The sequence below is a fragment of the Ranitomeya imitator genome, chromosome 6, assembly GCF_032444005.1.
Source record: "Ranitomeya imitator isolate aRanImi1 chromosome 6, aRanImi1.pri, whole genome shotgun sequence".
NCBI lineage: Eukaryota > Metazoa > Chordata > Amphibia > Anura > Dendrobatidae > Ranitomeya > Ranitomeya imitator.
In genome coordinates, this window is record NC_091287.1 from 470,333,879 (window position 1) to 470,405,967 (window position 72,089).

Genomic DNA, 72,089 nt, shown 5'->3' on the forward strand with positions numbered 1-72,089 from the left:
CTACCAGGTGATTTTCGTCATGACACTCACCAAGGCTGAACTGAGCAGTACCGGTCTCTGAGGGGAATCCGTATGTGACGTTGAGGCACCCGCATGCTGCTGCCCCCGTACCACACTGCTGCTGCTTTTGGAGCGGCTGCTGTCGCTCTTCTTGCGCTGGTCAGGCACCTCCACCTGAAGGTGCTCTGTGTCCGCAACCGAGGACATTTCTTTGCCGCACGTTGCTCTGCAGCCTCTGCCGCTTAATACCCGCAGCCGCGCCTCCTCCCCCAGCCTCCCCCGGAAGTCCTACCTTCCACTTCCGGGTCATCGGTATGAAGGGACGCTGAGCGCGCTCACGCGACCCAGGGCGGCACTGCCCGACCCCTGGGATCGCATCCGTACGGCCAGACGAGGAGGGGTCTGAAAAAGAACACCCCCGACGCTGCTTCCAGAGTCCCCGATTCTGCCGTTCTCAAGGATACCGCGCAGAGGCCTGGTGGACCTGGGTAAGAGACATCCTGCAGGGTCCTACCATCCGGACAGGAACCCAAACTGGAGTGGTGAGGGGGACCGCCCCTTTAAATCCTGTAGGTTCCTGTCCAGATGGTGGGCGGATCCCCTCTCTCGTATGGGTGCTGTCGTGGCGATAGGAAAATGAGCATTTTTTTTTTTTTTTTTTAAAGCAAAGTTTGGATTTTTTTAACCACTTAGAGAAAAAAAAGAACCTAGACATGTTTGGTGTCTATGAACTCGTAATGACCTGGAGATTCACAATGGCAGGTCAGTTTTAGCATTTAGTGAACCTAGCAAAAAAGCCAAAACAAAAAATAACTGTTGGATTGCTTATTGTTTTGCATTTCACCACACTTGGAATTTTTTCTCTCGTTTTCTAGTACACGACATAGTAAAACCAATTATGTCGTTCAAAAGTACAACTCGTCCCGCAAAAAATAAGCCCTCACATGGCCATATTGACGGAAAAAAAAAAAAAAAAAAAAGTTATGGCTCTGGGAAGGAGGGGAGCAAAAAAAGAAAACGCAAAACAGAAAAAAAGCTGGGGTCATGGTTAAATAAAGGCCACCTGATTCTCACCCGTTTCTTCACAGAATGATTGACCTCACTAGTTGATCTCCACACTGCTATTATTTTGAACACTCCTCCTTTCAATTAATTATTCTAACACAGACTCAAAAACCTGCAGATCATGAATGCGGAGTCTGATTTTCTTAGAACCTACAGCACCAAATGGTAAATTGTGTGACGTGGTAATGTAATTTGTACCAAAAACTGTGATTAACCGGGTTAATCATAGTGGACTGCTATTATTTTGAACACTACTGTACATGGTGACACTGTCCCAAACACGTAAACTTTGGAATAGAGCGTGGCTATCATCCTCTCAGTCATAGGCCATAACAGCTGCACAGAAATACATGCAGCCGCACACTCCAGTCCCGAGTGCCGGTGGCAGTGCCGGGTATTGAGGAGAGACTCGCACGACTTTCTCGCATTCCACTTGCAAGTGTGACCCCGGCCTGACAGAAGTCGTCATTTAAGTAAAATACCTCTAGGTTCCACCTTTTGCGACGGTAGAAGGAAGAGGACCGGACAATGGCCAGAGCGGTCAGCAGTAGGGGGTATATTAGTTTCTGACATTTGTAGCTAGGGCGATGTACACAAGTCGGAAGTTCTCAAATTGCGGACTCCTTGGCATCTGGTCTGGTTTCTTGGAGAAACATCATACGGTGATTTGAGTGAGCGCAGATCCTTCAGTATCCCGCTGTGATTAGGTGCACACACAACATGTACCGCTATAGACCAAAACATCCAACCAACCACACAGGCACCCGTCATGTAACGGGAAATAAAACGCCACAACAATGCTGTAGTGTACCAAGTGTATATTTCAATTTACTGTATGCAATCTAACATCACATTTGGTCATAATTTATCGAATATACATAAATGATTGAAGTAATAAAAACTCATTTTCAATAGAATAAGAATTTGTGGGAACAAATGGGGGGGAATAAAAATAATAATAATTACACAACAGAATTTAAAGCCAGGTCCGAGGGTCTACGCTTCTGAGTGAGCTTGCTCCTAATATAAATGCAGATTTTTGTGAAATGTATATATTATATTTTCTTATATATATACGTATATATTGACATATCTATACGGAGCAAATTATTTAAACTATTTATAGGAGTCTACATGAGAAATAGGAGGGTGGGGGAAAAAAAAAATAACACTACTTACATATTCACAAAGCAGAACATGATATTCACAATTTAAGTAAACGAAATCTATTTTGGACTTCACCAAAGGACAAAAAAAAAAAAAAAAATCAAATCAAATTAACCGAATAATAAAAAAAAGTAACATTTAACGATTAGGAGGTATTCGCTTTCCAATAACGTAATGAAAATCAACTGACTGCAGTTTCCCATTATAGGCCAGCGGCCATTATTCTGGGGGACTTTTAATAAATATATTCCAATTTAGACAGCAATATTGTTACAGGATGCAGCGACACATTACAATGAACATTGCCTAAATGCTTTTTTTTTTTCTCCTTTCCTTTATACAATTTATAGTAGCTTATAAAATACTTAAAGGGGAACACTCCTCCAAAGTCTGGATTGGGGTGACATGTCATATTCATTTCCCACCTTAAGATTTATTGATAATGGGCATTCCTGGCTCTAGCCGGCTGTCCTTACTCACTATAGTGTACGACGTTTTTATGCGTCACTCAGCAGGGCAGCAAAGTAGAGCGCCAACCAATGGCCGCAATACCCACTACAACAAGACACCCACAATAGCAGCAGCATAGACCTTAGGCAAGTACACAGTATGGAGAAGGGAGTATAAAGGGGACCTGACACCCATTTCAGCCATGTATGTCGTTAATATGAAATGCCGAGGCTTTTCAGAGAGAGAAAAAAAAAAAAAAATAGTTTGATAAGCCAGCTGGGGACTATGCGACAAGGATGTTCCATGGTGGCATCGGTCCTTGACTAACAGGTCTTCCCCACTGTACAGAAACAGGCCTGTAAGTCAATCATGGAGCGGGGGAACCATCAGTGAGCGGCTTCTTGGACTAGTCATCCTAGTTTCATAGTTCCCACCAGGATGCTAAAAGTATATTTCCTCTCAAATATCAGAAAAAAGCATACCTGGCTGAAATGATGGAGCCGGACTCTTGATTCATTCTTCCCGTAGTTCTGGCAGCATGAATCAGCCGTCAGGTTCCCTTTAAAGGGATTGTCCGGTCTTCTGATAAAACTGCAGTTACCATGTGACTGCAGACTTCGGAGTCCTTGTAGAGCACGCACTTAACGCTGTCGGATTGCCCATGGTCACCGGTGAGAGCGAGTCGTCATGTGAACCAGGGAATTCAATTTGCATACATGAAATTACGTGCCGACTAGACGTGCTCGACCTTGCAAGTCAAGTAGGATTGTGACCAGAAATATGCAAATTGCATTCGTACTACAACACCAGAGAATCCCGACAGTGTGTGGTGCAAGGATTCAGGCGTCAGTAATCACAGAGTGGCTGCAAACTTAACAGGAGACCAGACGACCCCATTACCATCAAGTCAACCCAAAACTGAACTTGGGAGAAGTATCAGCAGCAGGAACAAGAGTAAAGAACCTGCAAACTGCTTGGCTGTATAGAAATACCTGATGTTCTGGAGTAAGAATCAAAAGAATTAACACATGGTAGCATGTAAATAAAACAGACTTCATTGTTCTTCTAGTTAGATAGTCAATGCAATATTGCTCCCCCAAAAAATATATATATATAGAAAATAAATAATAAAACTGTAAAGATAATTGCAGTTTGTACACATCTGAAATCTCGACCTGACATGATATTCCTATTAACAGAAAAGACAATCATAAAGCAAATCATTTAACAAATTAAAAGAAAAAAACCTCTGAGCAACTAAGAATTGCCGGGCGCTCTACATAAAAACTCCAAACAGCTAGGACAATTCAGTTTCAATCAATTATATATTAAAAAATAAAAATAAAAAACAAAAAACAAAACAGGAAATGTACACAGAGGGAAACACAGGACCACATACAAGAATTTTAGGCTAGCCTTCGGGTTCCTGGCTGAAGGCTGCGGCACTTTACTACTAGGGGGAAGATATGACCATCCTCGGGAGACGTCGTGCAATCCGGCACTCACAGGCATCAGATACGTACAGAAATATGTTCCCTTATGCAGTGACGCTCTGCAAGGACATTGAGTTTTAACTATTTTTGTCGAGAGCAAGTTTCTCATCATCTGAACTACTGAAAATGCCTATTTGGGAGAAGCGAGGACACAACGGACAGTCTGCTTATCAAAAGCAAATATATAATGGTAGGTTTAAGGGGGGGAAAAAAATTAAAAATTGCATGCCAAGTGCTAAAGTCAGGCATTTATGGGAAAATATTGCCACATTTAATAAAAGGAGGACATAAAAGAACGTGGAACGCACTGCCTTACTAATAAAAGATTACATTCAGCCATGTGTCATGGAGAATAGAAAAAGCAGCAATTCAGGAGCAAGTCACTGAACGATAAAACAGAAATGATCCTACAATCCTGAGCGACTTGCCGCCCCCCCAGTTCAGTAATCCCTTTATATGCATACTGCTGAAGTGTAGATCGAGGTGTGATTTCAGCACTCGGGCCAACGTCAGGGGACAGGGCAGTAACAAAACTGCTGGCCTTTACAGACAATAAATTAAAGAAAATGGGGATACAATCACAGTGAATGATACAAAGTAAAAACAAACCCAAAACATAGACGGTTTTTTTTTTCTACGTGGCAGAAATGTGATCTAACGCTAACATCTTGTTTTCATCACCCATTTGCAGAGAAAGAAAAAAATGTCAGAAAGTTCCCCAGACCCATCGGATATAGACCTGCAGTTTAGCTTAAAGCAGTAGATGGATCTATACAGAGCAATAAGGGGTAGCAACGCGCAAAAAAAAAAAAAGTGACCGTTATTCACACCCTAGTAGTGTAAGGACATCACATACACGCCCCGGCTCATCATACTAACAAAACGTAACTGAGACACGCATTAACATTACAATAGTAGTTTTTAGGCTCCGATAGGACCGACATAGCTATATCCTATAAATAAAAATAAATTTCTTTGATAACTGATTGGAGATGTTAGGGCTCTGTAAATGTCAACCAAATGGTTGTATTCTGTACAGTCCTGTGCAAAAAAAATATATATAAAAAAAAAATAAAATAAAAACAAAATAAAACAATTTTATTTTTGCTATAAGGCTTTAACCCTACAGTTTTCACAGCAACAACTATCGTCCAGCACGGTACCATGTATTGTAAGCCTTCAGTCCAATGTTTTAGTAATGTCCCGTCCAGCTGCAGCACCCTTGAGTTTTACATGCCAATCGGCAGTCAATCATCTATCGTCATACAAACGTCTCCCGACTCGTCCCACCGCGGTTGAGGTTTCTGTCGCTCCCACTGTGACGGATCATTCTGTTCTCCCCAGCGTGATGGGTCATTTTGCTCGGACCACCGAGAATGGTCATTCTGATCTTCTCCTTCATCAACTAGGTCATCATCTGCATCAACCGTCTCCACAGGGTCATTATCGTCGTATTCTTCATCCCTGGGGAAGTCTTGGTCTGTCACTTGATCTACACCAGCCTCTTGAAACCCCGGTTGGGATTTATCCACACAGTCTACACACACTCCGTATCGTCTGGAGCCATGCCGAATGCCAACACTTGCTGCCAGCATGAAGATCTTTTTACAAACCATGCACTTGTATTTCTTGTCTTTCTTGTGCACCTGGACAAAAACAGAAAGGTAGTTTAGATACCAATTAAAGGGGTGCTCCCACAATACACCATTTTTCACAAAGCGCAGTAAATGCATAACTATTAATATGCAAACTAAGCAAACAAAGTTTTTCTTGTACCTTTGTTTTGGTCTCTATTGGCACCTTTGTGCATTCAGCTTCACATAGCAGAAATTAGCAGTCTTATTCTTATCTGCCAAATCTACATTTCCCAGCAGCACTTGCTTCTCCCCAATGCTGCAGACCCCTCTCCCGTGTGCTCCCATCTCCACGTTTGAGCCATCATCAAGCTAAATAAGTGTAGACTTCACCCTCTGCCAGAGTAGAGTACACTGCTGGACCATCTACATCCGTATAGCTGCCTGTGTGGCTTTCCATCATTAGCTGGTTCTAGCACAGCTCAACTCTCCTGCACTCTTCCATAATGGCACCATAGAGATATATTTTTTGCCTGTGGCTGACAGCTGAAGCTTTGTGAAACTGAAAATTCTTAATGTCAGAAGATACTTTAGGAAACCTGCACTCTCCAACTCAGGATTATTGGCAATGAAGTGGATTTTAATGGCAAGACAACAAATAATAATTCATGTATTTACTGCTTATTGTGACTCTTCGTCTCCTCCCGAGCCCGGATCTCATAGTCCCACTGTCTGGGCTCGGCCATATTTTGCTCAGGAAAATATAGCAGTATTTGTTGGCTCAGAAAAGGAAACCAAAAGCACAGAATGGATCTTTAGAAAGACCTCCAGCTCAAAGTTTTGGCTTAGAAATTCTGAATTAAAAGACCCCAGTGAGAATGAGGCCTTAACCTATTATCAAAGAACATAATAGCAGAACGCAGTGACTAAATACCAGCCAGGCTGTCAGACCTGCTCTCTGATTATTAATATGGCTGTAATGCGATGGCTGCGGAGGAACATACCAGGGAATGTCTCTTGACGTGCTCTCTTCTAGTAAACAGTTTTCCACAGATATCACAGCTAAAAGATCGCACTCCTGTGTGAATGAGTAAGTGTCTTTTCAGCGTTCTTCTGTATTTTGCTACATAGTTGCAGTGAGGACATTTTAGTTTGTTGAGCCCCGCTGATGCATCTCCTAAAGAAGAAAAATACACGAAATGATAAATCACATTAATGACAAATGTATTAAAAGATTTAGTGAGCCCGTCACCCCCCCAACTCAAATTATATAACTTATACAGTTATATAGGGAACTTAGCCTGTAACAAATACAAATTGTTTCTGAAATATAGATTATTACTTTAGTTTCACTTAAATGTTTTGTTGCACATGCATGTGAGGGGTCCTCGGTGAACCCTTGGCCTGCCCAAGGGCTCGGTGCCCCATTCCTTGCACTCAGCACCCCCCACAGCTCCCCTTGGCCTGTGACAGTGACCCTTTGCCCAGAGAGGAGGCATCAGTACACGCATGCTTTCCTCCCTCTTTCCTATCTTTTATCTGTTACTCTGTGATCCTGCGTGTGGCCGCTGTAGTCATGAAAGGAGAGAAATGTCCCCTGTGTGTATACTGCAGATTAGTCAGCGCTCGCGATGGGGGAAGGGTGTAAAAACAAGCTAAGATCAGGTACAGCAGATGCCATGGGGACAGAATAGTGCACCAAGTTCTTGGCCACACCAAGGGTGCACCATGGACGCCACATTTCTATACGTAATATTGTTTTTATGTAAAACTAAAATAGTGAGATGTCTACTGCAGGTATGATTATTAAAGGCCTAAGCCCCCTACATGACTTTATAAGTGGCATCAGATTCCCTTGAAGAAAAAGGCATGTGACTTGAAGCAGTACATACATATTGCAATTATACTTGGATATAGATTATTTAAGAAGCGGGCACTGGAACCAGCAACATTGCCAGAACTGTGCCGCTGCGGGAGGAAAGTAGCCATTGTTTTAATTTCTTTGGGGCCCTGAATTGATTAAGAAAGGGTTCTCCTAAAGTGGACAACCCCTTTAATTATCCCTGTTCATTTTGGATACTTTAAGGGTATATGCACGCAATCAGTAATCTTTGCGGGTTTGATGCCGCATACTTATGCAGCATCAAACCCACAGCAGCCAGATGTTACAGCACAGTGGATGGGATTTCAAGAAATCCCATGTCCACTATGCGCCACAGACGCCTGCGGAGACTTACATGCGGCGCGTCTCTCCAGACCGCAGCAAGTCAATTTCTAGCATCTCCGTAAGCGATATTTCACCCATAGAATGTATAGGACGCGGTGAATCCACATGGTACAGTGAACACATGCATATTTACCTGCGCCCAATAGACAGCAAACATGTGCCGTGTCCAAAGTGCTGCCACTTCCAGATCGTGTGCACCTGGCCTACTTGAAAAATGGTTTTCAGCTTTCCAAAATGCCCTGCTGAGGGGTGATTATTAATAGCAGACTGATGATGTGATCGCAGATGCTCAAATAGTGATGGGTAGCAGGATATCTCCGCTGTAGCACGGATCTGCCATTGTGTCTCCTAATGGGACCTAGGGAGGCTGGAGCTTGTGCCCCATCATACCCGAGTACAACATAAGAAGCAATCCAACTAGAAAGGAGAAAAGATGGATTACCGTTTTCCCACGATTCCCTTTGCCAGGTTTCTGGGAGCATACTGAATTTAAATTCATTTGAGGTACCTGAAAAAAACAAACCAGAGGCTAAACATTAAAAAATGAAATCATTCTAACATATCTACTACAACAGGATCCAAACGCTACAAGCAGCCGCTGATAATGTTCCTTCAATATAGCCGAGACTTGGGTGCTCTTCTTATGATGCTGCAATTGTAGCATCGTCAAGAAGACAAAAAATATGAGCTGTAAAAATGACTTTGTATGTTACACTGCCCACATCATGGAGTAGTGGCTGCGGGGCTGAACATTCTTATTTCTCATCTCTGCTGCAGAGACATTAGCTTGTAACGCATAGATTCCAATTGCCCCGTCAACCAAGGCAGTGTAATAATAATAATAATAATATTTATTTATATAGCGCCAACATATTCCGCAGCGCTTTACAACTTATAGAGGGGACTTGTACAAACAATAGACATTACAGCATAACAGAGATCACAGTTCAAAACAGATACCAGGAGGAATGAGGGCCCTGCTCGCAAGCTTACAAACTATGAGGAAAAGGGGAGACACGAGAGGTAGATGGTAATTACCATAGTTATTCGGACCGGCCATAGTGTTAAGGTACCGTCACATTTAGCGACGCTGCAGCGATATAGACAATGAGCCGATCGCTGCAGCGTCGCGGTTTAGGTCGCTAGGAGACGTCAAACACCGGCAACAGCTGAATGATGCAGGAGCGATCCAGTGACGTACTTATCGTTCTCGCTGGTTGTTCGCTCTATGTAAAACATTGCAGGCATCGTTGCTTTTGCTGTCAAACACGACAATACACGCCGACCTGACGACCAAATAAAGTTCTGGACTTCTAGCTCCGACCAGCGATGTCACAGCGGGATACAGATCGCCGCTGCATGCCAAACACAACGAGATCGCTATCCAGGACGCTGCACCGTCACGGATCGCTGTCGTTCTCGTTGTAAAGTTGTTCAGTGTGAAGATACCTTAAGGCTCGGGTGTTCATGTAAAGCTGCATGAACCAGTTAACTGCCTAAGTATGTAGCAGTATAGACACAGAGGGCTAATAACTGCATAAAAAGTGTATGAAAACATGATGCAAGGAACCTGATTATGTTGAATGTTTTTTTTTTGTTTTTTTTTTTAATAGGCCACACAGGGATAGTTAGGTTAATGCATTGAGGCGGTAGGCCAGTCTGAACAAATGAGTTTTTAGGGCACGCTTAAAACTGTGGGGATTGGGGATTAATCGTATTAACCTGGGTAACAGACATCCGTCTCTTGTGGAGTGTACTTTGCCCCTATATGACTTTGACCAATCATAAGCAAGAAGTCATGGGATGGGAGAAGAGAAGCAAAATTCCCCCAGGCACAGCCCTGCTCTCCTCACTGGTCTCACTGCCGCCATCTACTGCGATTACAAATGGGCGAGGAGAGAGTAGAGCAGAGTCGTGTGTGATTACAAACACCTCTGCAGCTCTCATGTCACAGCGCTGTCAGCTCTGCTGTACTTCTTCCCCACACTGGCAGCACTAGGAGATGAAAGCTGCAAATACAGAGCAGCTGACATTCTCTTTTTCCCCCCCTTAAAAGGGAAGGTGCCACCAGTTTTCTTGTATTTTGTTTTTTTTTGTGAAATTAAGCTTAAAATAGTAATTAAAATGTATTAATGCAATGTTTGCAAACATTTCTATATGAAAAATATTGTATATTTTTCTACAAATATACATATTTACCACTAGGGGGAGCATTTTCCGTTTTAGACCTCAAGCAGCTATAGTAAGATTTAGCAGATTTTACTCTTTGCTGGAAAATTGGGGCAGTAACTGCTGACATCACCATTTCCCTCCCCTTTTGGGTGGTCTAATATCCCTGGGGCAGAATGAAGAGCAGCATCACAGGGCAGCACCATTTTGTGTGTGACTGCCCTGTGACCTGCTATCACCAGCAGTTACTACATCAGAGGCACAGCTTGTTTACAGAGGAGCAGAACACAGTGGGCTCAGCAGCATTTTTTGTGAATAACATTCTTGCCATCCTCCTTCCCCCACCCTAATCCCTGTCCTGTCAGCTGTCCTGCTCTGTCTCTCCAGGTGTCACCTCCCTCTCTGCAGGCTGTGAGTGCAGCTTACCAGAGATCACAGGGACTGTGTGTGAGGGGGAGGCAGAGACAGAGCAGGAGAAGCACACAGGGCAGCGTGTGAGGAGCAGAGGATGTCTGCCCACTGTGCCCAGGACCTGCCTGCCTGGAGTACAGAGGAGCAGTGAGGGCTTCTTCTGTCCTGCGATAGAGAGCACAGGGCTATAATAAAATGGCAGCTAGTCACACCTACAGCAGTGAGTTGTGCAGCCCACAGAGGCGTGCCCAGCTCACTGCTAAAGCAGCTACAATGTTACAGATAGGAGATAATAGACTGGCGCTGACCCTATGTCCATGGGGTGCCGTAATCTGACACGGATAGTGCCCTGCTACTGCTGCAAAACCAAGATGTCAGCCCCCAGTGCATTCTTTAAACTCATAACACATGAAATCTGTTTCACATGCATTTCAAACTTGCTTATAGCAGCATGTTATGCTACATTACAGTGATTTATTAATGACCTACATAATAAATAACACTTCCTGCTTATGATTGGTCAACATCATGCAGGAGAAAAAGTAACCACCCCTAGAGACGAACCTCTGCCAACACCTCCTCGGCTGAGAGGAACATTACAACAAACTTTACAGGCCAACATCTCTGCATCAAAGAGGAAACATAAAAAAAAATAAAGACTTGCTTTATTCAGCTCAGTAGCCACTATTCCATGATGTGGCTATAGTCAAACTAGTGAAAGGTCCGGTCCGCTTTACCCAAAATATTCAGATCCTTTATTATATTTGTATTGACAGCAACCAGAATTTCTGAGTTCACAATAAAAAGGCAAATTATTTTGGGAAATGGAACTAGTACTTTAAACCACCATTTTTGTACGCACCATCTCATATTACATACATAATAGAGGGGTAGGCATCAAAGGACAGTCCAAGCCTCATCTCAGAGAAAAAGAGCCCCCCACCCCCATGCCTTTGTTATGATTAGTACAATGCTCCCAGAACCAGATGACCTCCTTGTCCAATTAAAGTGAAGGATGTGAATGTGATTCACTGTGACATAAGAACACGGACAATTCAGGTAATTACCAAATCATAAAATCATTTTATTATTAAATGGTAGACGGTCCTATGCAGTGATCGTGCCCTGAAACTGCACTCTTTTGGGAACCTAAGGGTACGTGCACATCATCTTCACACAGATTCTGCCTGGAACCCTCCAGATAAAGCATGTAAATGAATGAATGACTTTCTGTGCCTATTCTGCCATCTTTTTACCTTCTTTTAACATAACATAGTAACATAGTTAGTAAGGCCGAAAAAAGACATTTGTCCATCCAGTTCAGCCTATATTCCATCATAATAAATCCCCAGATTTACGTCCTTCTACAGAACCTAATAATTGTATGATACAATATTGTTCTGCTCCAGGAAGACATCCAGGCCTCTCTTGAACCCCTCGACTGAGTTCGCCATCACCACCTCCTCAGGCAAGCAATTCCAGATTCTCACTGCCCTAACAGTAAAGAATCCTCTTCTATGTTGGTGGAAAAACCTTCTCTCCTCCAGACGCAAAGAATGCCCCCTTGTGCCCGTCAACTTCCTTGGTATAAACAGATCCTCATGGCTTTAGGCTTCAAAAAGTTGTGAAGCAGCTAAAAGACGTAAACCTGACAATTCTGCAGGTAGCTCACGTCTAGCAGCTGACAATTTATGTATAAGAGTAAAAAAACGCTGCTGCAAAACACGACAAATACGATGCATCACTAAAAACAATAAGGTACATGCAGCACAATGTCTCATGAGACTCCACCAAAAAACTGAAAAAGTGTTTCTAAAAGGCTAAAAATAACAAACACATGCAGTGCGATGTCAACATGACTTAGGCTACTTTCACACTAGCGTTAACTGCAATCCGTCACAATGCGTCGTTTTGCAGAAAAAAAGCATCCTGCAAAAGAGTTTGCAGGATGCGTTTTTTCTCCACTGACTAACATTACGCGACGCATTGCCGCGCGACGGTTGCATCGTGCTTTGGCGGACCGTCGGTAGCAAAAAAACGTTCCATGTAACTTTTTTTGCAGCCGACGGACCGTCTTTTCCGACCGCGCATGCGCGGTCGGAACTCCGCCCCCACCTCACAATGGGGCAGCGGAAGCGCTGAAAAGCAGCATCCGCTGCACCCGTTGTGCGGCGGAGACAACGCTAGCGTCGGTAACCTCGGCCCGATGCACTGCGACGGGCCGAGCCCGACGCTAGTGTGAAAGAAGCCTTACTGCGCATGTGTTCGGCCTTTTTCAGCTTGTTTTAACTGCTATAGGCTTCGAAAGCCGTGAAGTGGCCAAAAGTAGTGGCATTAAGCAGTTTCTGCTCAATAGTTTACATCAAGATGTCTTCTCACAAAAAAAAAAAAAAAGAGAGCAAAAAGAGAATAGACAAGAGCCCCAAAAAACAGCAGCTCAAAAGTCTAAAAGATGCCCTGTGCATACAGACACAGATACTGGGAAGGGACAGACAAAAGGAGCTACTGTTCCCAAATTACCGTACTGGTAACACATTGCATTGCCCCACTAACAGTAACCTAAATGATGCAGATGTACCTACACCATTATCCCTGGTGGCTGTTTTATAAACAGGAACCCTACATTTGCCAATCAATGGAGATTTCTACTGCCCCAAGCAAAGCATGGGTGAAGGGGGAGGGAAAAGGTAAAGTTAGCTCAGCTCTCAGAGGCGTGTACCACCTACCTGGCCAGAGCCCCCGAGCTGACAGATGGGCTACAATAAGACAAGGGGAGACGTGGAAACGCCTTACTTTATACATACTCCTAACGTTTCTTATATGTATATATGGCAACGTTAAGGCCACTTGCCAACATTTTATAATCTAAGGCTCCATTTATACGGAAGAACCAGCGGCACTAAACGTAAAGTTTTACCAATGGCCGGCCACTACACAGGCAGACTGCAGTAAACAATGCAAACTCGGCGATCGGTAATCTATCGCGCACTGCACAAAGGCGGCCATGGTTTTCGGCAGCGAGAGTCCTGATTACACAGGAGGATGCACCGCCAGAATGAACAAAGTTAATTTCATCTGATGACAAATACCCCCAGGTGTTTTAAACTAAAAGAGCCACCTTATGCAGCAGTAATGCTGCATTCTGACAAGGTGGCTCTTTTAGTTATTGGTGCTGTAACTGCAGAAATAATTGTAATTTGTCCTAAATACCTGTCTTCAGTCCTGGAGGCAGGTCTTTCCCCCCCCCCGTGCTGCAGACGCCACACAGCCGTCACTCAAGTCTTCTTGGCGCCGGGCGCCGCCTACTCAGCGCGGTTTTGAAAACAGCCGGCGCCTGCGCTCTTTTGTCATGCCTTGGGCAGGCGCAGTGAGCGCTGCCCGTCCTCTGTCCTCATATGCAGTCTAGCTGCTGATATGAGGACATATGATATGATGATATGATGATCGTATATGATATGAGGACATATGAGGACAGAGGACGGGCAGCGCTGCGACAAATTACAATTATTTCTGCAGTTACAGCACCAATAACTAAAAGAGCCACCTTGTCAGAATGCAGCATTACTGCTGCATAAGGTGGCTCTTTTAGTTTATAACGGCTGGGGTGGGGGGTGACAGGTTCCCTTTAATATGGAGACTCGTCAAACGTCATCTTTCAGTGCACACACAGCCTATGGCCCAGCTTCAGGACTGCAGCATTGTGTGCCAGTCTTGATGTGGGTAGGGTGCTCTGGAATAACATGTGCCCAACTCATTAAGAATGTAGCTCAATGTATTTCGGCCATCGTTCAGATGTTGTGTGCCAGAGTAAGAAATGCACCCCTAATCAAAGGCTGGAATACATATGTCAAACCTTCACTTGTGCTGTACATTTTGATCAATCTGATGAGCTCAGCACAACCTTTAGTTAAAAGGGCTGTCCAACTTTGGGGACCAATTTTTTTTTTCTTGCTTAAATACAAGCATTTGGGGATAAAAAAAAAAAATTGCAATTGTGTTTCATTAAAAATGTATGTTACACCGTCTATTGCTGGCTGCAGAATGAGTAGACGAGGGCGGCCACATTATCGTTATTTTACCAGATGTGTTGGGGACACGGTTCCCGGATCTTATTATACAGGTATGACAGGTTCTCCTGCTCTGGTTAGTGCAGCTTCCATCACAGACGGCACAGGTCCCCGGTCCGTACAATGGCTGATGGGGGAGGAGCAGTGACCGGACCTGTCCATCAGCCTCCTCCAATACAAAAGCATTTCCATGTGAGGTTTTCTATTGGAGGAGGCTGATGGACAGGTCCGGTCACTGCTCCTCCACCAGCAGCCATTGTATGGACCGGGGGACCTGTGCTGTGATGGAAGCTGCACCAAGAAGAGCAGGAGAACCGGTCATACCTGTATAATAAGATCCGGGAACCGTGTCCCCAACACAACTGATAAAATAACGATAATGTGGCCGCCCTCGTCTACTCATCATGCAGCCAGCAATAGACAGTGTAATACAGCGGCTATAGGAGGCAAAGTGCAGCATCTTTAATGCAACCCAATTGCAGAAATAATTTGTAGCCCCAATTACAAGATTTAATTAGGAAGATAAAAAAAAAAACTTTTCAAAAGGTGGACAAGTCTAGTGATGAGAAAAAGTGCTGGGATAAGGTGTTATCTGAGCATGCTCAGGTGCTAACCAGGTGTCTTCGTTGTGCTTGAAAAATATGTTCGAGTCCCCGCGGCTCCATGTCTCGCAGGGATTGCCTGCTTTGTTAGCTAATCCCTGCATGTGCTGCGGCTGTCAAATAGCAGCGAGACATGCAGGTACAGGGACTTGAACATATTTTTCCAGTATGCCGAAGACACTGTTCGCACCCGAGCATGCTCAGATAACACCTTAATACGTTCGCTCATCACTATGGCAAACCCTTAAGGCTATATTCACACTTTGCGGATTTTGCTGCGGATCCACAGCGGATTTGACCGCTGCGGATCCGCAGCAGTTTCCCATGAGTTTACATTTCAATGTAAACCTATGGGAAACAAAAAACGCTGTGCACATGCTGCAGAAAAATCCGCGCGGAAACGCTGCGGATTACATTCCGCAGCATGTCACTTCTTTTCTGCGGATTTTCACCTGCTCCAATAGAAAACTGCAGATGAAAATCCGCAGAAGAAAACGCAGTAAAAACCGCGATAAATCCGCAGTAAAAACCGCGATGGGTTTTCACTGCGGATTTTGCAATTCTGCTGCGGAAAAATCCGCAGTGGAATCTGCAGAGTGTGAACATAGCCTTATAGTTCTGGCCACTTTTAAAGAAGATGGCGGAGGTGGAGTAATTACCGGAAGGGTCACAAAACGTTTCCTCAACTTGTCGTAAAACGGACGTAGACTGATGAATTAGGTCCTAAATGTTCCGCTTTGTAAATTTTTAGTTAGAGTAAATGTGAGAACCAACGACAATGTAGAGTTCAGCACCTGCTCTATGATCAGCCTTTACAGGTATCGAATCTACAGCGCGTCTGCTGCAGAAAGGACAGTCACCACTTTAACTGAGAATTCACAACTGGCAGATTTTAATCAGAATTTTTGGGGACTGTCCTATTCATCTAAATGTGGATGCTAAAATTAAAACCACCGCAGCATGCAGAAGTACTGAACCAAAATGTCTGCAACAAATGTATCACCAGTGAATGGAAACCTATTACAGTACCAGCATTGGGGAGGAGAACTGATGAAATGCCACCCACAAACTGGCAGAGATAACCCACACGATAAAATGACCAGCGCCGTGGATCTGCCCCTCCCCCAGTATCAGCACAATGTTCTCTTTAAAACCCATGTCAGCAGTGACCCTCTGCTGCTGGGTCCTTCACACTCCCCTCTATTTCTACAGTCAGAGCTGACCTACAACTTCGGGAGCAGTCACAGCCCTCCCCGCCACCATCTATGAGGGCAGCCATTGTCCACTAGCACTGCGGCTACAGATCAGTGCAGGGGCAGCACCGAGCATTGCCACCACAGGACACCCTGCTATGTGCAGACGGCCCTGTGCACTGCATTCTCTCATAACATCCAGCTTTATATCACCTTCCAGAATTGGGCTACAGTCACACACCCATCTTCATTTTTCCATCCATTAAAAAAAATATATATATATATATATTTTTTTTTAACAGAATCAGTCAGTCTGAAAGATCTTTCTTTTTCCGTGAGCTCTAAACAATGGATCGGTGAACAACAGACAGAAAACGAAGCTGTCGGCCGACTCATACTGGCCGATCCACATACAGCATGTATCACATCGTGGCTGCAGAATTTCAGACGCTGCGGCATTCATGACAAAAATGTACTTTGAGGCTTTGTGCACATGTTCGGGATTTCTTGCAGAAATTTCCTGAGCAAAACTGGACATTTTCTGCAAGAAATCCGCATGCATTTTTTTTGCACTTTTTTTACAGCGTTTTTGGTGCTTTTTTTTTTTGCGGATTTTTCCGGAGGTTCCCAATGCAATAATATAGTGGGAAATCCGCAAAAAATCTGTAAAATTAATGAGCATGCTGTGTTTTTTACCGTGATGTGTTTTTTTAGCGGAAAAAAACGCATCATGTGCAGATAAATTGCGGAATGCATTCTAAATGATGGGATGCATAATGTATGCATTTTTTCGCGTTTTTATAGCGAAAAAACACGAAAAATCTGCAACATATGCACACAAGGTCAAAAAAAAGAAAGGAATGTCCAGCTTCACCGAGTCCGTAAAAAAGAGTTTTCTTTATTCATGTCATGATTAAGGGAGCTTAGTCTCCAGAAACGCGTTGAGATTCTTACCCATATGGTTGTGCTGAAGTCTGTATCCTCCATGTTTAAAGTTTGTGAATAAAGAAAAAATTTTTTACGGACGCGGTGAAGCTGGATATTCCTTTCTTTTTTTGGACCTTGTACGCCTGGACACAGCGGGTCCGTGCTCCCGAGGTTTGATTCTTGCATCACGGGTGAGCTGGTTTATGTTCCTTCTTACAACGTGTGCACACAGCCTAATAGCTACCGGGGACTGAGCCACACAGGAGACTAGTCGGACAGACGGGTCCTCAGCGGAGAGACCTATCACTCAAGAAGCTGCCGGGGGCCTGCCTGCCCTAGTAGTCTCCATGACCGGTGGCTAGGGAACCCTTTAAACAAAAAAGGATGTCTTCCATTTTTCAAGGAACCCTGTAGACATTAATGGCAACTAATGTGCAAACTAGATTACAATAGGACATTCTCCGAGTCTCACAGATTAGACAAGCAGATCAGTTTTTAAACTGTATGTGTCAGGCTATGCGCACACGTTCAGGTTTTTTCGCGTTTTTTTCCTGGTAAAAAACGCTATAAAAACTCATTAAAAACGCATACATTATGCATCCTATCATTTAGAATGCATTCTGCATGTTTTGTGCACATGATGCGTTTTTTCCGCGAAAAAAACGCATCGCGGTAAAAAAAAGCAGCATGTTCATTAATTTTGTGGATTTTCTGCGTTTTTCCCACTATTCTATGCATTTGGGAAAAAACGCACACAAAAAAACGCCTCAAAAACGCATGAGAAAACACAAAAAAACAGCATGCGGATTTCTGGCAGAAATGTCCGTTTTTGTCAGGAAAATTTCTGCAAGAAATCCTGACGTGTGCACATACCCTAAGGCTATGTGCCCACGTTGCAGAATGTTTGCAGAATTTCCTCATCAAAACCGGACTCCCCTGCCAGGAAATTTGCTCGCGTTTTTTTTCCATGAGTCCCAATACAATTATATAGCGGGAAAAAAAATCGCTACAATTCTGCAAAATTAGTGAACATGCTGTATTTTTTTCCGCTGTGGAAAAAAAAAAAAAAAAACGCAGCATGGGCACAACAATGCGGAATTCCACTAAAAGTAATGTGATGCATTTTGTAAGCGTTTCCCCAGTGGAAAAAACGCTTAAAAAAACGCAACGTGGGCACATAGCCTAAGGAACAATGAAAGTCGAAACAATGAAGAAAAGAAGGTACTCCAGCGTAGAAAAATATTAAACTTCTCAACCAGGATTAAGACCGGAGTGTCGAAACGCGTCGGTTGTTAGCTCTCTGGGATCTATATGTTGTCCGCATTGTGCCTGTTTTTATAACTTTTTTCCATTAAAGATAAAGTTTTATATTTTTCAACACTGGAGTACCTTCTTTTCTTCATTCTTTGGAACTAGAATGCCCTAGCCCAGGCGGCTCTGTGCGTGGAACTCATTGGAAAGACTGCAAATGGTGAGCTGACTTCTCCCGTTAACCATTCCCCTTTTTTCATACAAATAAAACTCTAAAGTCCTTGTTGTGCCATGAGATTAAATAACGGTCAGCACCTTGATCTGTAAAAATGCAAGCAAGAATGCAGCTGCAGCCTTAAAAGAGCATTCCCATCTCAAAGATTGTAACCAAAAATGTGGGTGTAATAATAGCAATAGCAAAAAACTCCAATTAGAAATGTAGTATAGTTTATCTGATTCGCTAGGTCTCTTGGAGATGGGAATACCCCTTTAAGTTCTATGCTTTCAGCATTGAATGGAAAAACCCACATGTACCTTCAAAAACACCAAACAACCATATAATGTTTCTCTGACAGGAAAGCAGCTAGGAATGGCCCTAAACACAAAGTGAACCTCATAGGGCTTGGATTTAAGAAGCACTCCCCATTAAAATGTTTATGGGCTAAACATGTGTGAATGTATATGTAATCTAGTGTAGGTGCATTAGAAGGGTACTCTGGGGAGATACATTATTGTACTGTCCCTACCCTCACGCTATAAACATGAGACGCATAGTGCACTTTATCTTTATAACCCTTGTAATTCTGTGTGACAGAAGCTGCTCCTCACTGCTCCCCCCTCCCGTCTGGGACCTCACATCACAGTCATGTGCAGCTCACCACTAGGAGTAACAATCACCCTGAGAAGAGGGGATGTGGTCAGGGAAACCGCTATTATCAGGAGACCGGATGGAAGCAGCAGGGAGCTGCACATTGCTGTAAAGTCCCAGATGGAGAAGTGAGCAGTGAGGAGCATCTCCTGTCACACCAGCCCCCTGATAATGCCACTGTCTGCAGTCAGAGGTGAGGGTGCATGGCCTAAACCCTCCCCCTTCTAGTAGGAGCCAACCCCCTGATAATGTCTCCTTCACTGGCCACGCCACCTCACCTCAGACTGCAGATAGGGAGACATTATCAGGGGTCTGGCATGACAGGAGCTGCTCTTCACTGCTCACCCCTCCCATCTGGGACAGGGCTATGGATTCAGTAAGCCAAACCTCCGCCTCAAGACTCCACGACTGACTCTGCAGAACAATCATTTATAGGACAATTCACAATTTTCCCAATTCTTATGAAAACATTTACAGCACAACCTGCATTGAACTACTGTACCCAATTTATTATATATTTTAGGAGTCGGAGTCTGTCCATTTTATACCGAATTCACACCCCTGGTCTGGGACATTACAGCAGTGCTGTATCCCATGCCGTCATCAGCCAGTCCTGATTTCTCTGCAGCGTGGCCACCCCCTCTTCTCAGACTGGCTGTCGCTCACAGTGGGGAGGCGCACATTGCTGTGTGTGGTCATGTACCAGACAGGCGGGGGGAGCAGTGAGGGGCAGCTGATGTCACACGGAATTACAAGTTTTCTAAACATAATTAAAGTACACTGGGCATCTCAACTTTATAGTTATGATGGCATGGACTGCACAAAAATGTTTTATTCTTCCTAGAGTACCCCTTTAATACACTCATTGATTGATGTCATCTGTTTTCAGTGACGCTCTGCCCCTATTCTGGATCACGTGACGGTAATTCCAACTATCCGGATAACACAAGGCTTCTATGTTTGACCAGGAGGACATTATGGCAATGTAAGGGTATGTGTCCACTTTCAGGATGGCCGGCGGTATTGTCGGAGTGGCTTTGCCGCTCTGCGCTAAGCCCCGCCCCCTTCTGGGACGCGATGATGCCGGATGTGTTCACAGCACACATCCGGCATCATCGCACCCATCGCATAGGGCACTGTGCTATATCTTGCGGCGACGCAGCGTCGCCGCAAGATATACGGACATGCTGCAATCTGAAAAGACGCGCAGCATGTCCGGAGTCGCAGGGCCGCCGCGTGTGTTACCATGCATAGTGGAGACGGGATTTCATTCAATCCCCTCCACTATGCTGTAACATCTGGACGCTGCGTGTCTGACGCTGCGGCTCTATGCAGCGTCAGACACGCAGCGTTTCCTGCACGTGGAAACATACCCTTAGTCTTTGGAGAGTCAAAAAAAAAAAAAAAAAGCTACATAGCTTTGCACTGTAAGGCCAGGATCACACAAGCGAGAAATACGTCCGAGTCTCGCATGTTAATACCCGGCACTGCCGCCGTCACTCAGGAGCGGAGCATGCGGCTGCATGTATTGCTATGCGGCCGTACACTCTGCTTCAGAATGCAGGCGGCAGGGCCGGGTGTTAACATGCGAGACTCGGCCGTGTTTCTCGCATGCGTGATCCCAGCCTAATAGCGATTTCCAGGTCACACATACACAGCAGTGTGAGCTATAGTCAGAATTTCAGTCATGTGACTAAGAAGAGAATGAAGCGGACCTGGACATCAGAGAAGATGGCGATCGATGGGTATATTACTGGACCTTCGCCACATATACAGTGGGGCAAAAAAGTATTTAGTCAGTCAGCAATAGTGCAAGTTCCACCACTTATAAAGATGAGAGGCGTCTGTAATTTACATCATAGGTAGACCTCAACTATGGGAGACAAACTGAGAAAAAAAAATCCAGAAAATCACATTGTCTGTTTTTTTATCATTTTATTTGCATATTATGGTGGAAAATAAGTATTTGGTCAGAAACAAAATTTCATCTCAATACTTTGTAATATATCCTTTGTTGGCAATGACAGAGGACAAACGTTTTCTGTAAGTCTTCACAAGGTTGCCATACACTGTTGTTGGTATGTTGGCCCATTCCTCCATGCAGATCTCCTCTAGAGCAGTGATGTTTTTGGCTTTTCGCTTGGCAACACGGACTTTCAACTCCCTCCAAAGGTTTTCTATAGGGTTGAGATCTGGAGACTGGCTAGGCCACTCCAGGACCTTGAAATGCTTCTTACGAAGCCACTCCTTCGTTGCCCTGGCGGTGTGCTTTGGATCATTGTCATGTTGAAAGACCCAGCCACGTTTCATCTTCAATGCCCTTGCTGATGGAAGGAGGTTTGCACTCAAAATCTTACGATACATGGCCCCATTCATTCTTTCATGTTCCCGGATCAGTCGTCCTGGCCCCTTTGCAGAGAAACAGCCCCAAAGCATGATGTTTCCACCACCATGCTTTACAGTAGGTATGGTGTTTGATGGATGCAACTCAGTATTCTTTTTCCTCCAAACACGACAAGTTGTGTTTCTACCAAACAGTTCCAGTTTGGTTTCATCAGACCATAGGACATTCTCCCAAAACTCCTCTGGATCATCCAAATGCTCTCTAGCAAACTTCAGACGGGCCCGGACACGTACTGGCTTAAGCAGTGGGACACGTCTGGCACTGCAGGATCTGAGTCCATGGTGACGTAGTGTGTTACTTATGGTAGGCCTTGTTACATTGGTCCCAGCTCTCTGCAGTTCATTCACTAGGTCCCCCCGCGTGGTTCTGGGATTTGTGCTCACCGTTCTTGTGATCATTCTGACCCCACGGGGTGGGATTTTGCGTGGAGCCCCAAATCGAGGGAGATTATCAGTGGTCTTGTATGTCTTCCATTTTCTAATTATTGCTCCCACTGTTGATTTCTTCACTCCAAGCTGGTTGGCTATTGCAGATTCAGTCTTCCCAGCCTGGTGCAGGGCTACAATTTTGTTTCTGGTGTCCTTTGACAGCTCTTTGGTCTTCACCATAGTGGAGTTTGGAGTCAGACTGTTTGAGGGTGTGCACAGGTGTCTTTTTATACTGATAACAAGTTTAAACAGGTGCCATTACTACAGGTAATGAGTGGAGGAAAGAGGAGACTCTTAAAGAAGAAGTTACAGGTCTGTGAGAGCCAGAAATCTTGATTGTTTGTTTCTGACCAAATACTTATTTTCCACCATAATATGCAAATAAAATGTTAAAAAAACAGACAATGTGATTTTCTGGATTTTTTTTTCTCAGTTTGTCTCTCATAGTTGAGGTCTACCTATGATGTAAATTACAGACGCCTCTCATCTTTTTAAGTGGTGGAACTTGCACTATTGCTGACTGACTAAATACTTTTTTGCCCCACTGTACATTCACAGAGGTTTAGCCCATAATAATTTTAATAGGAATGCTTCTTTATGCAGGGGTCGTTTTTTTCACCAAGTGCACCTGGGCTCTTTCCCTGCATTATTTTAACCACCCTCATTTATTGGATTCCATACACAAGAGCAACCTCCTGCAAAGTCCACATTCTGACTCCAGCTACTATTGTCACAGGGCTGGAATATCCCATAAGCAAGGTGACGAAATGTTCAAATACTGACGTCATCTTGCTAGGCCAGCGACAGAAATTCTAGTCGGCTGCTGGGTACTCTTAATGGTCTGTTCAGAAAGCACTGCACATACTCCTCATGGTAAGGGATAGGTTGCTGCAGCATTGTGTTAATGGGCTTGTACATACTCTGAACTCATCACAAGTGTTTATTTTTAGGAAAAACCTAAAAGGAAAATTGCTTCCAACAGCTTTATCAATAAGAATATTGACTTATGGAGAGGTTTACTAACTTCCAATGTGAAGACACAATTGTCTAATACTTACCCAATGAAGAAGTTTAAGCTAGAATTACCCATAAAAAGTTGGCACTGCACAGAGGAAGACCTAATGACAATGGCTGCACTTGAAACTGTGCAGTATTTCCTCTGGAGCAGCCAGACGCTGCTGATCCGCTCACCATCAGTGCCCTCATTTCCAGTATATAATCAATGCACTCGTACAAATTGAGGAATTTTGCTTCAAGTGAAAGATTTAATACAGGTGGCAGGTGAACTGACAGGCAAATTAACGTTTCGGCCAGTTAATGGCCTCGATCACAATGCTGCCCTTGGAAAATTTCTCTAGGTTAGAACACGAAATGTCAATATGGATGGTTGTAGTAAAAATGGACAAAATCCAAAATAGGGGAAGTTATGCACAAGGGTCAAAACTGACACCACGCTGATTATATAGGTCAATAAGACTGTAATTCCATAAGTGGTAAAGTTGTGTATGCAGACACGAATGTGCCTTGGGAACAGCTGGGTAGCGTTGCAGCAGACGCCGACACCAGTGGCTATTTAGCGAATACCGGCACATATTGTGTCTGAAGAAGATTCCGATAAAACAGGTCGGCGCTGTCATATAGGTTAGGGAGCCAAATCCAATGGCAATAGCGCAGCTGTGGAAACGGGTACAGCAATACCCCAGGAGCATATGAGAGACGCAGCTGCAGGAGCCGGCGTTGGTGGACGAGTGGGAGATGCTGGTACACGTGTCAGAGCGCGGGGGTGACCCTTGTGCATAACTTCCCCTATTTTGAATTGTGTCCATTCATTTTTACTGCAACCATCCATATTGACATTTTGTGTTCTAACCTAGAGAAAAAATTTTAAGGGCAGCATTGTCATCGAGGCCATTAACTGGCCGAAACGTTAATTTGCCTGTCAGTTCACCTGCCACCTGTATTTTTCACTTGAAGCAAAATTCCTCAATTTGTACGAGTGCAGTGATTATATTCTCTATTGTTTATGAGACCATCAGCTCCGTTCACTAGCACCGTCATATCCATAAGAATCGAGTGCTAGCCTTCTGCCTTTTACTTATTTCCAGTTGATCCATCCAGTTGATCCAGCTTTCTGAGATTTTATGGTTAAATTGTGACAACCACAGGTACCACGACGTAGGCACCTGATCCTTCCTAATATTAAAGAAGTCGTCCAGTACTTGAACAACTTCTCCTACCCCACACACGGCCCCATAAAATAATAAAGCTTATACTCCCCTCCCATCCTGGCACCACTCTCCTATATTGCCGAGAAACGTGCCACTGGCGCCCAAACCGTGGTGGTGTCACCGCCCCTGCCTCCTCTCAAATGGAGCAGGAAGAAGAAGTCCGAGATCAGCTGCAGCCCCGGCTTCCTCTTCATGCTCGATTTGTCCAAAGGCGAAGACAGTGACGCCAGGGCTAATTGACAGCCGGTGTCACAACAACCGCACTACAGCCCCAGGACTGCGAGTGCCGACACCACGGGAACGACGCCGGCATGGGAGGAGAGTACAGGCTTTATGATTTTATCAGCGCCAAGTATTTTGATCAGGAAGGGGTTTCCCTAGTAGTGGACAACCCCTTTAATACCTTACAATGTCACTATCCCAATCTTTAAATCAACTAACCAATATGTACTGCAGGTTCAGTTTCTTTAAAGATTATTAATGCCAGAAAGGCTAAAGAACACTTTTATCTGCCGTAGAAAAACCCTGTCAGCTATACCAATGGGATAACTTGGGTGTTGATGGGGTCCATCACATGAAGGAGCCAGTGCTTCTGTCACTTTCATATGATGGAGCAGAATGATGTAAATAGGTTTGCAGACGTGCACTTAACTAGTTAATGAGTAATTTAGGAATTACATTTACATGCTTGAGATCTTTGCTTGGACAAAAACCCCTGAGGCTGAAGCTCAAATATTCCTGCTTTGAAGACACCCCATTTAATTAATACATTCTCCACGTAAAAAAAGCCATGAGTAATAAAGATACATGGGCCCAGGACCTACCTGCTCCGTCCTGGAAGCATTGCACATACTCCTCCTGGTAAGGGTTAGGTTGCTGCAGCATTGTGTTCCCATCTACCTGAAGTTCACTGTTTGGAGGGATGTTATACACAAATCTCTTTGTAGTTTGGTTTTTCCTCCTTTGCTTATTACCCTCTTGCGTGCTTACTGCATTCGAAGCCAGTTCATTCCATACAAACACCTTTCCCTGAGCTGGTGGCTCGATCTCCGTAACCTCTGGAGAACTATCCTGAATCCATGTTGAATCATTGGCCTGGAAGTTTTCAGTGGAGGCTTCTTCAATGCTGAACCCTTCTGTATCTAGCTTTACATTGCTTGCTAAACTGGTAAGGTTGCGGGTGGCCCAGAAACTAGCAGACTTCTGTTCCCGGGAAGGATTCCCCTCGCTGTTTTTCCTTTTGTTATAGCTGACGACAACAGAATCCGGCGCTTCAGACTTTATGCTTATATTCAAGGCATCTTTGATGAAATTGCGACACGACTGGACCACCTCAGTCATCTGGAGGTAGCTAGCCACAGTCATCACCTCTATGGCGTTTTGGCTTGTGAGTACGAGATTACCAGAATACATGAAGTCCAAGATGACCGAAAACCCATGAACGGCGACGATGTCCAAGTACGTAACAGTGGTTTGGTCACGGCTCTCTTTGTTTGTGAAACAGTATAAAGTTTTAAAAAAGCGGCTGCCTGCAACCAGGATGTTCTTGTGAGCTCGGAAAACCTTGCCATTTACCACGATGTTGACGTCGCAGAGAATGCCCTTCTTTCTCTGGTCATTTAGTTCCTGCAGAAGCTGATAACAGTAGGAATTCTCATTTGGCTTTATACTATAGTCACTGTAGGTTTCTGGCACTTCCTCTTTTACTTCAGGCTCCTGCAAAGAAAAGTGAAAATTAATGATTTGGGCAAAAACATCATCAGTAGTGTGCACACACAATATATCTGTGACCACAACATCTTATTATAGGAAGGTCGGAACATGATCACTGTCCAGGAGGGTAATGCTGAAACTTTATTACAGAAAATACCAAGAACACGTTACCCGTCATCATGAACCCTTTTTAGTTCCTCCCAAAAGTTAGATTTATTTTACAGCTTAAAGCGTGTGGTCAGTCTGAAGGCACTTTACATAAGCAGCCATAATATAGTGATTTTTAGAGAACAGCCCCCTTCTAACGAGCGCACACGCTCAAATCAGCAGAACGTGCACGCTCACCGACAGCTGGGAAACACAGGATCGAGCATGAGGGGCATCTGCCACACACACCAGATGGTTGTGTGGTCCTGCCGACATCAACTGAAGACAGCATCCAATTAAAATCAGATTGGGGAGCATAGACTTTGCCATCATTTGGTTCTAAAAGTTTCTAATACACCTAGGCCCCAATTTATCAAAGCTTTCGGGCCAGAATTCTAGTGTAAAAAGCTTTGTAAGGCCGCAAAATGTAGGCACAACTGCTAAATTTTGAGACTATTTGAGTCTTAAATTAACGCCAGTTTCTCTGAAGTGGATGGAGCTGGGGTAGGCCGGGAGTGTGGTGACAAGTCTTACTCCGGCATGGACTACAGCAGGATTTGTAGCAAGGTGCACACGGCGGTGTACACCGCTCATCTGACGCACACCTCTTTATGGGTTGGGAGCATCTCATAGTGAATGTGTGTGACTCCAGCACACCCCCTCATCAAGACCATCGTGGCCAGCACCAGAGTATGAATCAGGCCCTAAGGGTATGTTTCCACGTGCAGGAAACGCTGCGTGTCTGACGCTGCATAGAGCCGCAGCGTCAGACACGCAGCATCCAGATGTTACAGCATAGTGGAGGGGATTGAATGAAATCCCGTCTCCACTATGCGTGGTAACACGCACGCGATGGCCATGCGACTCCGGACATGCTGCGCGTCTTTTCAGATCGCAGCATGTCCGTATATCTTGCGGCGACGCTGCGTCGCCGCAAGATATAGCACAGGGCCCTATGCGATGGGTGCGATGATGCCGGATGTGTGCTGTGAACACATCCGGCATCATCGCGTCCCAGAAGGGGGCGGGGCTTAGCGCAGAGCAGCAAAGCCGCTCCGACGATACCGCCGGCCATCCTGATCGTGGACACGCAGCCTTAGGCCGGGTGCCCACAATCCAGAACTAGCAGCGCTTTGGATGCAGTGTATATTCGCTGGGTCCAAAGCATTGCCTTCTACTGAACGCAGGTGAATCCGCACTTGTTCATTGAACCATGCGGTTTTACCATGTTCAATACATTCTATTGATGTAATTATTATTGCGGAGACTAGTGTCACTGCAAGAGAAATTGACATGCTAACAACTGGAAAGATGCACCGCATGCGCAGGAATCTGTGGATGCATAGTGGACATGGGATTTCTAGAAAACCCATCCACTATGCTGTCACATCTGGCCGCTGCAGATTTGAAGCTGCAAAAATATGCAGAGTCAAACCTACAGCAACTCCGGATCATGGGCACATACCCTTGTGACACCGATCCAGCGATGTCTTCACTGGTAACCAGGGTAAACATCGGGTAACTAAGCGCAGGGCCGCGCTTAGTAACCCGATGTTTACCCTGGTTACCATGCTAAAAGTAAAAAAAAACAAACACTACATACTTACCTACAGCTGTCTGTCCTCCAGCGCTGTGCTCTGCACTCCTCCTGTACTGGCTGTGAGCCGGAAAGCAGAGCGGTGACGTCACCGCTCTGCTTTCCGGCTCCCAGACAGTACAGGAGGAGAGCAGAGAAGCAGAGCGCAGCGCTGGAGGACAGACAGCGGTAGGTAAGTATGTAGTGTTTGTTTTTTTTTACTTTTAGCATGGTAACCAGGGTAAACATCGGGTAACTAAGCGTGGCCCTGCGCTTAGTTACCCGATGTTTACCCTGGTTACCGGCATCGTTGGTCGCTGGAGAGCGGTCTGTGTGACAGCTCTCCAGCGACCAAACAGCGACGCTGCAGCGATCCGGATCGTTGTCGGTATCGCTGCAGCGTCGCTTAATGTGAAGGGGCCTTTAGGGTGCATTTAAACAGGACAATCATTCAGGAATGAGAGCTCCCAATGGAATGGGCGCAGGATCCGTTGCTGTCCGTCAAATGACGGAATCCAGAGACTGATTCCGTTTTTTTTTTTTTTTTTTTACACTGAGCATGCTCCAAATTTGTATTCAGTAGCCAATTGGCCAGACAGCCCCAAATCTATATAAACCTGCCATGTGGCTTCATTCCTCAATGTGCCAGCAAGAAGCATACAAGCAAGAAACCTGCCAGCAACCTGCCTGGTGGATAGATGCATAGATGGTCACAATATTTGCTAGAACTCCTTCCATTTCTGCCACTTGCTCTACAACCTCTCAAAGATGGGGTGTTAAAACACTCAATATATAGGTTTCCATTATTTTCCAGTAGCCAATCACGTTTGGGAGCCTCCCATTTGGAAATATGAAAAAACGGATCTGTGGAAGAAAAGGATGAAAAACCGGATGCGACAGATGCAATGGATCCGGTTTTTGCGACGGATCCGCTATATGGATCCGTCGAAAAACCGGATCTGTTTCCGCTTTTCACTAATTTTGATGGATTCGTCGCTCCATCGTGATGACGGATTTTGACTGACGCCAGAAGACTGAAGTGTGAAAGAGGCCTAACTGGTCAAATTGTTTTCAACAGGAATGAAATGTGGGAAATTTACTAAGAGGTACAGAGATTTTGCATTCTCCAGCATAACTGATAAGTCTGCTGCGCTGGTGGCAAGTGCTGCCCCTTCACACCTCTTAGGGTATGTTTCCACGTGCAGTAAACGCTGCGTGTTTGACGCTGCATAGAGACGCAGCGTCAAACACACAGCGTCCAGATGTTACAGCATAGTGGAGGGGATTGAATGAAATCCCGTCTCCACTATGCGTGGTAACACGCACGCGGCGGCCCTGCGACTCTGGACATGTGGCGCGTCTTTTAAGATCGCAGCATGTCTGTATACCTTGCGGCGCCGCTGCAAGGTATAACACAGGGCCCTATGTGTGGGGTGCGATGATCCCGCATGTGTGCTATGAACACATCCCGCATCATCGCATCCCAGAAGGGGGCGGAGCTTAGCGCGTAAACCGCCGGCCATCCTGAAGGTGGACACATACCCTTAGGCCACGTTCACACGTTCAGTATTTTACATCAGTATCTGTAAGCCAAAACCAAGAGAGGCTGAGAAATACAGAAGTGGTGACGTGTTTATTATACTTTTCCTGTGATGGTTCCACTCCTGATTTTGGCTTACAAATACGGATGTAAAATCCTGACCAAATACTGAACGTGTGAATGTGGTCTTAGAATAGTAAGGGAAAACAACGGCAAATTTTATTATAAGTATGAAATGCTCCGTCTGCATTCAACTGAACACCAAGAGCAGGCGGTGGATGATGGGACTATTACTCCCATCAGCCTACACCTGCTGCCGCTAATAAGAGCAGGCAGCGGCTGATAAGAGTATTCATCAGCCAGCGCTATAAATAAAAAAAATGGCATGTGATCCCCTGTATTTTTGATAACCAGCCAGGAAAAACTAACAGCTGCAGGCTGCAACCTTCAGGTTTCAGCATTAGCAAGGCTAGTTATCAAGAATAAAGGTGTCCCCATGCTGTATTTTTAATCGATTAAATAAATTTAAAAAAAAAAAAAAAACAAAAAAAAAAACCATAAAAACAGGGTGGGGTTCCCCTCAATTTTTGACAACCAGCTTTGCTAAAGCAAATAGCTGGGTGCTGGTATTTTCAGAATGGTAAGAGGCCATTGATATTGCCTGGCCACCGCAGTTCAGGCCAGCAGGGAATGCAGCCACAGTGACCGGCAGTAACCTCGATGAGATCACCGCTGCTCACTGATGTTTTTTATTTTTGTTTTATTACAGGAGAATGGGCGTTAGGCGAGTATAACGGTGTTTATTTTTAATTTTTTTTAAAAAAAGGAAAAGTGCGTTTTGTTTTTATTTCAAATAAAAGACTTTATTCTGGCTGTGTGTTTATTTAGCATACAACTATACGTTTAGTAATGGATAGATGTTTTATAGACGCCTCTCCATTACTAATCCATGGGTTTGATGTCACCAGAAAATACAAAGGTGACATCAACCCCACAACTATGAAGCCCACTTGCCACCGCCATAGGGCAAGTGGAAAGAGCCGGGCAAAGCGCCAGAATTGCGCTTCTAATAGATGAAAGTTTTCTGGGCGGCTGCGGGCTGCTATTTTTAGGCTGGAGGGCAATATCAATGGCCCCTTACCAGCCTGAGAATACCAGCCTCCAGCTTTAGCAAGGCTGGTTGTCAAAAATGGGAGGGAGGGGGTCCAGATGTTTTGGTTTTTTTCATTATTTATTTAAATAGTTAAAAATATGGCTTGGGGACCCCTCTATTCTTGATAACCAGCCTTACTTAAGCTGAAAGCTGGGGGTTGCAGCTCGCAGATGTCGGTGTTGCCTGGCTGGTTATCAAAAATACAGGGGAATGCATGCCGTTTCATTTTTTTTTATATTTATAGTGCAGGCGCTGGCTGATGAATACTCCAGCTGCCGAATGTTCTCACTATTAACGGCAGCAGGTGTTTTCTGATGGGAGTAGTAGCCCCATCAGCGGTTGTCTACTCTCGCTGTTTTCAGTTGAATACAACTCAACATTCTCCCCTGCTTGCACTGATCGTGACACGAGAATGATGAGAGCAGTCTTCAGCACCCGACGCCGGAGAACTGTCCGGTGTTCACACTGATGATACGGATGTCATCCATGTGCGGGTCGTTTTACGGTCCGTGCTTTTCAAAAATGGACATCTAAGCGTATTTTGCCCTCAGACACACGGTCCGTGGAGACACACCGACATGTGCAAAGAATGGGTCTATGTGTCTCCAGTACATGTGAAACCTGTCACCACACGTACCGGACACACTGACTTCTGAAAGAAGTCTTAAGGGTATGTGCACACGTCAGGATTTCTTGCAGAAATTTTGCCTGACAAAAACCGGACATTTCTGCCAGAAATCCGCATGCGTTTTTCACGCGATTTTACCGCGGTTTTCACGCGTTTTTGGTGCGTTTTTCCCAAATGCATAGAATTGCGGGAAAAACACAAAAAATCCGCAAAAACAATGAACATGCTCATTTTTTTACCGCGATGCGTTTTTTTCGCATGTGCACAAAACATGCAGAATGCATTCTAAATGATAGAATGCATAATGTATGCGTTTTTAATGAGTTTTTATAGCGTTTTTAGCGCGAAAAAACCTGAACGTGTGCACATAGCCTTAGACTCGATAAAAGGATCTGAAGCAAGATCCGCATGACATCTTTCTGGTACAATGTCAGTATGCCATTTTTTATTTTAAGCACCCAGTGAAATTAATGGACAAAGTCAGATTTAAAAAACTGAACCCTAGTGCATGCCGAGTACTAACCCACCCAACTCACTCGCATTGATCCATAAGCATTCTGGCTCCAGAACCGAATAAACGCTCGTCTATACAAGGCCTTAGGCCTCATTCACATTGTCTGATTGTGAAAAAATAAAATGGACAGATTAGAATCGGATCCATAGCACTGGTGACAGTCGGCATTTGGTCAATGTTTTCACCATCAGTTTCCTCAGCGATTGTCTTGTACACAAAATTAATTAATATGTCAAAGTTCTATCACCCACCACAATGCTAAAGCCGTACAGCACAAGGCAGAGTCAATGATTTTCACAGATCCATAGACTTCTATAGGGCATTTTCATATGAAACTTGCATCAAAAAACAGATGTCACTAAATCTTTTGCAGACACGAAGTCCACACCCAAAAATAACCCCTGGACCCACGACTATAATACGTATATAGACTATAGGGGGTGCGTGTTGAAAGAACATGCATGTGAGAAGCAGACGTCTGAATGAGGGCTTAGTTTCAGTTTCTCCACATTTTCAGGATCGTGTTCCATTCACATCCTAAGGCTCCTCACGGAGCAGAGCTGTCAGTCACCAGGAAACGCAGCAGGACCAGAGTTGTCATGTTTTTCCATGTAAAAGAAAGTTGTGAGTAATCTTGCTTATAATAATGCGTCATGGTGAGGATTTCTGTGATGGCTGCATGGCTCTCTTTCCCTAGAGAGAAACATTAATGGCGAAGCTACAACTCCTGTGTGACCAAACGTGACTGGTGCCCTAGAGGCCAGTATCTGTCCTGGCCCTGCACCGCTAATTGCAGGAGTATTCCCCGCGGTTATAGTGACAGCACAGCGCTGAGATGTGTCATCATGGATAACTGAGACTAAGGGATACAGCAATGATTTGGGCTCCCGTGTGCAGCAACCAGACGCCCCAACGCAGCACAATGCCCAGCCGCCCCAACGCAGCACCGCTCGCAGCACAACACCCAGCCGCCCCAACGCAGGACCGTTCCCAGTGAAGCGCCCAGCCCCCCAACGCAGAACAGCGCCCAGCCCCCCAACGCAGAACAGCGCCCAGCCCCCCAACGCAGAACAGCGCCCAGCCCCCCAACGCAGAACAGCGCCCAGCCCCCCAACGCAGAACAGCGCCCAGCCCCCAACGCAGAACAGCGCCCAGCCCCCCAACGCAGAACAGAACCCAACGAAGCGCTCAGCCACCCAAACGCAGCACTGCTCCCAGCCGCACCAACACAGCACTGCTCCTGGCGCAGCGCCCAGCCGCCCCAATGTTCCCAGCACAGCACCCAACCCCCCCCAACACTGTACCGCCCCAACGCAGCACGGCTCCCAATGCAGCACCGCTCGCAGCAAACCGCTCCAACGCAGCGCAGCTCCCAGCCGCCCCAACACTCTCAGCACAGCACCCAGCCGCCCCAACGCAGCACCGCTCCCAGCGCAGCGCCCAACCGCGCCAACGCAGAACCGTTCCCAGTGAAGCGCCCAGCCCCCCAACGCAGAACAGCGCCCAGCCCCCCAACGCAGAACAGCGCCCAGCCCCCCAACGCAGAACAGCGCCCAGCCCCCCAACGCAGAACAGAACCCAACGAAGCGCTCAGCCACCCAAACGCAGCACTGCTCCCAGCCGCACCAACACAGCACTGCTCCTGGCGCAGCGCCCAGCCGCCCCAATGTTCCCAGCACAGCGCCCAACCCCCCCCCAACACTGTACCGCCCCAACGCAGCACGGCTCCCAATGCAGCTGCCCGCATTCATTTTCAGCTGTGGCTGCCCTGGACCACGGGATGTGCAGTGAGGAGTCTGTAGCACTACACCTGCAGCCCTTCACATGCTCTGGGGGGCTCTCACAGGTTGGACCCCTGCACCTGCTGGGCATGATGAGTGCAGGTGCAGCCCCTGTGGATGTATAGCCTCTGCTCGCCTTTTACAGTGCCCGGGCACATGACCTCAGCACAGGCAGGGACCCACCGGGGAGCAGCCACGTAGTCACCCGGGAAAGTCCGAGGCGGCGCCCACCTGAGGCCGGCGGGGAGGGGAGCACACTTCCGGCCTGGGCCCCTCTTGCAGAATGTAGGTCACCCCCTCCTCCCGGGCAGTGCAGTAATCAGCTTAGATCACTGATCTCCAAGGACGAGCGCACACGTGATCACAATGTTTAGAGCCGCCATTTATGCCGGGGGACTACAAGTCCCAGCGTAGAGGACATCGTCCGGCATGCTGGGACTTGTAGTGCACACACAGAACATCACACGGTCCATGAGGCCGCAGGCCAGCTCACCTGAGCGGAGGGGTCTCCGAGGCGGTGCTCCGGGGACTGGCAGTGCCGCACCAGCAGCGCCTTCTTGTAGTTGCGGGTGCCCTTGGCCAGCTCGTCGTGCCCGCCCGTCTCCTTGTAGCACCAGGCGCAGGACATCAGGCCGGTCTCCTGGCAGAAGCGCAGCCACGGGAACTCCTGCAGCCAGAAGCCCTGGAAGGAGCAGTGCAGGCTGGGCAGCAGGGACTGGCTGCGGGCGGCGGGGAGGAGGCCGTAGCGGCGGGGCCCGTCTCCCTGGATGCTGCAGTCCTCGTCCTCTGCGGCCGCCGCCTCCCTCCGGCCGCCCGCAGCCTCCTCGTCCTCCTCCTCATCGTCGTCCTCTTCCTCCTCGTCGTCGTCGCTGCTCTCCCCGCTGCCCGAGGCCCCGGTCACCGCGCTGCCACCGGCCGCATTCTGCCGGCTCTCCGCCCGGCCGGCCAGCACGACCCCCGGGTAGGCCTCCGTCTCGTCGTCGTCGTCCAGCAGGCCCTCGGGCTCCAGTTCCACCTCCACCTCTTCCTCCTCCCCGGCCGGAGCTCCGCTGCCCCCGCCATTCAGCTGCCGGCCTAGGGACCAGGCCGCGGAGGCGTCCACGGACAGCGCGCTGCCGCCATTGTTGTTATTGTTCATGGGGGCCACGGCAGCCAGGCCTCCGCCGCCCCGGAAGGCCAAGGTCCTGCGGTTCATCTCCGCCATGTCCGCGCCGCACGCACACAGGCCGCCCGGGAGCTCCGGTGGGGGACCCGCTGCCGCTCCCGGTACAAGACGTGACGAGCCCGCTGTGTGCGCCGCAGGGGGTGCTGGGTACCGCCGCCTCAGCTCCGCTCACTCAGGCCCCTTGAAGGCTGCGGCTTCTGCCTCCACCGGCTCCGGGGTCGGATAGCGCCCACAAGTCGCGGCGGCTCCTGCGCGGCCGAGGTCGGATGGCAAATGAACAACGGACTGCGCCCACAATGCACTGGGGCGCTGTCCGGAGAGGGGGAGTCAGGGGGGTGGGGGAGCAGCTGAGGGAGGGGAGGCCTCGTGCACACAACACCCCGCCTCACCCCACTGCCGCCCGAGGACACGGTCACCCCGCGCCCCCCCACTGCAGCCCCCGAGTACACGGTCACCCCGCACCCCCCCCACTGCCGCCCGAGGACACGGTCACCCCGCACCCCCCCACTGCAGCCCCCGAGGACACGGTCACCCCGCACCCCACTGCCGCCCGAGGACACGGTCACCCCGCACCCCCCCACTGCCGCCCGAGGACACGGTCACCCCGCACCCCCCCACTGCAGCCCCCGAGGACACGGTCACCCCGCACCCCCCCACTGCCGCCCGAGGACACGGTCACCCCGCACCCCACTGCCGCCCGAGGACACGGTCACCCCGCACCCCCCCACTGCAGCCCCCGAGGACACGGTCACCCCGCACCCCCCCACTGCCGCCCGAGGACACGGTCACCCCGCACCCCACTGCCGCCCGAGGACACGGTCATCCCGCACCCCCCCACTGCAGCCCCCGAGTACACGGTCACCCCGCACCCCACTGCAGCCCGAGGACACGGTCATCCCGCACCCCCCCACTGCAGCCCCCGAGTACACGGTCACCCCGCACCCCACTGCCGCCCGAGGACACGGTCACCCCGCACCCCCCCACTGCAGCCCCCGAGTACACGGTCACCCCGCACCCCACTGCCGCCCGAGGACACGGTCACCCCGCACCCCACTGCAGCCCGAGGACACGGTCACCCCGCACCCCACTGCAGCCCCTGAGGACACGGTCACCCCGCACCCCCCCACTGCCGCCCGAGGACACGGTCACCCCGCACCCCACTGCAGCCCGAGGACACGGTCACCCCGCACCCCACTGCAGCCCGAGGACACGGTCACCCCGCACCCCACTGCAGCCCGAGGACACGGTCACCCCGCACCCCACTGCAGCCCGAGGACACGGTCACCCCGCACCCCACTGCAGCCCGAGGACACGGTCACCCCGCACCCCACTGCAGCCCCCGAGGACACGGTCACCCCGCACCCCACTGCCGCCCGAGGACACGGTCACCCCGCACCCCACTGCCGCCCGAGGACACGGTCACCCCACTGCCGCCCGAGGACACGGTCACCCCGCACCCCACTGCCGCCCGAGGACACGGTCACCCCGCACCCCACTGCAGCCCGAGGACACGGTCACCCCGCACCCCACTGCAGCCCGAGGACACGGTCACCCCACACCCCACTGCAGCCCGAGGACACGGTCACCCCGCACCCCACTGCCGCCCCCGAGGACACGGTCACCCCGCACCCCACTGCAGCCCGAGGACACGGTCACCCCGCACCCCACTGCAGCCCGAGGACACGGTCACCCCGCACCCCACTGCCGCCCCCGAGGACACGGTCACCCCGCACCCCACTGCAGCCCGAGGACACGGTCACCCCGCACCCCACTGCAGCCCGAGGACACGGTCACCCCGCACCCCACTGCCGCCCGAGGACACGGTCACCCCGCACCCCACTGCAGCCCGAGGACACGGTCACCTCGCACCTCCCCCACTGCAGCCCCCGAGGACACGGTCACCCCGCACCCCACTGCAGCCCGAGGACACGGTCACCCCGCACCCCCCCACTGCAGCCCCCGAGGACACGGTCACCCCGCACCCCACTGCAGCCCGAGGACACGGTCACCCCGCACCCCCCCACTGCAGCCCCCGAGGACACGGTCACCCCGCACCCCACTGCAGCCCGAGGACACGGTCACCCCGCACCCCCCCACTGCCGCCCGAGGACACGGTCACCCTGCACCCCACTGCCGCCCGAGGACACGGTCACCCCGCACCCCACTGCCGCCCCCGAGGACACGGTCAACCCGCACCCCACTGCAGCCCGAGGACACGGTCACCCCGCACCCCACTGCAGCCCCCGAGGACACGGTCACCCCGCACCCCACTGCAGCCCGAGGACACGGTCACCCCGCACCCCACTGCAGCCCCCGAGGACACGGTCACCCCGCACCCCCCCACTGCAGCCCCCAAGGACACGGTCACCCCGCACCCCACTGCAGCCCGAGGACACGGTCACCCCGCACCCCACTGCAGCCCCCGAGGACACTGTCACCCCGCACCCCCCCACTGCAGCCCCCAAGGACACGGTCACCCCGCACCCCACTGCAGCCCGAGGACACGGTCACCCCGCACCCCACTGCAGCCCGAGGACACGGTCACCTCGCACCCCACTGCAGCCCCCGAGGACACGGTCACCCCGCACCCCACTGCCGCCCGAGGACACGGTCACCCCGCACCCCACTGCAGCCCCCGAGGACACGGTCACCCCGCACCCCCCCACTACAGCCCCCAAGGACACGGTCACCCCGCACCCCACTGCCGCCCGAGGACACGGTCACCCCGCACCCCACTGCCGCCCGAGGACACGGTCACCCCGCACCCCACTGCCGCCCCCGAGGACACGGTCACCCCGCACCTCCCCCACTGCCGCCCGAGGACACGGTCACCCCGCACCCCACTGCAGCCCGAGGACACGGTCACCCCGCACCCCACTGCAGCCCCCGAGGACACGGTCACCCCGCACCCCACTGCCGCCCGAGGACACGGTCACCCCGCACCTCCCCCACTGCCGCCCGAGGACACGGTCACCCCGCACCTCCCCCACTGCCGCCCGAGGACACGGTCACCCCGCACCCCACTGCAGCCCCCGAGGACACGGTCACCCCGCACCTCCCCCACTGCCGCCCGAGGACACGGTCACCCCGCACCCCACTGCAGCCCCCGAGGACACGGTCACCCCGCACCTCCCCCACTGCCGCCCGAGGACACGGTCACCCCGCACCTCCCCCACTGCCGCCCGAAGACACGGTCACCTCGCACCCCACTGCATCCCGAGGACACGGTCACCCCGCACCCCACTGCCGCCCGAGGACATGGTCACCCCGCACCCCACTGCAGCCCCCGAGGACACGGTCACCTCGCACCTCTCCCACTGCCGCCCGAGGACACGGTCACCCCGCACCCCACTGCAGCCTGAGGACACGGACACCCCGCACCCCACTGCAGCCCGAGGACACGGTCACCCCGCACCCCACTGCAGCCCCCGAGGACACGGTCACCTCGCACCTCCCCCACTGCCGCCGGAGGACACGGTCACCCCGCACCCCACTGCCGCCCGAGGACACGGTCACCCCGCACCCCACTGCAGCCCGAGGACACGGTCACCCCGCACCCCACTGCCGCCCGAGGACACGGTCACCCCACACCCCACTGCCGCCCGAGGACACGGTCACCCCGCACCCCCCACTGCAGCCCCCGAGGACACTGTCACCCCACTGCAGCCCCCGAGGACACGGTCACCCCACTGCCGCCCGAGGACACGGTCACCCCGCACCCCACTGCCGCCCGAGGACACGGTCACCCCGCACCCCCCCACTGCAGCCCCCGAGGACACGGTCACCCCGCACCCCACTGCCGCCCGAGGACACGGTCACCCCGCACCCCACTGCCGTCCGAGGACACGGTCACCCCGCACCCCACTGCAGCCCCCGAGGACACGGTCACCCCGCACCCCACTGCCGTCCCCGAGGACACGGTCACCCCGCGCCCCACTGCAGCCCGAGGACACGGTCACCCCGCACCTCCCCCACTGCCGCCCGAGGACACGGTCACCCCGCACCCCACTGCAGCCCCCGAGGACACGGTCACCCCGCACCTCCCCCACTGCCGCCCGAGGACACGGTCACCCCGCACCCCACTGCAGCCCCCGAGGACACGGTCACCCCGCACCTCCCCCACTGCCGCCCGAGGACACGGTCACCCCGCACCTCCCCCACTGCCGCCCGAAGACACGGTCACCTCGCACCCCACTGCATCCCGAGGACACGGTCACCCCGCACCCCACTGCCGCCCGAGGACATGGTCACCCCGCACCCCACTGCAGCCCCCGAGGACACGGTCACCTCGCACCTCTCCCACTGCCGCCCGAGGACACGGTCACCCCGCACCCCACTGCAGCCTGAGGACACGGACACCCCGCACCCCACTGCAGCCCGAGGACACGGTCACCCCGCACCCCACTGCAGCCCCCGAGGACACGGTCACCTCGCACCTCCCCCACTGCCGCCGGAGGACACGGTCACCCCGCACCCCACTGCCGCCCGAGGACACGGTCACCCCGCACCCCACTGCAGCCCGAGGACACGGTCACCCCGCACCCCACTGCCGCCCGAGGACACGGTCACCCCGCACCCCCCACTGCAGCCCCCGAGGACACGGTCACCCCACTGCAGCCCCCGAGGACACGGTCACCCCGCACCCCACTGCAGCCCGAGGACACGGTCACCCCGCACCCCACTGCAGCCCGAGGACACGGTCACCCCGCACCCCACTGCAGCCCGAGGACACGGTCACCCCGCACCCCACTGCAGCCCGAGGACACGGTCACCCCGCACCCCACTGCAGCCCGAGGACACGGTCACCCCGCACCCCACTGCCGCCCCCGAGGACACGGTCACCCCGCACCTCCCCCACTGCCGCCCGAGGACACGGTCACCCCGCACCCCACTGCAGCCCGAGGACACGGTCACCCCGCACCCCACTGCCGCCCCCGAGGACACGGTCACCCCGCACCTCCCCCACTGCCGCCCGAGGACACGGTCACCCCGCACCCCACTGCAGCCCGAGGACACGGTCACCCCGCACCTCACTGCAGCCCCCGAGGACACGGTCACCCCGCACCCCACTGCAGCCCGAGGACACGGTCACCCCGCACCTCCCCCACTGCCGCCCGAGGACACGGTCACCCCGCACCCCACTGCAGCCCCCGAGGACACGGTCACCCCGCACCTCCCCCACTGCCGCCCGAGGACACGGTCACCCCGCACCTCCCCCACTGCCGCCCGAGGACACGGTCACCCCGCACCCCACTGCAGCCCGAGGACACGGTCACCCCGCACCCCACTGCAGCCCGAGGACACGGTCACCCCGCACCCCACTGCAGCCCGAGGACACGGTCACCCCGCACCCCACTGCAGCCCGAGGACACGGTCACCTCGCACCTCCCCCACTGCCGCCCGAGGACACGGACACCCCGCACCCCACTGCCGCCCGAGGACACGGTCACCCCGCACCCCACTGCAGCCCGAGGACACGGTCACCCCGCACCTCACTGCAGCCCCCGAGGACACGGTCACCCCGCACCCCACTGCAGCCCGAGGACACGGTCACCCCGCACCTCACTGCAGCCCCCGAGGACACTGTCACCCCGCACCCCACTGCAGCCCGAGGACACGGTCACCCCGCACCCCACTGCAGCCCGAGGACACGGTCACCCCGCACCTCACTGCAGCCCCCGAGGACACGGTCACCCCGCACCCCACTGCAGCCCGAGGACACGGTCACCCCGCACCTCACTGCAGCCCCCGAGGACACGGTCACCCCGCACCCCACTGCAGCCCGAGGACACGGTCACCCCGCACCTCACTGCAGCCCCCGAGGACACTGTCACCCCGCACCCCACTGCAGCCCGAGGACACGGTCACCCCGCACCCCACTGCAGCCCGAGGACACGGTCACCCCGCACCCCACTGCAGCCCGAGGACACGGTCACCCCGCACCTCACTGCAGCCCCCGAGGACACGGTCACCCCGCACCCCACTGCAGCCCGAGGACACGGTCACCCCGCACCTCACTGCGGCCCCCGAGGACACTGTCACCCCGCACCCCACTGCAGCCCGAGGACACGGTCACCCCGCACCCCACTGCAGCCCGAGGACACGGTCACCCCGCACCTCCCCCACTGCCGCCCGAGGACACGGACACCCCGCACCCCACTGCCGCCCGAGGACACGGTCACCCCGCACCCCACTGCCGCCCGAGGACACGGTCACCCCGCACCTCCCCCACTGCCGCCCGAGGACACGGTCACCCCGCACCCCACTGCAGCCCGAGGACACGGTCACCCCGCACCTCCCCCACTGCCGCCCGAGGACACGGACACCCCGCACCCCACTGCCGCCCGAGGACACGGTCACCCCGCACCCCACTGCCGCCCGAGGACACGGTCACCCCGCACCCCACTGCAGCCCGAGGACACGGTCACCCCGCACCCCACTGCCGCCCGAGGACACGGTCACCCCGCACCCCACTGCCGCCCGAGGACACGGTCACCCCGCACCCCACTGCAGCCCCCGAGGACACGGTCACCCCGCACCTCCCCCACTGCCGCCCGAGGACACGGTCACCCCGCACCCCACTGCAGCCCGAGGACACGGTCACCCCGCACCCCACTGCCGCCCGAGGACACAGTCACCCCGCACCCCACTGCAGCCCCCGAGGACACGGTCACCCCGCACCCCACTGCCGCCCGAGGACACGGTCACCCCGCACCCCACTGCAGCCCCCGAGGACACGGTCACCCCGCACCTCCCCCACTGCCGCCCGAGGACACGGTCACCCCGCACCCCACTGCCGCCCGAAGACACGGTCACCCCGCACCTCCCCCACTGCCGCCCGAGGACACGGTCACCCCGCACCCCACTGCAGCCCGAGGACACGGTCACCCCGCACCCCACTGCCGCCCGAGGACACGGTCACCCCGCACCCCACTGCAGCCCCCGAGGACACGGTCACCCCGCACCCCACTGCCGCCCGAGGACACGGTCACCCCGCACCCCACTGCAGCCCCCGAGGACACGGTCACCCCGCACCTCCCCCACTGCCGCCCGAGGACACGGTCACCCCGCACCCCACTGCCGCCCGAAGACACGGTCACCCCGCACCCCACTGCCGCCCGAGGACACGGTCACCCCGCACCCCACTGCCGCCCGAGGACACGGTCACCCCGCACCCCACTGCCGCCCGAGGACACGGTCACCCCGCACCCCCCCACTGCAGCCCGAGGACACGGTCACCCCGCACCCCACTGCAGACCGAGGACACGGCCACCCCGCACCCCACTGCAGCCCCTGAAGACACGGTCACCCCGCACCCCCCACTGCCGCCCGAGGACACGGTCACCCCGCACCCCTTTGCCGCCCGAGGACACGGTCACCCCGCACCCCACTGCAGACCGAGGACACGGCCACCCCGCACCCCACTGCAGCCCCCGAGGACACGGTCACCCCGCACCCCCCCACTGCCGCCCGAGGACACGGTCACCCCGCACCCCACTGCCGCCCGAGGACACGGTCACCCCGCACCCCACTGCAGCCCCCGAGGACACGGTCACCCCGCACCCCACTGCAGCCCGAGGACACGGTCGCCCCGCACCACACTGCCGCCCGAGGACACGGTCACCCCGCACCCCACTGCTGCCCGAGGACACGGACACCCCACTGCAGCCCCCGAGGACACGGTCACCCCGCACCCCACTACAGCCCGAGGACACGGTCACCCCGCACCCCACTGCAGCCCGAGGACACGGTCACCCCGCACCCCACTGCAGCCCCCGAGGACACGGTCACCCCGCACCCCACTGCCGCCCGAGGACACGGTCACCCCGCACCTCCCCCACTGCCGCCCGAGGACACGGTCACCCCGCACCCCACTGCCGCCCGAGGACACGGTCACCCCACACCCCACTGCCGCACGAGGACACGGTCACCCCGCACCCCACTGCCGCCCGAGGACACAGTCACCCCGCACCCCACTGCCGCCCGAGGACACGGTCACCCCGCACCCCCCCACTGCAGCCCGAGGACACGGTCACCCCGCACCCCACTGCAGACCGAGGACACGGCCACCCCGCACCCCACTGCAGCCCCCGAGGACACGGTCACCCCGCACCTCCCCCACTGCCGCCCGAGGACACGGTCACCCCGCACCCCACTGCCGCCCGAGGACACGGTCACCCCGCACCCCACTGCAGCCCGAGGACAAGGTCACCCCGCACCCCACTGCCGCCCGAGGACACGGACACCTCACTGCAGCCCCCGAGGACACAGTCACCCCGCACCCCACTGCAGCCCGAGGACACGGTCACCCCGCACCCCACTGCAGCCCGAGGACACGGTCACCCCGCACCCCACTGCAGCCCCCGAGGACACGGTCACCCCGCACCCCACTGCAGCCCGAGGACACGGTCACCCCGCACCCCATTGCCGCCCGAAGACACGGACACCCCACTGCAGCCCCCGAGGACACGGTCACCCCGCACCCCACTGCAGCCCGAGGACACGGTCACCCCGCACCCCACTGCCGCCCGAGGACACGGTCACCCTGCACCCCACTGCAGCCCGAGGACACTGTCACCCCGCACCCCACTGCAGCCCCCGAGGACACGGTCACCCCGCACCTCCCCCACTGCCGCCCGAGGACACGGTCACCCCGCACCCCACTGCAGCCCGAGGACACGGTCACCCCGCACCCCACTGCCGCCCGAGGACACAGTCACCCCGCACCCCACTGCAGCCCCCGAGGACACGGTCACCCCGCACCCCACTGCCGCCCGAGGACACGGTCACCCCGCACCCCACTGCAGCCCGAGGACACGGTCACCCCGCACCCCACTGCCGCCCGAGGACACGGTCACCCCGCACCCCACTGCAGCCCCCGAGGACACGGTCACCCCGCACCCCACTGCCGCCCGAGGACACGGTCACCCCGCACCCCACTGCAGCCCCCGAGGACACGGTCACCCCGCACCTCCCCCACTGCCGCCCGAGGACACGGTCACCCCGCACCCCACTGCCGCCCGAAGACACGGTCACCCCGCACCCCACTGCCGCCCGAGGACACGGTCACCCCGCACCCCACTGCCGCCCGAGGACACGGTCACCCCGCACCCCACTGCCGCCCGAGGACACGGTCACCCCGCACCCCCCCACTGCAGCCCGAGGACACGGTCACCCCGCACCCCACTGCAGACCGAGGACACGGCCACCCCGCACCCCACTGCAGCCCCTGAAGACACGGTCACCCCGCACCCCCCACTGCCGCCCGAGGACACGGTCACCCCGCACCCCACTGCCGCCCGAGGACACGGTCACCCCGCACCCCACTGCAGACCGAGGACACGGCCACCCCGCACCCCACTGCAGCCCCCGAGGACACGGTCACCCCGCACCCCCCCACTGCCGCCCGAGGACACGGTCACCCCGCACCCCACTGCCGCCCGAGGACACGGTCACCCCGCACCCCACTGCAGCCCCCGAGGACACGGTCACCCCGCACCCCACTGCAGCCCGAGGACACGGTCGCCCCGCACCACACTGCCGCCCGAGGACACGGTCACCCCGCACCCCACTGCTGCCCGAGGACACGGACACCCCACTGCAGCCCCCGAGGACACGGTCACCCCGCACCCCACTACAGCCCGAGGACACGGTCACCCCGCACCCCACTGCAGCCCGAGGACACGGTCACCCCGCACCCCACTGCAGCCCCCGAGGACACGGTCACCCCGCACCCCACTGCCGCCCGAGGACACGGTCACCCCGCACCTCCCCCACTGCCGCCCGAGGACACGGTCACCCCGCACCCCACTGCCGCCCGAGGACACGGTCACCCCACACCCCACTGCCGCACGAGGACACGGTCACCCCGCACCCCACTGCCGCCCGAGGACACAGTCACCCCGCACCCCACTGCCGCCCGAGGACACGGTCACCCCGCACCCCCCCACTGCAGCCCGAGGACACGGTCACCCCGCACCCCACTGCAGACCGAGGACACGGCCACCCCGCACCCCACTGCAGCCCCCGAGGACACGGTCACCCCGCACCTCCCCCACTGCCGCCCGAGGACACGGTCACCCCGCACCCCACTGCCGCCCGAGGACACGGTCACCCCGCACCCCACTGCAGCCCCCGAGGACACGGTCACCCCGCACCCCACTGCAGCCCGAGGACACGGTCACCCCGCACCCCACTGCCGCCCGAGGACACGGACACCCCACTGCAGCCCCCGAGGACACAGTCACCCCGCACCCCACTGCAGCCCGAGGACACGGTCACCCCGCACCCCACTGCAGCCCGAGGACACGGTCACCCCGCACCCCACTGCAGCCCCCGAGGACACGGTCACCCCGCACCCCACTGCAGCCCGAGGACACGGTCACCCCGCACCCCACTGCCGCCCGAAGACACGGACACCCCACTGCAGCCCCCGAGGACACGGTCACCCCGCACCCCACTGCAGCCCTAGGACACGGTCACCCCGCACCCCACTGCAGCCCGAGGACACGGTCACCCCGCACCCCACTGCAGCCCCCGAGGACACGGTCACCCCGCACCCCACTGCAGCCCGAGGACACGGTCACCCCGCACCCCACTGCAGCCCCCGAGGACACGGTCACCCCGCACCCCACTGCAGCCCGAGAACACGGTCACCCCGCACCCCACTGCCGCCCGAGGATACGGACACCCCACTGCAGCCCCCGAGGACACGGTCACCCCGCACCTCCCCCACTGCCGCCCGAGGACACGGTCACCCCGCACCCCACTGCCGCCCGAGGACACGGTCACCCCGCACCCCACTGCAGCCCCCGAGGACACGGTCACCCCGCACCCCACTGCAGCCCGAGGACACGGTCACCCCGCACCCCACTGCCGCCCGAGGACACGGACACCCCACTGCAGCCCCCGAGGACACGGTCACCCCGCACCCCACTGCAGCCCGAGGACACGGTCACCCCGCACCCCACTGCAGCCCGAGGACACGGTCACCCCGCACCCCACTGCAGCCCCCGAGGACACGGTCACCCCGCACCCCACTGCAGCCCGAGGACACGGTCACCCCGCACCCCACTGCAGCCCCCGAGGACACGGTCACCCCGCACCCCACTGCAGCCCGAGGACACGGTCACCCCGCACCCCACTGCCACCCGAGGACACGGTCACCCCGCACCCCACTGCAGCCCCCGAGGACACGGTCACCCCGCACCCCACTACAGCCCCCGAGGACACGGTCACCCCGCACCCCACTGCAGCCCGAGGACACGGTCACCCCGCACCCCACTACAGCCCCCGAGGACACGGTCACCCCGCACCCCACTGTAGCCCCCGAGGACACGGACACCCCGCACCCCAGGTACCCGGCCCTGCTGTCACCTCATACCTGCAGCAGGTGCCGTCACCGCCATCACGGGGGACAGGAGCCTCTGCTGCGCGTCCGTCATTGCAGGCTGCTGGCTGATAACAGAGAACAGCTGACTGCAGCCATACACAAGTCTGGTCATTACTGCACCGTCCAGTGGTGTGCACAGAAAGCCCCCGTGTACCCCAAATGTACATGTCTATAGTGTACACCACCCTGGGGGCAGCAGTGTACAGTATATACCACCCTGGGGGCAGCAGTGTATAGTATATACCACCCTGAGGGCAGCAGTGTACAGTATATACCACCCTGGGGCAGCAGTGTGCAGTATATACCACCCTGAGGGCAGCAGTGTACAGTATATACCACCCTGGGGTAGCAGTGTACAGTATATACCACCTTGGGGGTAGCAGTGTACAGTATATACCACCCTGGGGGCAGCAGTGTACAGTATATACCACCCTGGGGGTAGCAGTGTACAGTATATACCACCTTGGGGGCAGCAGTGTACAGTATGTACTACCCTGGGGGCAGCAGTGTGCAGTATATACCACCCTGAGGGCAGCAGTGTACAGTATATACCACCCTGGGACAGCAGTATGCAGTATATACCACCCTGGGGGCAGCAGTGTGCAGTATATACCACCTTGGGGGCAGCAGTGTACAGTATGTACTACCCTGGGGGCAGCAGTGTGCAGTATATACCACCCTGAGGGCAGCAGTGTACAGTATATACCACCCTGGGACAGCAGTATGCAGTATATACCACCCTGAGGGCAGCAGTATACAGTATAACACCCTGGGGGCAGCAGTGTACAGTATATACCACCCTGGCGGGCAGCAGTGTACAGTATATGCCACCTGGGGGGCAGCGTTGTGCAGTATATACCACCCTGGGGGCAGCAGTGTGCAGTATATGCCACCCTGGGGGCAGCAGTGTACAGTATATACCACCCTGGGGGCAGCAGTGTACAGTATATACCACCCTGGGGGCAGCAGTGTACACTATATACCACCCTGGGGCAGCAGTGTACAGTATATACCACCCTCGGGGCAGCAGTGTACAGTATATACCACCCTGGGGGCAGCAGTGTGCAGTATATGCCACCCTGGGGGCAGCAGTGTACAGTATATACCACCCTGGCGGGCAGCAGTGTGCAGTATATACCACCCTGGCGGGCAGCAGTGTGCAGTATATACCACCCTGGGGTAGCTGTGTGCAGTATATACCACCCGGGGGGCAGCAGTGTACAGTATATACCACCCTGGGACAGCAGTGTACAGTATATACCACCCTGGGGGCAGCAGTGTACAGTATATACCACCTTGGGGGCAGCCGTGTACAGTATATACCACCCTGGGGCAGTAGTGTACAGTATATACCACCTTGGGGGCAGCAGTGTACAGTATATTCCACCCTGGGGGCAGCAGTGTACAGTATATACCACCCTGGGAGCAGCCGTGTACAGTATATACCACCCTGAGGGCAGCAGTATACAGTATATACCACCCTGGGGGCAGTAGTGTACAGTATATACCACCTTGGGGGCAGCAGTGTACAGTATATACCACCCTGGGGGCAGTAGTGTACAGTATATACCACCTTGGGGGCAGCAGTGTACAGTATATACCACCCTAGGGGCAGCAGTGTACAGTATATACCACCCTGGGGGCAGCAGTGTACAGTATATACCACCCTGCCGGCAGCGTTGTGCAGTATATACCACCCTGGGGGCAGCAGTGTGCAGTATATGCCACCCTGGGGGCAGCAGTGTACTGTATATACCACCCTGGCAGGCAGCAGTGTGCAGTATATACCACCCTGGGGCAGCAGTGTGCAGTATATACCACCCTGGGGGCAGCCGTGTACAGTATATACCACCCTGGGGCAGCAGTGTACAGTATATACCACCCTCGGGGCAGCTGTGTACAGTATATACCACCTTGGGGGCAGCAGTGTACAGTATATACCACCCTGGGGGCAGCCGTGTACAGTATATACCACCTTGGGGGCAGCAGTGTACAGTATGTACTACCCTGGGGGCAGCAGTGGGCAGTATATACCACCCTGAGGGCAGCAGTGTACAGTATATACCACCCTGGGGCAGCAGTATGCAGTATATACCACCCTGGGGGCAGCAGTGTATAGTATATACCACCCTGGGGTAGCAGTGTACAGTATATACCACCTTGGGGGTAGCCGTGTACAGTATATACCACCCTGGGGCAGCAGTATGCAGTATATACCACCCAGGGGGCAGCAGTGTATAGTATAAACCACGCTAGGGTAGCAGTGTACAGTATATACCACCTTGGGGGTAGCCGTGTACAGTATATACCACCCTGGGGGCAGCCGTGTACAGTATATACCACCTTGGGGGTAGCCGTGTACAGTATATACCACCCTCGGGGCAGCTGTGTACAGTATATACCACCTTGGGGGCAGCAGTGTACAGTATATACCACCCTGGGGGCAGCCGTGTACAGTATATACCACCTTGGGGGCAGCAGTGTACAGTATGTACTTCCCTGGGGGCAGCAGTGTGCAGTATATACCACCCTGAGGGCAGCAGTGTACAGTATATACCACCCTGGGGCAGCAGTATGCAGTATATACCACCCTGGGGGCAGCAGTGTGCAGTATATACCACCCTGAGGGCAGCAGTATACAGTATAACACCCTGGGGGCAGCAGTGTACAGTATATACCACCCTGGCGGGCAGCAGTGTACAGTATATACCACCCTGGGGGCAGCAGTGTGCAGTATATGCCACCCTGGGGGCAGCAGTGTACAGTATATACCACCCTGGGGGCAGCAGTGTGCAGTATATGCCACCCTGGGGGCAGCAGTGTACAGTATATACCACCCTGGGGGCAGCAGTGTGCAGTATATGCCACCCTGGGGGCAGCAGTGTACAGTATATACCACCCTGGGGGCAGCAGTGTGCAGTATATTCCACCCGGGGGGCAGCAGTGTACAGTATATACCACCGTGGGGCAGCAGTGTACAGTATATACCACCCTGGGGGCAGCAGTGTACAGTATATACCACCTTGGGGGCAGCCGTGTACAGTATATACCACCTTAGGGGCAGCAGTGTACAGGATATACCACCCTGGGGGCAGCAGTGTACAGTATATACCACCCTGGGGTAGTAGTGTACAGTATATACCACCCTGGGGTAGCAGTGTACAGTATATATCACCCTGGGGGCAGCCGTGTACAGTATATACCACCCTGGGGCAGCAGTGTACAGTATATACCACCCTCGGGGCTGCTGTGTACAGTATATACCACCTTGGGGGCAGCAGTGTACAGTATATACCACCCTGGGGGCAGCCGTGTACAGTATATACCACCTTGGGGGCAGCAGTGTACAGTATGTACTACCCTGGGGGCAGCAGTGGGCAGTATATACCACCCTGAGGGCAGCAGTGTAGAGTATATACCACCCTGGGGCAGCAGTATGCAGTATATACCACCCTGGGGGCAGCAGTGTATAGTATATACCACCCTGGGGTAGCAGTGTACAGTATATACCACCTTGGGGGTAGCCGTGTACAGTATATACCACCCTGGGGCAGCAGTATGCAGTATATACCACCCAGGGGGCAGCAGTGTATAGTATAAACCACGCTAGGGTAGCAGTGTACAGTATATACCACCTTGGGGGTAGCCGTGTACAGTATATACCACCCTGGGGGCAGCCGTGTACAGTATGTACCACCTTGGGGGTAGCCGTGTACAGTATATACCACCCTCGGGGCAGCTGTGTACAGTATATACCACCTTGGGGGCAGCAGTGTACAGTATATACCACCCTGGGGGCAGCCGTGTACAGTATATACCACCTTGGGGGCAGCAGTGTACAGTATGTACTTCCCTGGGGGCAGCAGTGTGCAGTATATACCACCCTGAGGGCAGCAGTGTACAGTATATACCACCCTGGGGCAGCAGTATGCAGTATATACCACCCTGGGGGCAGCAGTGTGCAGTATATACCACCCTGAGGGCAGCAGTATACAGTATAACACCCTGGGGGCAGCAGTGTACAGTATATACCACCCTGGCGGGCAGCAGTGTACAGTATATACCACCCTGGGGGCGGGCAGCAGTGTACAGTATATACCACCCTGGGGGCAGCAGTGTGCAGTATATGCCACCCTGGGGGCAGCAGTGTACAGTATATACCACCCTGGGGGCAGCAGTGTGCAGTATATGCCACCCTGGGGGCAGCAGTGTACAGTATATACCACCCTGGGGGCAGCAGTGTACAGTATATACCACCCTGGGGGCAGCAGTGTGCAGTATATGCCACCCTGGGGGCAGCAGTGTACAGTATATACCACCCTGGGGGCAGCAGTGTGCAGTATATGCCACCCTGGGGGCAGCAGTGTACAGTATATACCACCCTGGCGGGCAGCAGTGTGCAGTATATACCACCCTGGGGTAGCTGTGTGCAGTATATACCACCCTGGGGCAGCAGTGTACAGTATATACCACCCTGGGGGCAGCAGTGTACAGTATATACCACCTTGGGGGCAGCCGTGTACAGTATATACCACCTTAGGGGCAGCAGTGTACAGGATATACCACCCTGGGGGCAGCAGTGTACAGTATATACCACCCTGGGGTAGCAGTGTACAGTATATACCACCCTGGGGTAGTAGTGTACAGTATATACCACCCTGGGGTAGCAGTGTACAGTATATATCACCCTGGGGGCAGCCGTGTACAGTATATACCACCCTGGGGGCAGCCGTGTACAGTATATACCACCCGGGGGGCAGCAGTGTATGGAATATACCACCCAGGGGGCAGCAGTGTATAGTATATACCACCCTGGGGTAGCAGTGTACAGTATATACCACCTTGGGGGTAGCCGTGTACAGTATATACCACCCTGGGGGCAGCCGTGTACAGTATATACCACCCTCGGGGCAGCTGTGTACAGTATATACCACCTTGGGGGCAGCAGTGTACAGTATATACCACCCTGGGGGCAGCCGTGTACAGTATATACCACCTTGGGTGCAGCAGTGTACAGTATGTACTACCCTGGGGGCAGCAGTGTGCAGTATATACCACCCTGAGGGCAGCAGTGTACAGTATATACCACCCTGGGGCAGCAGTATGCATTATATACCACCCTGGGGGCAGCAGTGTACAGTATATGCCACCCGGGGGGCAGCGTTGTGCAGTATATACCACCCTGGGGGCAGCAGTGTGCAGTATATGCCACCCTGGGGGCAGCAGTGTACAGTATATACCACCCTGGGGGCAGCAGTGTACAGTATATACCACCCTGGGGGCAGCAGTGTGCAGTATATGCCACCCTGGGGGCAGCAGTGTACAGTATATACCACCCTGGGGGCAGCAGTGTGCAGTATATGCCACCCTGGGGGCAGCAGTGTACAGTATATACCACCCTGGCGGGCAGCAGTGTGCAGTATATACCACCCTGGGGTAGCTGTGTGCAGTATATACCACCCGGGGGGCAACAGTGTACAGTATATACCACCCTGGGGCAGCAGTGTACAGTATATACCACCCTGGGGGCAGCAGTGTACAGTATATACCACCTTGGGGGCAGCCGTGTACAGTATATACCACCCTGGGGCAGTAGTGTACAGTATATACCACCTTGGGGGCAGCAGTGTACAGTATATACCACCCTGGGGGCAGCAGTATACAGTATATACCACCCTGGGAGCAGCCGTGTACAGTATATACCACCCTGAGGGCAGCAGTATACAGTATATACCACCCTGGGGGCAGTAGTATACAGTATATACCACCCTGGGGGCAGTAGTGTACAGTATATACCACCTTGGGGGCAGCAGTGTACAGTATATACCACCCTGGGGGCAGTAGTGTACAGTATATACCACCTTGGGGGCAGCAGTGTACAGTATATACCACCCTAGGGGCAGCAGTGTACAGTATATACCACCCTGGGGGCAGCAGTGTACAGTATATACCACCCTGCGGGCAGCGTTGTGCAGTATATACCACCCTGGGGGCAGCAGTGTGCAGTATATGCCACCCTGAGGGCAGCAGTGTACAGTATATACCACCCTGGGGAAGCAGTGTGCAGTATATACCACCCTGGGGGCAGCCGTGTACAGTATATACCACCCTGGGGCAGAAGTGTACAGTATATACCACCCTGGGGGCAGCCGTGTGCAGTATATACCACCCTGGGGTAGCAGTGTACAGTATATACCACCCTGGGGTAGTGTACAGTATATTCCACCCTGGGGTAGCCGTGTACAGTATATATCACCCTGGGGGCAGCCATGTACAGTATATACCACCCTGGGGGCAGCCGTGTACAGTATATACCACCCGGGGGGCAGCAGTGTACGGTATATACCACCCAGGGGGCAGCAGTGTATAGTATATACCACCCTGGGGTAGCAGTGTACAGTATATACCACCTTGGGGGTAGCGTGTACAGTATATACCACCCTGGGGGCAGCCGTGTACAGTATATACCACCCTCGGGGCAGCTGTGTACAGTATATACCACCTTGGGGGCAGCTGTGTACAGTATATACCACCCTGGGGGCAGCCGTGTACAGTATATACCACCTTGGGGGCAGCAGTGTACAGTATGTACTACCCTGGGGGCAGCAGTGTACAGTATATACCACCTTGGGGGCAGCCGTGTACAGTATGTACTACCCTGGGGGCAGCAGTGTACAGTATATACCACCTTGGGGGCAGCAGTGTGCAGTATATACCACCCTGAGGGCAGCAGTATACAGTATAACACCCTGGGGGCAGCAGTGTACAGTATATACCAGCCTGGCGGGCACCAGTGTACAGTATATGCCACCTGGGGGGCAGCGTTGTGCAGTATATGCCACCCTGGGGGCAGCAGTGTGCAGTATATGCCACCCTGGGGGCAGCAGTGTACAGTATATACCACCCTGGGGGCAGCAGTGTGCAGTATATGCCACCCTGGGGGCAGCAGTGTACAGTATATACCACCCTGGCGGGCAGCAGTGTGCAGTATATACCACCCTGGGGTAGCAGTGTGCAGTATATACCACCGTGGGGCAGCAGTGTACAGTATATACCACCCTGGGGGCAGCAGTGTACAGTATATACCACCCTGGGGGCAGCAGTGTGCAGTATATACCACCCTGGGGCAGCCGTGTACAGTATATACCATCCTGGGGGCAGTAGTGTACAGTATATACCACCTTGGGGGCAGCAGTGTACAGTATATACCACCTTGGGGGCAGCAGTGTGCAGTATATACCACCCAGGGGGCAGCAGCGTACAGTATATACCACCGTGGGGCAGCAGTGTACAGTATATACCACCCTGTGGGCAGCAGTGTACAGTATATACCACCCTGGGGGCAGCAGTGTGCAGTATATACCACCCTGGGGCAGCCGTGTACAGTATATACCATCCTGGGGGCAGTAGTGTACAGTATATACCACCTTGGGGGCAGCAGTGTACAGTATATACCACCCTGGGGGCAGCAGTGTACAGTATATACCACCCTGGGAGCAGCCGTGTACAGTATATACCACCCTGAGGGCAGCAGTATACAGTATATACCACCCTGGGGGCAGTAGTGTACAGTATATACCACCTTGGGGGCAGCAGTGTACAGTATATACCACCCTGGGGGCAGGAGTGTACAGTATATACCATCTTGGGGGCAGCAGTGTACAGTATATACCACCCTGAAGGCAGCAGTGTACAGTATATACCACCCTGGGGGCAGCAGTGTACAGTATATACCACCCTGGGGGCAGCGTTGTGCAGTATATACCACCCTGGGGGCAGCAGTGTGCAGTATATGCCACCCTGGGGGCAGCAGTGTACTGTATATACCACCCTGGCGGGCAGCAGTGTGCAGTATATACCACCCTGAGGGCAGCAGTGTACAGTATATACCACCCTGGGGCAGCAGTGTGCAGTATATACCACCCTGGGGGCAGCAGTGTACAGTATATACCACCCTGGGGGCAGCGTTGTGCAGTATATACCACCCTGGGGGCAGCAGTGTACAGTATATACCACCCTGGCGGCCAGCAGTGTACAGTATATATCACCCTGGGGCAGCAGTGTACAGTATATACCACCCTGGGGGCAGCCGTGTACAGTATATACCACCCGGGGGCAGTAGTGTACAGTATATACCACCCTGGGGGCAGCCGTGTACAGTATATACCACCCTGGGGCAGCAATGTACAGTATATACCACCCTGGGGGCAGCCGTGTACAGTATATATCACCCTGGAGTAGCAGTGTACAGTATATACCACCCTGGGGTAGCAGTGTACAGTATATACCACCCTGGGGCAGCAGTGTGCAGTATATACCACCCTGGGGGCAGCAGTATGCAGTATAACACCCTGGGGGCAGCAGTGTACAGTATATACCACCCTGGGGGCAGCGTTGTGCAGTATATACAACCCTGGGGGCAGCAGTGTGCAGTATATGCCACCTTGGGGGCAGCAGTGTACTGTATATACCACCCTGGCGGGCAGCAGTGTGCAGTATATACCACCCTGAGGGCAGCAGTGTACAGTATATACCACCCTGGGGCAGCAGTGTGCAGTATATACCACCCTGGGGGCAGCAGTATACAGTATATACCACCCTGGGGGCAGCAGTGTACAGTATATACCATCCTGGGGGCAGCAGTGTACAGTATATACCACCCTGGGGGCAGCCGTGTACAGTATATACCACCCTGTGGCAGCAGTGTACAGTATATACCACCCTGGGGGCAGCCGTGTACAGTATATACCACCCTGGGGCAGCAGTGTACAGTATATACCACCCTGGGGGCAGCCGTGTACAGTATATACCACCCTGGGGTAGCAGTGTACAGTATATACCACCCTGGGGTAGCAGTGTACAGTATATATCACCCTGGGGGCAGCCGTGTACAGTATATACCACCCGGGGGCAGCAGTGTACGGTATATACCACCCAGGGGGCAGCAGTGTACAGTATATACCACCTTGGGGGTAGCCGTTTACAGTATATACCACCCTGCGGGCAGCCGTGTACAGTATATACCACCCTCGGGGCAGCCGTGTACAGTATATTCCACCTTGGGGGCAGCAGTGTACAGTATATACCACCCTGGGGGCAGCCGTGTACAGTATATACCACCTTGGGGGCAGCAGTGTACAGTATATACCACCTTGTGGTAGCAGTGTACAGTATATACCACCTTGGGGGCAGCAGTGTACAGTATATACCACCCTGGGGTAGCAGTGTACAGTATATACCACCTTGGGGGTAGCCGTTTACAGTATATACCACCCTGGGGGCAGCCGTGTACAGTATATACCACCCTCGGGGCAGCCGTGTACAGTATATACCACCTTGGGGTCAGCAGTGTACAGTATATACCACCCTGGGGGCAGCCGTGTACAGTATATACCACCTTGGGGGCAGCAGTGTACAGTATGTACTACCCTGGGGGCAGCAGTGTACAGTTTATACCACCTTGGGGGCAGCCGTGTACAGTATATACCACCCTGTGGGCAGTAGTGTACAGTATATACCACCTTGGGGGCAGCAGTGTACAGTATATACCACCTTGGGGGCAGCAGTGTGCAGTATATACCACCCTGAGGGCAGCAGTGTGCAGTATATACCACCCTGGGGGCAGCAGTGTGCAGTATATACCACCCTGGGGGCAGCAGTGTACAGTATATACCACCCTGAGGTCAGCAGTATACAGTATAACACCCTGGGGGCAGCAGTGTACAGTATATACCACCCTGGGGGCAGCGTTGTGCAGTATATACCACCCTGGCGGGCAGCAGTGTGCAGTATATACCACCCTGAGGGCAGCAGTGTACAGTATATACCACCCTGGGGCAGCAGTATGCAGTATTTACCACCCTGGGGGCAGCAGTATACAGTATATACCACCCTGGGGGCAGCAGTGTACAGTGTATACCACCCTGGGGGCAGCAGTGTGCAGTATATACCACCCTGGGGGCAGCAGTGTACAGTATATACCACCCTGGGGGCAGCAGTATACAGTATATACCACCCTGGGGGCAGCAGTGTACAGTATATACCACCTTGGGGGCAGCAGTGTATAGTATATACCACCCTGAGGGCAGCAGTATACAGTATAACACCCTGGGGGCAGCAGTGTACAGTATATACCACCCTGGCGGGCAGCAGTGTACAGTATATGCCACCCGGGGGGCAGCGTTGTGCAGTATATACCACCCTGGGGGCAGCAGTGTGCAGTATATGCCACCCTGGGGGCAGCAGTGTACAGTATATACCACCCTGGGGGCAGCAGTGTACAGTATATACCACCCTGGGGGCAGCAGTGTACAGTATATACCACCCTGGGGGCATCAGTGTACGGTATATACCACCCTGGGGCAGCAGTGTACAGTATATACCACCCTGGGGGCAGCAGTGTACAGTATATACCACCCTGGGGCAGCAGTGTACAGTATATACCACCCTGGGGGCAGCAGTGTACAGTATATACCACCCTGGGGGCAGCAGTGTACAGTATATACCACCCTGGGGGCATCAGTGTACATTATATACCACCCTGGGGGCATCAGTGCACAGTATATACCACCCTGGGGCAGCAGTGTACAGTATATACCACCCTGGGGGCAGCAGTGTACAGTATATACCACCCTGGGGCAGCAGTGTACAGTATATACCACCCTGGGGCAGCAGTGTACAGTATATACCACCCTGGGGCAGCAGTGTACAGTATATACCACCCTGGGGCAGCAGTGTACAGTATATACCACCCTGGGGCAGCAGTGTACAGTATATACCACCCTGGGGGCAGCAGTGTACAGTATATACCACCCTGGGGCAGCAGTGTACAGTATATACCACCCTGGGGCAGCAGTGTACAGTATATACCACCCTGGGGCAGCAGTGTACAGTATATACCACCCTGGGGGCAGCAGTGTACAGTATATACCACCCTGGGGGCAGCAGTGTACAGTATATACCACCCTGGGGGCATCAGTGTACAGTATATACCACCCTGGGGCAGCAGTGTACAGTATATACCACCCTGGGGGCAGCAGTGTACAGTATATACCACCCTGGGCAGCAGTGTACAGTTTATACCACCCTGGGGCAGCAGTGTACAGTATATACCACCCTGGGGCAGCAGTGTACAGTATATACCACCCTGGGGCAGCAGTGTACAGTATATACCACCCTGGGGCAGCAGTGTACAGTATATACCACCCTGGGGCAGCAGTGTACAGTATATACCACCCTGGGGGCAGCAGTGTACAGTATATGCCACCCTGGGGGCATCTGTACAGTATATACCACCCTGGGGCAGCAGTGTACAGTATATACCACGCTCACGTTCATACGGCAATATGATTCCCGCAGCCAGGGTGCTGTGACATCTATGTAAGGATTTCTGTGGCTGCACTTTACCATACTCACGCTTGTTTGTACCTGGATTTTGTGTTTGGTGGTGTTTACTGCTAGGTTGGCATCTTTGACCATATCCCCCAAGCGCGGCATCTGTTATCTGGTTATCGTTTTTTCTTTCTCACAGAAGTGGCACATATTCTGTTATTGATTCCAGCAGCTGGGGGACCAAACTTCTTGTAGTTTCTAACCTATTGGTGATCTAGTGGTGAGCGCCAGTGATGCCCAGTATCTAACATTCAAAACAAGAGCTTAATTTAAACAATGGGTCATTTAATGCAGATAACTTCCCTTTAAAAGAAATCTGTCACTAGGATTAACCCACCCAAAGCTGGATATATGGGAATGCAAGTCTATGAAATGTAAATCCATTGATTCATTGATATCTTCTATCTTTTGCTTCATCTCGGAGTAATTCACATTTTATCGAGCAGTAAAGTTGATTTGGCACATTCACGTAGATAGAATACAATCACTTATTTAAAAATTCCATAAAAAATACCATAAACTATCCATAAATATCCATAAACTTATGCGTTGTCAACTCTCTCTGATTTCTTAGTCATAGCCTAAGAGCTATTAGTGCACACGGGACGAAAACTACAAGAGGCGGCTACTGTACTTTATGCTATTCCACAACATAGTCCCAGGAATAAGAACAGTCTGACATTCCCTCGTGAAGACCTGTTCATGAGAACATTGTCTCCAGAACAATCTTTGGCTGTCAGTGCATTCAAGACACAAGCGGGACTCATCGCTGAAGAGGATAGACCTCCATTGCTGCCTCTATTGTGGACTTGCTCTACACCATTATAGAAAAAGGTGGCACTAGATCAATAAAAAGGTCTTCATGAGGGAACATCAAACTGGTCCTACTCCTGGGATTATAGTAGTGCCGGACTGGTGTGCCAAGGGCCCACCAGTAATCAACCCCAGGACCCCACTTTTCTCAACAATATTCTTTTTCTTTGGGGGGATTTTTTAACAATTTCTGGGAATGGGATTATAGTTATAGTCAATAAGGTGAGTAATAAAACTTAACAGAGTGATCTAAAACGTGTTCTATTAAACAAGTAGGTAAAGGTAGAGGGGAATGGGAAGGAAAGAAAAGGGCATAGGAGAAGGTTGGATGAGATAAACGTGGAGAGTAGGGATGGGGAAAAGATCATCCTTATTGAAACAATATTTATAATAAAGCAATGTTAAATCCTCTTCATTAAATATGTAATTGTACTTGTACTTCTTGGCATATAATAAAGCTTTTAACCTAAAAGGGGGCATTCCGACTTGGGGAAAGAAACAGGATCCCACTTTTCAGCTGCATGCACACGTGACATTATCCTCAATCATAAATTTATACGTTATTCAATTAATAAGATGCTGCCTTTGTTTGTACATAGTGATTCAAGTATATTGTGCCAAGTACTGCTCATACAGTTAGGGCCAGAAATATTTGGACAGTGACACAATTTTCACGAGTTGGGCTCTGCATGCCACCACATTGGATTTGAAATGAAACCTCTACAACAGAATTCAAGTGCAGATTGTAACGTTTAATTTGAAGGGTTGAACAAAAATATCTGATAGAAAATGTAGGAATTGTACACATTTCTTTACAAACACTCCACATTTTAGGAGGTCAAAAGTAATTGGACAAATAAACATAACCCAAACAAAATATTTTTATTTTCAATATTTTGTTGCAAATCCTTTGGAGGCAATCACTGCCTTAAGTCTGGAACCCATGGACATCACCAAACGCTGGGTTTCCTCCTTCTTAATGCTTTGCCAGGCCTTTACAGCCGCAGCCTTCAGGTCTTGCTTGTTTGTGGGTCTTTCCGTCTTAAGTCTGGATTTGAGCAAGTGAAATGCATGCTCAATTGGGTTTAGATCTGGAGATTGACTTGGCCATTGCAGAATGTTCCACTTTTTGGCACTCATGAACTCCTGGGTAGCTTTGGATGTATGCTTGGGGTCATTGTCCATCTGTACTATGAAGCGCCGTCCAATCAACTTTGCAGCATTTGGCTGAATCTGGGCTGAAAGTATATCCCGGTACACTTCAGAATTCATCCGGCTACTCTTGTCTGCTCTTATGTCATCAATAAACACAAGTGACCCAGTGCCATTGAAAGCCATGCATGCCCATGCCATCACGTTGCCTCCACCATGTTTTACAGAGGATGTGGTGTGCCTTGGATCATGTGCCGTTCCCTTTCTTCTCCAAACTTTTTTATTCCCATCATTCTGGTACAGGTTGATCTTTGTCTCATCTGTCCATAGAATACTTTTCCAGAACTGAGCTGGCTTCTTGAGGTGTTTTTCTGCAAATTTAACTCTGGCCTGTCTATTTTTGGTATTGATGAATGGTTTGCATCTAGATGTGAACCCTTTGTATTTACTGTCATGGAGTCTTCTCTTTACTGTTGACTTAGAGACAGATACACCTACTTCACTGAGAGTGTTCTGGACTTCAGTTGATGTTGTGAACGGGTTCTTCTTCACCAAATTAAGTATGCGGCGATCATCCACCACTGTTGTCATCCGTGGACGCCCAGGCCTTTTTGAGTTCCCAAGCTCACCAGTCAATTCCTTTTTTCTCAGAATGTACCCAACTGTTGATTTTGCTACTCCAAGCATGTCTGCTATCTCTCTGATGGATTTTTTCTTTTTTTTCAGCCTCAGGATGTTCTGCTTCACCTCAATTGAGAGTTCCTTTGACCGCATGTTGTCTGCTCACAGCAACAGCTTCCAAATGCAAAACCACACACCTGTAATCCACCCCTGACCTTTTAACTACTTCATTGATTACAGGTTAACGAGGGAGACGCCTTCAGAGTTAATTGCAGCCCTTAGAGTCCATTGTCCAATTACTTTTGGTCCCTTGAAAAAGAGGACGCTATGCATTACAGAGCTATGATTCCTAAACCCTTTCTCCGATTTGGATGTGGAAACTATCATATTGCAGCTGGGAGTGTGCACTTTCAGCCCATATTATATATATAATTGTATTTCTGAACATGTTTTTGTAAACAGCTAAAATAACAAAACTTGTGTCACTGTCCAAATATTTCTGGCCCTAACTGTATAAGAGGGTGGTGACCCACTCTTGCACATGGGCCCACCGGAGGGTTCTCCTGTGGTCCAGTCCAAGCCTGGGTGGCAGTAGGAGCCCTACTAGGTACACTAACAGCTTGACATTACATTGATTTGGTTGTGGATCCTGTAGTACAGCCAATTCTCCAAATTATCCTAGGATCCGTGTTCAATATGAGGCAAGGCCGCATATTGTGACCTGCGTGGCCGACACAAGCTACCACGGCCGGCAGCGTCTCGGAGCAGGCCTCCTATAAGACGTCATTGGTCACCAATTTCAGAGGGAGCTGCACTAATCTATGGAGGGGACATATTCTTCTTTTCTTTGAGGCTGCCTTCTTATAAATGGTCTGCATCATATGGGAAGTACATGCTCCCAGTGGCAACTTCCATAGCACCCTCATGGACTTAAAATTAACTCATTAGGTGCCAAATACTTTGAATACTAATATCTCCTCAGCGGAGAGGAAAAATTAAAAATTATTCTGCTCTGCATCTATTAGTACATTGTGTGTCCAGTTTAACTTGGAAAATTTGGTGAAAGGTCCATTTTAATGTAAAATAACCTAAAAGAGCAGAACCCTGAAGAAGGACACTATAGATTTTCATTTTTTTTATATATGTGTTTTATGCATTCACCTTCTAAATAAGTTTTACAGCAGCACCAAAAGTAAAAAAATTCACTGAGCCCCAATGCCAGATGCAACATTTTTCTTCATTTCATGTAAAAAGCTGACTTTTGTTTCCAAGTTCATAAGTGCTTTTGTTTCATATTCACTGCATTCATACTTTTGCTGACTTTTGATTTTTTTTAACTATTAGAAATATGCTCTCAGGTAAAATAATGCCATCTGGAACAAAGAGAGCATGCTATGCAACTAATGAAAGCATTTTACAGTAGTTGCCAAGTCACTGCTTCTATAATCTATACAGAATCATACATCCTGTTCAGGAAAAGGATAAGTAGGATAGGTTGTGAATCAGCCTCGGCTAGAGATGCAACACCTGAAAGTTGAAGGTAGTATTCTCTGTATTTGCCAATGTAATGTACATTAGTAGGTCTTCATCATGGACATACATAGAAATCATGGGGCCCCAACAGAAGTTCGAATTGAGGCCCCCATGCCCCCCCCCCAAAAAAAAAATAACATAAATAATAGTCGGTCACAGAAAAGCATATCTCACAACTTTGCAGCCTTTACAAAGTAATTTTCCTCCTATTGAAGCCCCTACATTCCCCTTTCATTCCATCCATAATGTATGATGCCAACACTAGTGCACCACAAATGCTGTATGATACCCTCACAGTTAATTCCTCCACAGTACCCTCCACATGCACAGTATGATGACTCTACTGTACCCTACCTCAACTTCTCCGGCAAAGTACGATTGCCCCAACACAGTATGATCCCCCAACTGTGAGCCCCCACACTGACCTCCATGCAGTATAATGGCCCTCACACTATACAATGGCCCGCACTAGCCCTCCAAACAGTATAATATCCCCCACACAGCCCTTCACGCAGTATGATGGAGCCCACACAAACCTTCACACTGTATAATTGCTTGCATACAGTATAATGGCCATGACGTAGCCCACCAAATACTATAATGTATTCCACATAGCCCTACAAATATTATAATGTCCCCAGCATAGCCTTCCATGGGTCTCACATAGCCCTCCTTATAGTATGATTTACTCCCCATAGTCCTCCATATAGTATAATACACTCCTCATAGTTCTCCATATAGTATGATGCATCCCATAGTCCAATACAGTATAATGCACTACCCTTAGTCATCCATATAGCATAATGCATCCCATAATCCATACAGTATAATGCACTCCCCATAGTCCTCCATGTGCAGATAGAGACCTGGTCACGAATAAGGAAGTTGGGGGTGGCGGTGGCATGGGGGGTTAGATCAATTAATAATTTAAGAAAGAATAGAGGTGCAGAGAGATGCATAAAATGTATGTATACTAATGCCAGAAGCCTCGCCAACAAAATGGACAAATTAGAATTAATGTTGTTGGAGCATAATTATAACATGGTGGGGATATCTGAAACATGGCTGGATGAGAGCCATGACTGGGCTGTTAACTTGCAGGGTTATAGTCTGTTCAGAAATGACCGAATGGATAAGCGAGGGAAATGGGGTGTGTCTATATGTAAAATCATCCTTAAAACCCATCCTGCGTGATAATACAGGTGAATCTAATGAAAATGTAGAGTCCCTGGAGGGTGGAGATAAGGGGAGGGGGAAAAAATAATAAATTACTGATAGGGGTTTGTTATAAGTCTCCAAAAATAATGGAAGCAAAGGAGAATATCCTCATAAAGCAAATAGATGAAGCTGCGGCTCAAGGAGAAGTCATTATTATGGGGGACTTCAACTACCCTGAAATAGATTGGGGAACAGAAACCTGCAGTTCCAGCAAAGGTAATTGGTTTTTGACAACTATGAGAGACAATTACCTTTCACAACTGGTTCAGGACCCAACAAGAAGGGGGGCACTGATAGACCTAATATTAACCAACAGGCCAGACCACATAGCAAATATAAGGGTTGGGGGTTACTTGGGGAATAGTGAACACAAAATAATAAGTTTTCATGTATCCTTTAATAAGATGTGTAGTAGAGGGGATACATGGACACTAAACTTCAGGAGGGCAAATTTCCAACGGATGAGAGATGATCTTGGTGCAATTAACTGGGACGATATCCTGAGACATAAAAATACACAAAGAAAATGGGAGACGTTTATTAGCATCCTGGATAGGACCTGTGCACAGTATGTACCGTATGGGAATAAACATACCAGAAATAGAAGGAAACCAATATGGCTAAATAGAGCTGTAAGGGGCGCAATAAGTGACAAAAAGAAAGCATTTAGAGAATTAAAGGAAGTAGGTACCGTATATACTTGAGTATAAGCCGAGATTTTCAGCCCAAATTTTTGGGCTGAAAGTGCCCCCCTCGGCTTATACTCGAGTCACGGTAGCGGTGGGGTCGGCGGGTGAGGGCGCTGAGGCATACTTACCTAGTCCCAGCGATCCTCGCGCTGTCCCTGCCGTCCCACGGGCTTCGGCGCTGCAGTTTCTTCCTCTCTTCAGCGGTCACGTGGGACCGCTCATTACAGAAATGAATAAGCGGCTCCACCTCCCATAGGGGCGGAGCCGCTTATTCATTTCTCTAATCAGCGGTGCCGGTGACCGCTGATAGAGAAAGAAGCTGCGGCACCGAAGACAGGAGGGGACAGCGCGAGGATCGCCAGGACTAGGTGAGTATAGCATATTCACCTGTCCTCGTTCCAGCCGCCGGGCGCCGATCCATCTTCCCGGCCGGCTCCTCCATCTTCCCGGCGTCTCTGCTCTCTGACTGTTCAGGCAGAGGGCGCGATGACGCATATAGTGTGCGCGGCGCCCTCTGCCTGATCAGTCAGAGCAGAGACGCCGGGAAGATGGAGGCGCCGGAACGAGACGCCGGGAGCTGCAATCAAGGGAGGTGAGTATGTGTTTTTTTTTTCTTTATTGCGGCAGCGGCGGCACAAATTTATGTGGAACATCTATGGGGCACAGTGAACGGTGCAGAGCACCGTATATGGCACAGCACAGCTATGGGGCACAGTGAACGGTGCAGAGCACCGTATATGGCACAGCACAGCTATGGGGCACAGTGAACGGTGCAGAGCACCGTATATGGCACAGCACAGCTATGGGGTACAGTGAACGGTGCAGAGCACCGTATATGGCACAGCACAGCTATGGGGCACAGTGAACGGTGCAGAGCACCGTATATGGCACAGCACAGCTATGGGGCACAGTGAACGGTGCAGAGCACCGTATATGGCACAGCACAGCTATGGGGCACAGTGAACGGTGCAGATCACCGTATATGGCACAGCACAGCTATGGGGCACAGTGAACGGTGCAGAGCACCGTATATGGCACAGCTATGGGGCACAGTGAACGGTGCAGAGCACCGTATATGGCACAGCACAGCTATGGGGCACAGTGAACGGTGCAGAGCACCGTATATGGCACAGCACAGCTATGTATGGGGCACAGTGAACGGTGCAGAGCACCGTATATGGCACAGCTATGGGGCACAGTGAACGGTGCAGAGCACCGTATATGGCACATCTATGGGGCACAATGAACGGTGCAGAGCACCGTATATGGCACAGCTAGGGGGCACAATGAACGGTGCAGAGCACTATATGGTTCACACCTATGGGGAAATATGAACGGTGCAGAGCACTATATGGCACAGCTATGGGGAAATAATGATCTATTTTTATTTTTGAAATTCACCGGTAAATGCTGCATTTCCACCCTAGGCTTATACTCGAGTCAATAAGTTTTCCCAGTTTTTTGTGGCAAAATTAGGGGGGTCGGCTTATACTCGGGTCGGCTTATACTCGAGTATATACGGTAGTTATGAGGCATTAAAGGGAACCTGTCACCCCGAAAATCGCGGGTGAGGTAAGCCCACCGGCATCAGGGGCTTATCTACAGCATTCTGTAATGCTGTAGATAAGCCCCCGATGTTACCTGAAAAAGGAGAAAAAGACGTTATATTATACTCACCCAGGGGCGGTCCCGCTGCTGGTCAGGTCGGATGGGCGTCTCCGGTCCGCTGTGGCGCCTCCCATCTTCTTTCCATGACATCCTCTTCTGATCTTCAGCCACGGCTCCGGCGCAGGCGTACTTTGCTCTGCCCTCTTGAGGGCAGAGGATAGTACTGCAGTGCGCAGGCGCCGGAAAGGTCAGAGGCCCTGCGCACTGCAGTACTTTGTCTGCCCTCAACAGGGCAGAGCAAAGTACGCCTGCGCCGGAGCCGTGGCTGAAGATCAGAAGAGGAAGTCATGGAAAGAAGATAGGAGGCGCTGCAGCGGACCGGAGATGCCCAACCGACCTGACCAGCAGCGGGACCGCCCCTGGGTGAGTATAATCTAACGTCTTTTTCTCCTTTTTCAGGTAACATCGGGGGCTTCTCTACAGCATTACAGAATGCTGTAGATAAGCCCCTGATGCCGGTGGGCTTACCTCACCCGCGATTTTCGGGGTGACAGGTGCCCTTTAAATAAATATAGAAAATTAAATAAATTCTGTAAAAAGCAAATCAAGGCAGCAAAGATTGAGACAGAGAGACTCATTGCCAGAGAGAGTAAAAATAATCTCAAAATATTCTTTAACTACGTAAATAGTAAGAAACTAAAAAATGATAGCGTTGGCCCCCTTAAAAATAGTCTGGGTGAAATGGTGGATGAGGATGAGGAAAAAGCCAATATGCTAAATGACTTTTTTTCATCAGTATTTACACAAGAAAATTCCATGGCAGACAATATGATCAGTGATAACAAAAATTCCCCATTAACTGTCACCTGCTTAACCCAGCAGGAAGTACGGCGGTGTCTAAAAATCACTAAAATTGACAAACCTCCAGGCCCGGATAGGATGCACCCCCATGTACTGCAGGAATTAAGTACAGTCATTAATAGACCATTATTTTTTAATCTGTAAAGACTCCATAATAACAGGGTCTGTACCACAGGACTGGCGTATAGCAAATGTGGTGCCAATATTCAAAAAGGGGACAAAAACTGAACTCGGTAATTATAGACCAGTAAGAATGCATTAGAATGAACTCGGAAATTACAGGCCAGTAAGCTTAACCTCTACTGTGGGTAAAATCCTGGAGGGCATTCTAAGGGATGTTATACTGGAGTACCTTAAGAGGAATAACCTCATGACCCAGTATCAGCACGGGTTTACTAGGGACCGTTCCTGTCAGACTAATCTGATCAATTTCTATGAAGAGGTAAGTTTCGGACTGGAACAAGGGAACGCAGTGGGCATAGTGTATATGGACATTTCAAAAGCTTTTGATACGGTGCCACACAAAAGGTTGATACATAAAATGAGAATAATGGGAAAGGGGAAAATATGTGTAAGTCGGTTAAGAGCTGGCTCAGGGATAGGAAACAAAGGGTGGTTATTAATGGAGCACACTCGGACTGGGTAGCGGTTAGCAGTGGGGTACCACAGGGGTCAGTATTGGGCCCTCTTCTTTTTAGCATATTTATTAATGATCTTGTAGGGGGCATACAGAGCAGAATTTTAATATTTGCAGATGACACTAATCTCTGCAGGGTAATCAATACAGAGGAGGACAATTTTATATTACAGGATGATTTATGTAAACTAGAAGCTTGGGCTGATAAATGGCAAATGAGCTTTAATGGGGATAAATGTAAGGTCATGCACTTGGGTAGAAGTAATAAGATGTATAACTATATGCTTAATTCTAAAACTCTGGGCAAAACCGTCAATGAAAAAGACCTGGGAGTATGGGTGGATGACAAACTCATATTCAGTGGCCAGTGTCAGGCAGTTGCTACAAAGGCAAATAAAATAATGGGATGCATTGAAAGAGGCATAGATGCTCATGAGGAGAACATAATTTTACCTCTATACAAGTCACTAGTTCGACCACACTTGGAATACTGTGCACAGTTCTGGTCTCCGGTGTATAATAAAGACATAGCTGAACTAGAGCGGGTGCAGAGAAGAGCGACCAAGGTTATTAGAGGACTGGGAGGTCTACAATACCAAGATAGGTTATTACACTTGGGGCTATTTAGTTTGGAAAATCGAAGGCTAAGGGGTGATCTTATTTTAATGTATAAATATATGAGGGGACAGTACAAAGACCTTTCTGATGATCTTTTTAATCATAGACCTGAGACAAGGACAAGGGGGCATCCTCTACGTCTGGAGGGCAGAAGGTTTAGGCATAATAACAGACGTGGATTCTTTACTGAAAGAGCAGTGAGACTATGGTACTCTCTGACCTATGATGTTGTAATGAGTGATTCATTACTTAAATTTAAGAGGGGACTGGATGCCTTTCTTGAAAAGTATAATGTTACAGGGTATATATACTAGATTTCTTGATAGGGCGTTGATCCAGGGAACTAGTCTGATTGCCGTATGTGGAGTCGGGAAGGAATTTTTTTTTCCCCAATGTGGAGCTTACTGTTTGCCACATAGTTATTTTTGCCTTCCTCTGGATCAGCATGTTAAGGCATGTTAGGTTAGGCTATGGGTTGAACTAGGTGGACTTGAAGTCTTCCTTCAACCTTAATAACTATGTTACTATGTAGTATAATACACTCCCCATAGTTCTTCATATGGTCACCATAATGCATTCACTGATTGCAAAAAAAAAAAAAAATTCACCCCCTCCTCTTCATTCAGACCGCTGCTCTGAGACATCAAATGCAGAAGAATTATGGAGGAAGCTGCCTCCTCCATCGCTGCTTCCAACTGTATCAGCATTCAGGATGCCGATACAGTTGAATATGCTATGATGGGTGGGGGGACCCAGTGCTAGCTCACTGGCCCCATAGTAGCCACTTGGCCTGCTGCCATTGGCGGTATGCCACTGGTCTTCATGGAGGCCAGTAATATCAACATATTAAGAGCAGGGGAGACAATGATATTTGTCTTCCTTGCAATTTTCTATGTATTGATTACTGATGGTAGTGATATAATGGTCAGCCAGTGATTCATACAAAGATCATATTTACAAAGGGGCCACAAGTCTTACACATTTAAAGGGAGGCTACAGTGCTTTGCGAAAGTATTCGGCTCCCTGGAACTTTTCAACCTTTTCCCACATATCATGCTTCAAACATAAAGGTACCAAATGTTAATTTTTGGTGAAGAATCAACGACAAGTGGAACACAATTGTGAAGTTGATCGAAATTTTTTGGTTATATTTCTTTTTTTTGGAAATTCAAAAACTGAAAAGTGGGGCTTGCAATATTATTCGGCCCCTTTACTTTCAGTGCAGCAAACTCACTTCAGAAGTTCATTGTGGATCTCTGAATGATCCAATGTTGTCCTAAATGCCTAATGATGATAAATATAATCCACCTATGTGTAATCAAGTCTCCGTATAAATGCGCCTGCTCTGTGATAGTCTCAGGGTTCTGTTTGAAGCACAGAGAGCATCATGAAGACCAAGGAACACAACAGGCAGGGCCGTGATACTGTCGTGGAGAAGTTTAAAGCTGGATTTGGATACAAAATGATTTCCAAAACTTTAAACATCCCAAGGAGCACTGTGCAAGCGATCATATTGAAATGGAAGGAGTATCATACCACTGGAAATCTACCAAGACCCGGCCGTCCCTCTAAACTTTCATCTCAAACAAGGAGAAGACTGATCAGAGATGCAGCCAAGAGGCCCATGATCACTCTGGATGAACTGCAGAGATCTACAGCTGAGGTGGGACAGTCTGTCCATAGGACAACAATCAGTCGTACACTGCACAAATCTGGCCTTTATGGAAGAGTGGCAAGAAGAAAGCCATTTCTCAAAAATATCCATAAAAACTGTTGTTTAAAGTTTGCAACAAGCCACCTGGGAGACACAACAAACATGTTGAAGAAAGTGCTCTGGTCAGATTAAACCAAAATCAAACTTTTTGGCAACAATGCCAAATGTTATGTTTGGCATAGAGGCAACACAGATCATCCCCATGAACACACCATCCCCACTGTCAAACATGGTGGTGGCAACATTATGATTTGGGCCTGCTTTTCTTCAGCTGGGACAGGGGGGCATGGTTAAAATTGATGGGAAGATGGATGGAGCCAAATACAGGACCATTCTTGAAGAAAACCTGTTGGAGTCTGCAAAAGACCTGAGACTGGGACGGAGATTTGTCTTCCAACAAGACAATGATCCCAAACATAAAGCAAAATCTACAATGGAATGGTTCACAAATAAACGTATCCAGGTGTTAGAATGGCCAAGTCAAAGTCCAGACCTCAATCCAATCAAGAATCTGTGGAAAGAGCTGAAAACTGCTGTTCACAAACGATCTCCATCAAACCTCACTGAGCTCGAGCTGTTTGCCAAGGAAGAATGGGAAAGAATTTCAGTCTCTTGATGTACAAAACTGATAGAGACATACCCAAAGCGACTTGCAGCTGTAATCGCCGCAAAAGGTGTCGCAACAAAGTATTAAGTTAAAGGGGCCGTAAAATATTGCACACCCCACTTTTCATTTTTTGAATTTCAACAAAAATTTAAAATAATCAATAAATTTCGTTCAACTTCACAATTGTGTTCCACTTGTTGTTGATTCTTCACCAAAAATTCATATTTGGTATCTTAAAATAGATAAATCTCCGGGTCCGGATGGCATACACCCACGAGTACTAAGAGAACTAAGTAATGTAATAGATAAACCATTATTTCTTATTTTTAGGGACTCTATAGCGACAGGGTCTGTTCCGCAGGATTGGCGCATAGCAAATGTGGTGCCAATATTCAAAAAGGGCTCTAAAAGTGAACCTGGAAATTATAGGCCAGTAAGTCTAACCTCTATTGTTGGTAAAATATTTGAAGGGTTTCTGAGGGATGCTATTTTGGATTATCTCAATGAGAATGACTCTTTAACTCCATATCAGCATGGGTTTATGAGAAATCACTCCTGTCAAACCAATCTAATCAGTTTTTATGACGAGGTAAGCTATAGGCTGGACCACGGTGAGTCATTGGACGTGGTATATCTCGATTTTTCCAAAGCGTTTGATACCGTGCCACACAAGAGGTTGGTACACAAAATGAGAATGCTTGGTCTGGGGGAAAATGTGTGTAAATGGGTTAGTAACTGGCTTAGTGATAGAAAGCAGAGGGTGGTTATAAATGGTATAGTCTCTAACTGGGTCGCTGTGACCAGTGGGGTACCGCAGGGGTCAGTATTGGGACCTGTTCTCTTCAACATATTCATTAATGATCTGGTAGAAGGTTTACACAGTAAAATATCGATATTTGCAGATGATACAAAACTATGTAAAGCAGTTAATACAAGAGAAGATAGTATTCTGCTACAGATGGATCTGGATAAGTTGGAAACTTGGGCTGAAAGGTGGCAGATGAGGTTTAACAATGATAAATGTAAGGTTATACACATGGGAAGAAGGAATCAATATCACCATTACACACTGAATGGGAAACCACTGGGTAAATCTGACAGGGAGAAGGACTTGGGGATCCTAGTTAATGATAAACTTACCTGGAGCAGCCAGTGCCAGGCAGCAGCTGCCAAGGTTACAGAATCATGGGGTGCATTAAAAGAGGTCTGGATACACATGATGAGAGCATTATACTGCCTCTGTACAAATCCCTAGTTAGACCGCACATGGAGTACTGTGTCCAGTTTTGGGCACCGGTGCTCAGGAAGGATATAATGGAACTAGAGAGAGTACAAAGGAGGGCAACAAAATTAATAAAGGGGATGGGAGAACTACAATACCCAGATAGATTAGCGAAATTAGGATTATTTAGTCTAGAAAAAAGACGACTGAGGGGCGATCTAATAACCATGTATAAGTATATAAGGGGACAATACAAATATCTCGCTGAGGATCTGTTTATACCAAGGAAGGTGACGGGCACAAGGGGGCATTCTTTGCGTCTGGAGGAGAGATGGTTTTTCCACCAACATAGAAGAGGATTCTTTACTGTTAGGGCAGTGAGAATCTGGAATTGCTTGCCTGAGGAGGTGGTGATGGCGAACTCAGTCGAGGGGTTCAAGAGAGGCCTGGATGTCTTCCTGGAGCAGAACAATATTGTATCATACAATTATTAGGTTCTGTAGAAGGACGTAGATCTGGGGGTTTATTATGATGGAATATAGGCTGAACTGGATGGACAAATGTCTTTTTTCGGCCTTACTAACTATGTTACTATGTTACTATGTTATGTTTGAAGCATGATATGTGGGAAAAGGTTGAAAAGTTCTAGGGGCCGAATACTTTCGCAAGGCACTGTATAATCTGAAAATGACCAATTGATTAAATCAAGGTTTTGCATTATATATATAAAAGTTTATTATTTTTTTTCATATCACAATCTTATTAAAAAGCTTTATTAGGTTTCGCTCATATAGCTGTATTTTTGATCGGACTGCTATTTGTTAAAAAAACACACTCTGACCAATGTTATTCAATGGGACGATGTGAATGAACAAATATTTTTACTGATCAAATCTGCATATAAAAAAAAATCGCAGCACGCACTAGTTTCTTTTGTAAAAAGTATGATACTCACAAGTCTATCTGTCACAGTACTGTTGCAGGAAATTCCTGGGCTAGGGGCTCCTTCCCTGTCCTTGGATTACTTCTGATATTGAAGACGCTGGGGCCATGTGCCTTGCTGAGCTCCTAAATCAGCCCTTATATGTTCCCTCCACCACCCAGGGAAGCTGGGAGATATAGTGTATAAGAATACACAGACGAGAATTACAATGGAAGATGTACAGGTATAAATGAAAATAACAATCATATAAATATGCACTATCAAAACAACAGAGTAGAACACCGGGAAGTAAAGGAAGGAAAAACCAAATAGGATAGGGAGGATATGCA

At 51.1% G+C, this 72,089-nt stretch overlaps 1 protein-coding gene across 1 annotated transcript; it reads right to left on the reverse strand.

Annotated features, from left to right (window-relative positions):
- Nucleotides 1-1,866: 1,866 nt before the first annotated feature.
- ZBTB10 (zinc finger and BTB domain containing 10) lies at nucleotides 1,867-35,021 on the reverse strand. The gene is made up of 5 exons (XM_069731521.1): nucleotides 34,070-35,021; nucleotides 25,349-26,240; nucleotides 8,419-8,484; nucleotides 6,754-6,926; nucleotides 1,867-5,821 (listed from the first exon to the last, which is right to left on the reverse strand). The coding sequence occupies exons 1-5, from the start codon at nucleotides 34,778-34,780 to the stop codon at nucleotides 5,423-5,425; spliced, it is 2,241 nt and encodes a 746-aa protein (XP_069587622.1). The 5' UTR covers nucleotides 34,781-35,021; the 3' UTR covers nucleotides 1,867-5,422.
- Between the last annotated feature and the right edge of the window lie 37,068 nt (nucleotides 35,022-72,089).

Bases quoted from the DNA above. Each gene is read 5' to 3' on its own strand.
- ZBTB10 (XM_069731521.1), bottom strand. From the start codon at position 34,780: ATGGCGGAGATGAACCGCAGGACCTTGGCCTTCCGGGGCGGCGGAGGC. The intron at 6,927-8,418 runs GTAATCCATCTT...TTTCTTCTTTAG, and splicing joins AAGGGAATCGTGGGAAAACG to GAGATGCATCAGCGGGGCTC. The intron at 5,822-6,753 runs GTATGTTCCTCC...GTTTTTGTCCAG, and splicing joins ACGTCAAGAGACATTCCCTG to GTGCACAAGAAAGACAAGAA.